The following is a 72,089-nucleotide window of genomic DNA, read 5'->3' as shown; positions in this document are numbered from 1 at the left end:
GTCGGACACGACTGAAGCGACTTAGCAGCAGCAGCAGCAGAATAAGTATGAGAAGAGCTCCGAGATATGGGAGAAGTGATGATGCTCACCAAAGCAGGGCGTGTTGCTGAGGAACTGCTGGGGGCAGGAATCACTAGCATATTGTAATATTTTTGTTCCAGGCAACAAGGTGCACCACAGGGGTCTTAGGAAGATTGGGGGAGGCGGGTATCAAATTGATGATTTTGGTACCAGTAGACGTATTTCCAGGTTTTATACAACAGAGTAATCGCTTTCTTATAACTTGGAGTTAGTTCAAACCTGTTTCTCTGTAAGCTCTTAAAAGTGCTTAAGGGTGAGGAATGTGAAAAGGCAACTATTTGCCTAGCATTTTTTTTATTATTTTTAAAAATTATGATTATTATTTTTTTAACTTTACAATATTGCATTGGTTTTTGCCACACATCAACATGAATCCACCACAGGTGTACACGTGTTCCCAGTCCTGAACCCCCCTCCCACCTCCCTCCCCATATCATCTCTCTGGGTCATCCCAGTGCACCAGCCCCAAACATCCTGCACCCTGCATCGAACCTAGACTGGCGATTCATTTCTTATATGATATTATACTTGTTTCAATGCCATCATTCTCAAGAAACTAGGTCAGCTTAGGCTGAGCTTCCTTAAAAGTCACCTGGCCTCTTGTTTCTGCTCGTCCAGTGTGAGGGGTGGCCATGAGGCTGTTAGAAAATGGTTCGTCGTCCATCTGTAAATGACTCTGGAAACATGCTGCTGCTGCTGCTGCTGCTAAGTCACTTCAGTTGTGTCTGACTCTGTGCGACCCCGTAGACGGCAGCCCACCAGGCTCCCCCATCCATGGGATTCTCCAGGCAAGAACACTGGAGTGGTTTGCCATTTCCTCCTCCAATGCATGAAAGTGAAAAGTGAAAGTGAAGTCGCCCAGTCGTGCCGACTCCTAACGACCCCATGGACTGCAGCCCACCAGGCTCCTCTGTCCATGGGATTTTCTAGGCAAGAGTACTGGAGTGGGGTGCCATTGCCTTCTCCACTGGAAACATGAGTGAATCCATTAAAAGCTTGGTTTTGGTTTTACCATATATGTTGTGACAGGAAGATCCCCTGGAGAAGGGAAAGGCTACCCACTCCAGTATTCTGGCCTGGAGAGTTCCATGGACTGTATAGTCCATGGGGTTGCAGAGTTGGACAGGACTGAGCGACTTTCACTTTCACTTTTTTGTATATTGTGGCATTTGTGAAGCCAGGGGCTATGCATTCTTAAAAAGAAAAACTATTCGTCGTGTATCATAGTGCCCTGTATACGTAAAGAAATTATGTTGATCATTCATTTAGTAGTTATACAAGTAATTTAAAATTGTGCTTTAATATATGATATTTTGGTAGAAACTCAGCATTTACTATATGCCAGGTATTCATTTTTAGTGTTTAAGTACCTAACTTGAACATCTTATAAGTAAAAAATTGAGGTACAGTGTACATCACCCAGAAAATTATCAGTTGAGTTTTAAATAAAACCCAGGATATTATACTCTCTGTGTTAGCATTAGACAACAGAAATTATTCTTAAAATGAATTCTCCTTGTGATTAAAATAATCTTGCCTTTACAGAATCAATTATTGTAGAACTGCAAAATGAATGGTTTTCTCCTCTTCTCTTAAAAGCTCTTTAGAGATCAGCAGGTTTTCATTAAGAGGAAGTTCTGGGGATAGAACATGGATCCACCCATTTCTAATTCAGTTCTTAATAGTTGCTGTCTATATTCCACGCCTTACCCTCCTTATCATAAGAAATTCTGACATAGTTATAAAAAGCTTTTAAAGAAACAATTTAATCTTCTCATACCTTTGGGGATAGGTAATGATGAAGTAATTATTGTGCATAGAAACAATACCAGCTTTTCATTGAAAATTCAGTGACAAATTGCAAATGAAGCCTAATAAACATCATTTATTACCTTCCATTTTAAAAGTCCCATAAGTTCCAAAGGCAGATTGTTCTTTAATCCCTATTTGTAAAATATATATTTTAAATTTTATCCCTAGCACCAGTCCCTACTTTGAATAACCTGATTTTAGATTCAAACCCATTTCCTACCTCAGGCTTAACATTGAAAGTCACAATTTTAATAGAATAATTCATTTCAGAGAGGTATGCAGCCAAGCAATCATGTTAGCTACTGCTGTTTATTAATAATAAATGTAAAATACTAAGAGAAAATATACATTCTAAAGTTAATCAGACAATGCGGCTTTAGGAATTACAATGCAAAATCTTTCAACTGTTTCTTGAAAACATTGGAGCATCAAGTTCAATATTGATTGAAAAAAATCTGTAAGCACAGGCATGGAATACACAATGAATTCTCTTTGTAGGGTCTACTCAGCGAATGCGTTTTATGCCAATGTATGTACATGTATGGTACAAGGAATCTGTATCTAGGAAAGTGAGACTTATGCTTAAGGACTTGCTCGAGTGAGCTAAATTACTTTCAAGTACCTGGCTCTCAGTAATGCCATGTGATTTAATGTTGCTCCTCCTGATCCATTCACTTCTATGTGACAGAAACTTCTAAGGAAGGTCAGTGTTCTATCTAAGAGATTGTGACAGCTGAGTTATGGTTTCAAACAGGTTTGGCTTTTACACTACCTTAGAAAATGAAATAGCTTTTGATTTATAGTCATTTTACATTAATATGCATTTCTCTCTTGTATTTCATTTGAAATTGGGCAGGCCAGCTTTATACATTCCTCATTAGTTCTTGAGGTGCCTACTGAATTACCTGTTTTAAACAAATCATTCTGAATGAGTTGACATCAGGGGCAAACAGTGAGAGAATAAGTAAGAGGTTCTGAATTTCCTGGCTATTAATAGCAATGTTAACGGCATGGAAATCTCTGCGCAACATGCTAGTCCAGGTATATTTCTTTGTTAATAATCTTGTACCCAACAGAGTTTTTAAAAGTGTACCAGATTAGAGATTCTATGATATCAAACATGTGATTTTTTTTTTTCTAAACAATGATTAAGTAGGGAGATAAAATTTTCAAGTTTCTGGGTCTTTGGTGGTAGGAAACCAAATGCCTCGTTTTATAAACATATCAGTTGTAGAAAAAGAATGCATTTTCTTCTACATACTAAAATGTACTATTTCCATATCTGGGTGGTCTTGTGATTTTAATTATTTTCAAAATTATGCATGGTTTACTGGATAAAAACTTCACATCCCTCTGTACCCTCTTATACTCTGGAATATTTTTTAGGGCACTGTAGCTCAGGATTTAGAGGGATATGAAGAATATCGACTGATAGTCTTGGCACTGTGGTTGACTGCAACTTTTGAGCTGATAGAGTATTCTACTCTGGATTACCTGAAGTCTAGGCTTTTGAGTGAAAAAATAATATGTTTTATAACAGGAAGACTAACATACATTGATTTTTATTGTATCCTTCACCGTCTCCCGGAGCTTGTTCAAACTCATGTCCATTGAATTGGTGATGCCATCCAACCATCTCATCCTTTGTCGTCCCCTCCTCCTACTGTCTTCTATCTTTCCCAGCATCAGGGTCTTTTCCAATGAGTCAGTTCTTCCCATCAGGTGGTCAAACTATTGGAGTTTCAGCTTTAACAACAGTCCTTCCAATGAATAGTCAGGATTGATCTCCTTTAGGATGGACTGGTTTGATCTCCTTGCAGTCCAAGGGACTCTCGAGAGTCTTTTCCAAAACCACAGGACAAAAGCATCTATTCATCTGTGCTCAGCCTTCTTTATGGTCCAGGTCTCACATCCACACACAACTACTTCAAAAACCATAGCTTTGACTAGATGGACCCTTGCTGGCAAAGGAATATGTCTGCTTTTTAATATGCTGTCTAGGTTGGTCATAACTTTTCTTCCAAGGAGCAATCTTTTAATTTTGTGGTTGCAGTCACCATCTGCAGTGATTTTGGAGCCCAAGAAAATAGTCTGTCACTGTTTCCATTGTTTCCCCATCTATTTGCCATGAAGTGATGAGACCAGATGCCATGATCTTAGTTTTCTGAATGTTGAGATTTAAGCCAACTTTTTCGCTCTCCTCTTTCACTTCTCTCAAGAGGCTCTTTAGTTCCTCTTCACTTTCTTCTATAAGAGTGCTGTCATCTGCATATCTGAGGTTATTGATATTTCTCCTGGCAATCTTGGCTTCCACCTGTGCTTCATCCAGTCTGGCATTTCTCATGATGCGCTCTGCATATAGATTAAGTCACCAGGGTGACAATATCCAGCCTTGACGCACTCCTTTCCCAGTTTGGAACCAGGCCTGTGTTCCATGGCTGGTTCTAACTGTTGCTTCCTGACTTGCATACAGATTTCTCAGGAGGCAGGTGAGGTGGTCTGGTATTCCCATCTCTTGAAGAATTTTCCACAGTTTCTTGTGATCCACACAGTCAAAGGCTTTAGCATCGTCAATGAAGCAGAAGTAGATGTTTTCCTGGAATTTTCTTGCTTTTTCTATGATCCAGTGGACTTTGGCAATTTGATCTCTGGTTCCTCTGCCTTTCCTAAATCCAACTTGAACATCTGGAAATTTTTGGTTCACATATTGTTGAAGGCTGGCTTGGAGAATTTTGAGCATCACTTTGCTTTGCCTCACTCTGTTTATTCTTTTTTTTTTTTTGTAATTTTATTTTATTTTTATCTTCTATTCCTATTCTTTATTTTTTTATTTTTTATGAAAGAGCCTATACAATACTGTATTGGTTTTGCCATACATTGACATAAATCTGCTGCGGGTGTACATGAGTTCCCAATCCTGAACCCCCCTCCCACCTCCCTCCCCATATCATCTCTCTGGGTCATCCCAGTGCACCAGCCCCAAGCATCCTGTATCCTGTATTGAGCATAGACTGGTGATTCGTTTCTTACCTGATAGTATACATGTTTCAATGCCATTCTCCCAAACCATCCCACCCTCTCCCTCTCCCACAGAGTCCAAAAGTCTGTTCTATACATCTGTGTCTCTTTTGCTGTCTCTCATAGAGGGTTATCATTGCCATCTTTCTAAATTCCATATATATGTGTTAGTATACTGTATTGGTGTTTTTCTTTCTGGCTTACTTCACTCTGTATAATCAGGTCCAGTTTCATCCACCTCATTAGAACTGATTCAAATGTATTCTTTTTAATGGCTGAGTAATACTCCATTGTGTATATGTACTACAGCTTTCTTATCCATTCCTCTGCTGATGGACATCTAAGTTGTTTCCATGTCCTGGCTATTATAAACAGTGCTGCGATGAACATTGGAGTACACGTGTCTCTTTCAATTTTGGTTTCCTCGGTGTTTATTCTAAAGAAGAGTAGATCTAATATTATTAATTCACTGGTTTATCTAACAAATATTTGTCATGTGATGGTTTTCTAGACCAGTCTTGTTCCAGAATTTGGGGATACACAGGTGATTACAGCAATGTCCATGACTTTATAATGCTAACCTTTTGCTACCTGTTTAATATGTTATTAGTATGTTATTAATATGTTATTTAGTATGTTATTGAATTAGACTCCAAAATTTGAGTTTCTGTTAACACGTGAAATCCTCCAATTTCTTATTCATAAAAGGAAAGGGACGTTAGGCAAGAAGGAATAGTTTTATGTGTGAATAATGGTAGATGAAAGGAAGCGAGAATGTCCTTAAGGAAGCACTTGCTCATGCTTCATTCATCATGAATGGGCTTTCCTTGATGCAGGGATGTTTTTTCTTAAATTTTAATTCAGAGAGTGACTCATTACTCGCTAAACCTCATGCGTGATATAATTATCTAAACTATGTGGAGTAAACCATTTTTTTATAGTATTCAGAATGCTTAGGTTAAAGGAACTGCTTTAAAGGACACAGGAAAAATTATATGGTTTTACAGAGGAAAGAGATATGAGACTCTAATAATGATAAAATGACCTGTATTAAAGTTAGTTCACCTTTTAAAATTTCATGAAAATATTCTCACAATCACCTGAAAATATTTAAATGCAGCTGAGTTCTTTTTTAATAGAAAGTTTATAGTCACATTGGTGTGTTAGAAGCTTTTGATCTTAGAGGAATGACAACCAGAAGCTTGTGAGCCCCTCTGCGGGAAGTGTTTCCTCTTCTTTAATACAGTTTTATGCCTGAATACAGGAAGCAGTTTGTTCTGCTAGAGTGGATGATCCTCTCATCATTCTTGTCTCTTCAGCCAAGTCTTCCATAAAGATCAGGGATATACAGGCCTCCATGGGTTGTTGATTGAATCCCGATTGATCTCCCAGCTCAACCTGTACTTCTCTCTATATTTCTTTTTTTGTTTAATCGGAGGCTAAATGCTTTACAATATTGTGGTGGTTTTTGCCATACATTCTGTCTTCATCATCATCACTGATACTTAGGACTACATTATATGCTTTCCTAAACTTTGCTCTGGGTCTGCCATGTGTTTGAATCAACAAGTTGTAGGCAAATAAGCAGGAAAAGCTCTTTGGCATTGAGGAGTTTATGGTTTAGTGCAGTTAGTCTTAGCTATTGATGAGCACTTTACTTGAGGACTTTGCAAAAATATATAGACTGTTATTCCACACCAAGACTGGACGGCAATGATATCAGTAAATTGCAAACTTTCTCCTTGTGATTTTAATGCATATTTTCAGTTGATATCCTTGAAAGTGGAAGTTTTGGTCTTGACAACCAGTAATTATAGAAGAATGCAACAAATATCATTGTCCAGGTACCATAAACAGTGAAGTTGCAGACGAGAGTGTGCCTAGCTTTGTGTGCACAGGTCCCCTCACTGAGGAAGTGATGTTTGAGCTTAAAGATGATTAGAATTATTGAGTGGAGCAGATGTAGAAGTTCAATATATGCAAGATGCATAGAGGCATAAAGTAACTCATACTATAAGTAATTTTAACATATAGAAAAATTCCAGGAGTAGGATAATGAACACACATATTACCTCCACCTGTATTAAAAAATTGTTGGCATTCTAAAATAGCCTTTTGAAAAAACAAACCAAATCAGAACCAAAACCAAACCAAACCAAACCAAACAACAACAAACCTTTAATTTCTTTATAATGCACATGTCTGGGCGATAAGGCAGTTGATGTCTCAGTCATGATTTTTTGATTCATAAATAATAGGCTCATTAAAAATTAATATTCCCCTACCTAAAATAATCTTGTTGTCTTTAGGAAGAAACAGTCTAGTTTCTCTGCTTACTTTCTTCTAATCCTAAAAGTTTGATTCTTTGTGTATATGAGGAGGGATATATTTTGCCAACAAAATACAATAAACATATGGTTTACTCTGCGTGAGTGAGTGAAAGTCACTCAGTCGTTTCCGACTGTTTGCGACCCCATGTACTATACAGTCCCTAGACTTCTCCAGGCCAGAATACCAGAGTGGGTAGCCTTTCCCTTCTCCAGGGGATCTTCCCAACCCAGGGGCTGAACCCAGGTCTCCCCTATTGCAGGTGGATTCTTTACCAGCTGAGCCACAAGGGAAGGCCAAGAATACTGGAGTGGGTAGCCTATCCCTTCTCCAGCGGATCTTCCTAACCCAGGAACTGAAACAGCATCTCCTGCATTGCAGGCAGACTGTTTACCAACTGAGCTATCAGGGAAGCTTTTGCTCTTATATAAATACATCTATTTTAAGATAATACTTTATGCAAGCCTCTCATACTCACAGCAGTGCCAGACTGTGACAATATGTTGCCATATTTCTTTGGAAAATCATTTGATATATTCTAGTACTGAGCTGCTTGCTTATGCTCCATGAAGACCTATGGTGATACTGAGGATGGAAAAAGAGGATTATCAGTGAGGTATTTGAGACGCAAATTTACAGCAGTACATTTTCCATTAGAAGTTCGGAAATTAGAGACTTTTTGGAAAAAAAGACTCAGAGTTAATGTTCAAGGTGACAGTTTTTTTTCTGGCCCCTCAAAAATGAAATGTCAAAAGTAAACAGTGTATTAACTTTCATAATCGTTTTTTCTAGCCATTTATTTCTGATATTCAGGAGCCTGCTGATTATTGTCCAGACCCAATCTTGTTTTCTGTGTTGACTTGTCTGAACTATGCAATATACATTATTAGAGCATTGAGTATCTAATGAAATAATGTTTGGGCAAAGTGCTTCTCAGTTACTTTCTAAGAAATGTGTATGTAACATGCTTTGGAAGTTGTATCAAAATATCATCTCCATTCACAGATAAAATGATTTAAAGTTTTGGGGAATTATTTCAACTTGTTCATTGATTCTTCACTATATAAGAATTATTTATCAAACAATGCAAAATATACATTAAAGATAATGCTCATATCACAAAGATTTATTTGCACTTAGACAATTATTAATTTGGAAAATATATAAGTTGTTGGAACCACTGATATGGAATTTAGAGTTTTACTTGGTGTTAAGCATTCTTAGTCACCACATTAAACTGAAGCTATCTGATTCTTTTTTTGGTGGTTTATTTTTGCTCAGAACAGATAGTGCTTCATGAATGTAGATATGTGAAACTTCTACAACATTAAATGTTGCCAGGATTTAATGTTTATAACTGTCAGATCAAAACTATCTGATGCAAATTTCTCTCAGGTGTCCATGCAGTCAGAACTTACTTTCGGGATTTTCATGCTAGTCTGAAGCATGAATGAAATAATATCTAAGGTGATCCATCTTCTCTTCCTTGGGCCAGGACATAATGACTATCTCCACATTACACTATGGTGACTCACCAGATGTGTAAATATAGTTTGATTTGTGATTCTAGAAAAAACTAAATAGATTGTTGGTCCCATAGGCACTCAGACTGCTGGTGGTAAACAAAGATAGTCATAAACATTATCACTTGAGGGGGCCCTTGTCCCAGATTTTCAGTGTATCCTTTGCTGTCTAGGTATTGGGAAATTTTAATAATGTATATATTTTCTTGTATGTATGATAATGGGCATATTTGCAAAGTGTAGCACTTAGAATGATTGGGAAAGTTTGAGGGCAAAAGGAAAAGGGGTGACAGAGGATGAGACAGTAGGATGGCATCACTGATGCAGTGGACATGAGTTTGAGCAAACTAAGGGAGATAAAGAAGGGCAGGCGGTGTGTGGCAGTTCGTGGGGTCACAAGGAGTCGGACGTGACTTAGCACTAAACAAACAATGTAGTAATAAAATACATTTTTTTCCTTTCATAATCAACAACTAAGAAGTTTGACTAGAGGGGGATAGGTTTTATGTTTTCACTGCCCAGAATCAATTTCCATTTATTGTCAATATCTTCACATTTTTTTTTTTGAAAGGTGATCTCTCTGCTATTGTGTGTAGTCTGGAAGGTGGAATCAATTAGTTTCTTTTTGTTTTTGTTTTTGACTTACTGAAGCTGAAGGGATTTCCACATCTGAATACACGGTTACAATCAAGGGGTACATGTGAAACCTAAGTTTATCCAGAAAGATCCTCTCTTTTAGAATTTTATGTCTCCACTGGAATGAAACAGGATGGAATAAATAACGAACTCAATTATTTCAGCGGTATTTTCAGTTTTTCAGAAAAGCAGTTCCAATGTGTTCTTGCTTTGATTCTAATCCTGGTTTTTGCAGAATATGAATGCATCCGTTTACTAACACCCTGACAGCCTTCTAATAAATTTCTTTTTATTAAGTTGTCTAGAATAGATTTCTGTGGTTTGCAAACAAATAACTCTAATGTAGGATACACTAAAGTTAAGTTGCATTGGTAACTGACATGAGCAACTTCGGCAAGGAAATACTGCGCCTTTTAAGCCGCTAGTCCAGACTTTTTTACTGGTGTCTGGAGTCTATCAATTAGCTGCCACCTTTTTTGAATCTTTTTTAAACTTTGAGAAGTCCTTTTGCTCTTGACCTTCAGAAATGAACAATTCTAATAAAATATTAAAAGATATGGACCTGATTTATTTTAACAGAATGAAAATGAAAGGAGAAATGTTTTTCTTTTTTTTTTTAGCGTGACAATATCGATGTCTACTTGCCTCAAATTTTAATGCAGAAGCTGTCAGTGTACATTAGAGACAACTCAGTAAATCTTTACAGAGAAGAGACGTTGAAAAATATTCTCCTGATTATCCATTTCCCTCTTGAGCCCAGAGCTACACTGCACATGATATACAGTATGTCTCAACCAAAATGGAAAATATAGCTAATTACCATTTGAGTCAAAGGGATTTGGGGGGGAAAAAAAGGTGAATATGCCTATTTTTAATTATCCAGAGCAAAAGACTTGCGTCTGTGCGTGCTGCGTCTTCATACAGCTTCTTCTTATCTTCGTCACGCTTCTGTTTTTGTCTTCCTGTCATTTGTATGTTATATGCAAATATAACATGTGCATGTTACATGCACATGTGTGTGTGTGTGTGTTATGACCTATTTCAATTTTTCTGTTGCTCATTTGCCACACAAAAGGAACGTAGGAGAAGGATTTGCATCCCACAGTACTTTTGTAAAGGGTAGGTGGAAAGAAATCCCTTTAGTTGAAATCATGGCTGTTTTACTAATTTCCCTGATACACATACTTACAGAAATAAGCTAGGGAGAGTCTTTACCATTCCAGTGGTTTTTCACTATCATGGAAGAGTTTGATCCTGGCAAGCATTGCAGCTGCTTACTCTCCATGTGATGTTGAAAACAACCTGAGGAGGTGTTTTTCAGGACTTGCTTTTTATGCTGTTTGATGAAATGCTTGGCTTAAGTGATATCTAAGGACTTTTCCCCTCTAAAATGAGAATAGTAGATATTCTTGCACGTAATTGTTAATATACGCATCCCTAGGAACAATTTCTTCAGCAGAATGAAGTCAAATTCCGGAAACTAATTTACTTTTCTGTGGAAAAAGCCAACAATAAAAATTGTGTATAATTTGCTGTATTTTCCCTGTGTTTGTTTTAGGCTCTGATAGAGAGTCTCTTCACCATGCAATGCAGTCCTTACTTAAAATATCGCATGAGCAGGATGACTCATCTAGTTTTAGAATTAGAACTCGCTGGCCAAAACGTAGAGGGCTTCCCTGATAGCTCATCTGGTAAAGAATCCGCCTGCAATGCAGGAGACCTCAGTTTGATTCCTGGGTTGGGAAGATCCCCTGGAGGAGGGATAGGCTACCCACTCCAGTTTTCTTGGGCTTCCCTGTGGCTCAGCTGGTAAAGAATATGCCTGCAATGCAGGAGACCTGGGTTTGATCCATGGGTTGGCGCCAAAGCATGGTATTTGAATCACCTACTCTGAGTTTTAACTTGAAATTGAAGGCTTATAAGTTTGCTGTTGCTTTTGAATAGTATATGAACTTGGATATAGGACATTTATATTCTGTCTCCATGTAGACAGCATTTTACAACATAGATACTATATGGTTTATTTCTCAATTTAATAAAAAATTCTTTTTGTCTCAGGATAAGTTTATTTTTTTATTTTTATTTTTTTTAAGTTTTATTTTTACTTTATTTTACTTTACAATACTGTATTGGTTTTGCCATACGTTGACATGAATCCACCACGGGTGTACATGTGATCCCAAACATGAACCCCCCTCCCACCTCCCTCCCCACAACATCCCTCTGGGTCATCTCTGTGCACCAGCCCCAAGCATGCTGTATCCTGCATCGGACATAGACTAGTGATTCAATTCTTACATGATAGTATACTTGTTTCAATGCCATTCTCCCCAATCATCCCACCCTCTTCTTCTCCCTCTGAGTCCAAAAGTCCGCTATACAAACAGAGTGAAGTAAGCCAGAAAGAAAAACAGCAATACAGTATACTAACACATATATATGGAATTTAGAAAGATGGCAATGATGACCCTGTATGCAAGACAGCAAAAAAAGGATAAGTTTAATTTGACAAACATTTACTGAGTGCCAGGCACGGTGGAAGAGGATGAAGGTACAAAACAAAATCGTTGCTGTCTTATACCATAGTAAGTTATGAGTCTACTTACTGAATAGATCCATTCGTTAAATTTAAGAGGACTCTTAGTTCCTTAATTCTCTAATTTTCTGTTTCTCCGTCCTGACGTCATTCTCCTCTGCATTTAATCTTGAAACCATGAAACCTTCCCTTTGTCCTTTTCCTACATGTCTTTCTATAGAGCTGCACTTAGAGGCCCAGCTGTCACCTTGGAGCATCGTTTTCTGTGACCAGGCAACTGAGCACTGGTAAAGGAAATCGCGTTACTATGGGAGTGTTGGGGATTGCTCCCGGACTCAGGTTTGAACCTGGGTCTCCTGTGTTGCAGGCAGATTCTTTACCATCTCAGCCCATTGAAGAGAGCAGATTTCCAGCTTCCAGCTTCGATTGGGTGCTTAGATCTTCCTGGAATTCTTATAAGCTTTTCAGCAGTCTCCTGTGCATTATTATTCTAAGTGCCCACAATTCTCAGATTCCCTGCTGCTGCTGCTAAGTCGCTTCAGTCGTGTCCGACTCTGTGCGACCCCATGGACAGCAGCCCACCAGGCTCCCCCGTCCCTGGGATTCTCCAGGCAAGAACACTGGAGTGGGTGGCCATTTCCTTCTCCAATGCAGGAAAGCGAAAAGTGAAAGTGAAGTCGCTCAGTCGTGTCTGACTCTTAGCGACCCCATGGACTGCAGCCCACCAGGCTCCTCCGTCCATAGGATTTTCCAGGCAAGAGTACTAGAGTGGGGTGCATTCGCCTTCTCCGTCTCAGATTCCCTAAGCCACTTGTATTCTCTGACTCCCAGAAGTAGACTGTGCCTTGGAAATAATAAGAGAAAACAGACTAGATTAGACTAGGAGGAGTCTTCTAGTTTCTCAGCCTTTCACCTGCAAGATCTCTGCATACACTCGAGTAGCCTTTTATCCACTCTTCTCATAAGAGACAGTCATTTTTTTCTGAAAAAACACCCTCCTCCTTTGCCATGAATCCCACACCATCCCCATTTGCTCAGGTACTTCAGTTCATCAAGTATCATGGCTGAATCTCCCAACTTGAACGTTTCTTTCTATACTGACTCCTTTGAACAAATTTCTACCTCTCCAGCCTAACACAATTAATAAATCCAGAACTCAGCCTTGTATATTGTTGCAGCCATTACATCATATCATTCTGTCCACTAACAACCAAAAAGTAGGAAAAGAATATCCTTGGTTCTTATTCTTGCCTCTTATACGTAGCTTATTGTAATTAGAATTCCACTCCTGGAAATCAATGAAAGGACTTTTGCCAAAGTTTTGCAAAACTTCTACTTGTAAAATTGAGTTGTTTATGGTTCTCGTATGATTAACTTCTGAGTAGCATTTGATAGTAGACTTGACTCTCTCATTTTTCTCCTCATTGAGATGCTCTCCTCTCCCAGCGTCTTCATTTTCCTTCTATTTTCTGAGCTGTCTTTCTTCGCCTCCTCTTTGGACCTATATCCTCCACCATCCTCCATGTTTATGTCTTTTCCATGGTTCCATCCAAAGCCCTACTGTCTCCTAAAAAAGATATTGAGTGACCAATAAGTGAATTCTCCCAGGTTTTCTGTCACCTCAATATGGCCTTTGGATGCCTCTGTGATCTCCCCTGCCTCAGTAAGGAGAAACGGAACTGTGTTTCTGAGGAGAACCATGGCTATAGCAAAGACGTAGTTTAATGATTCCACATCCTGATTTGAAGTACAGTTTCCTCCCAGGCATCGTGGCACGTCTCCGACTCCTAAAAGAGCTCCTTTTGGCTGCCCGGTGGCACCTGGGCTTGAGTTTATGTAAGACTGACCTCGTAATTTCTGTGTCCTAAATCAGGCGTTTCACTTATCTTAGTAAACGGTCCTTCAGTTTGACTTGGTTTCATAAGCTAAACCTCGGGAGTCATTCTCTATTGTTCCAGCCTTGCTGTTTCCTACTGTCCACAAACCCTGTCTCTCCCTAAATGCCTCTTCGGTGAATTCTGTCCTCTCTGTATTCTTAGACTCTTAGCACTGTCCAGCATGATTCTCAATTGTTATTGTGTTAATAGTCTCACAGCTAATCTTTCTGCCTCTCATTTAGCTTCTTTCACTTCTTAGATATCTGTTTGTTCAGATTCTTATGTGATATCTTCACACTGTTTTTTCATTACCTTCATGATAGAACTCAAACTATCTTGGTATAAAAGAAAAGGCCATCTTTTTGGCCTATTTTCATCTTGTCCTGTTTTCCCCAAGTCATTCTCTACATGGGCCCCTGTTTGGACCAAAGTGTAATGACATTGTTTGAGTTTTTGCACTGTGACTTTGCATTATAATGACTTAACCCTCTTTGCCTCAAGAAGTGCTGTAAATATAATCTCCTTTCAGAAGCATTTTGATGGTTCTCAGCAATCCATGCCCAACCGCGGTTGTCACATTCTTTTGTGCCTGCCCTCCTCACACCTTGTTCTTATCTTCCAACATATCAGTAATTTTGCAGTATTGTAAATACATTTTAATAGCTGTGGAACTTGTACCTAGTTTATGAGAGTGTGAGATTTTTGAGGACAATGATTGTATCTTTTTCTGAGTGTCTAGTACCTTGTGTACTACTTACCAAATATAGTTAATACAGAATAAAAGAGTGATAAATGAATGAATTTTAGTGGCTTCCAAAATCCAGTGAGAGTACAGATCTATAAAAGTACTTTATACATTTGTAAGGTGAGTGGGATTTTAAAAGTGAATTGGTCAGTCATGGACATGGAGTTTTTATTTTTAACTTCTCTTTACCATAAGCTTATAAGTGACACAGACCTTCTCTAATATCATTAGTGAGTATTTACTCATATTAGAATAATGTGAACCAGGTCAGTGATTGATGACTCCAATGGAAAATACATAACTTTCACTGTTAGGATAGTATAATTTCATTGTCTGGACAGGTAATCAGGTTTCACATAGGAGGAGCAAGGAAGATGTTTATTCCTAGTTTTTTCAACTTGGAATGGCTTGTTCAAGTTATCTCCTGAATCCACTTTCTGCTAATGATCACAAGTCATAAAAACTATCCCACAAAACTCCTCCAGTCTGCAATCATGACTTTCCTGTCCCCTAACTTTATTCTATCGCTTGATTGATCTTATTTGCCCTTCGGAGTCAGTAAAGTTTTCTTGCTACCAGCTTGGACAATAAATATTGTGGTTCTAATTCCCAGTTACGTGGCCTAAGGCTTCCTTTTGAGGAGTAACCCTTCCCTAAGCCAGGTTAGTGTTTCCCACCATAGCTGTATAGGATATAAATATCTGTAGAGCTTAAAAAACACAGATTAGCAGTTTGGAACCAGGCCAGTTAGAGAAATCCCTGAGTATAAGGTTCAAGCAAGAACATTTTTTAAAAGCCAGGAGTGAGTATTAGTGACAGAGACCCTATGGCCTTCCACAGTGACACTTATGTATTCTTGAAGCAGAATAAAGCCACCATCCTCTGTTCTTTGGAACAGGGAGTTGAGAGAGTCTATAACTCAGTGTAGAAGTATAGGTTTCGATCGAAGCAATGTTCTAAAGGAATTCACAGATAAGGTAGGGGAAAATAGGTTTTAGAATGGTACAATAAACAATTCACAAAAATTACATGGTTACTGATTCAATTTAACTGTGTTCTGAGACACACCAGATGCCCAAAATTTTGCCTAAAACTTTTGTTTTGGAAATGAAGCTTTCTAGTATTACATAAATTTTTTATTCTTCTCCTGATTACATTGAGTAGTAGATACAAGATTTTAAGTTTTCAGAGATTCAATTAATTTTTTTAATGCAAATTTTAAGTTTAATCTGATTAAACTTCAATTTATTTTTTTTTATTATTACTACCATTGTCATCATTATTTTGGTACCAAGCTATGAAAAAGCTATTAAGGACACATACTCAATAGTTTCCAATAATGGCATCAGTGCTGTAAAAATTTGTTTCCAACATTTTTGTTTCTGGGAAGTTCTGAAAGCTGAAAAGCTAAATCTCTGAATGCATTGTTTTCATTTGCAGGACAAAAGTGAAATAGGTTTACTTTGAAATTAGAAATTGCTAATCCTATTTCCCAGAGTTGTTAACAGTGAGTCACTGTTTACAATTGGATTATCCACTGAACCAAAGGCTGTGTACCATGTGCGATGGGAATTGAAAAGGCCTGTATGACTAGCTGCCATTGATTTCATGTTACTGCACAATAGGAAATGTGCCATCTCTTTAGCAATACACTCTATAGCATTTTTAAGTACACTCTCACGATTAGAAGCACATGAAGACAGATCATTTGGTGAGGAGAAAATTAAAGATACAATTATTAATGGAACTCACTTAACTTTTTAGTACCTCAATAATAATAATATTTTTTCAGGTAAGCATTTTATTAAAAAATGTGCAGATATTATTAAAGGCACTGTGTTGTGCTGGGAGATAACTTTTTTTAAGTTTAATTCCCATCACTGGATAACATACAAAGCATGAACTGTTACCTTGGTGCTCACGTTATGATGGAGATGTTGTCCTCCATCGTCTTGTATGTGTTTTAGTTGGAGCACTGCAGAGAAACAGAATGTGTGTGTGTGTATAATGGCGCAATACAGTAAACATTTGTTTCTAATTTTTATATACCTATCTGTCTATCTCTCTCTTTATATATATATATATATATATATTTTAAGGGAACAAAATGCAACCTGTAATTCCAAGCAGAGTGCCCCCTCCTCCCCATCATTATCATATGCATCATGCCTAGGCTTTGGACAATAAAATACAGACTCAGAGATCTCTATTTTTATCTCTATCTATATAGCCATATCGACATGTAATCATATACAAATACATATTCGTAAAGTGGAAAAGCTGGGAGTGTGATTAAGGTAGGGCAGAGAGTTAGGTGAGATACAGTGTGAAGGAGTAGAGCCCCAATAAATTATGTACTTTAGGTTTGAGTATGAGTAGGACCTGGGAGCCAGGACACTCAGAAATGCTCCCGGCGCCAGGCCTCTCAATACCATCCAAAGGGGTCCGAAGGCTTGGGTTCTGCCCATGATTTGGCCTGGAACTGAAAGGTAGAATTGTAGCTGATATCACCTGGAGACTAATGGTGAGCAAGGGTTTGGTTTAGGTAACATCTCCGCTCTAAGCCAAGGTTTTAGGCGAAGCCACAAGTTCGGAGTAAGAGTCTTTGAAGCTTGGGAGGTGCAAGGAGTTCAGTTCAGTTCAGCTGCTCAGTCGTGTCCAACTCTTTGAGACTCCATGAACTGCAGCACACCAGGCCTCCCTGTCCGTCACCAACTCCCGGAGTTTACTCAAACTCATGTCCATTAGTCAGTGATGCCATCCAACCATCTCATCCTCTGTCGTCCCCTTCTCCTTCTGCCCTCAATCTTTCCCAGCATCAGGGTCTTTTCCAATGAGGCAGTTCTTCGCATCAGGTGGCCAAAGTATTGGAGTTTCAGCTTCAGCATCAGTCCTTCCAGTGAATATTCAGGACTGATCTCCTTCAGAATGGACTGGTTGGATCTCCTTGCAGTCCAAGGGACTCTCCAGAATCTTCTCCAGCACCACAGTTCAGAAGCATCAGTCCTTCAGCGCTCAGCCTCCTTCACAGTCAGCTCTCACATTGCAAGTAGAGGACAAGGCAAACTAGATAGGCAGGCGGGGCGGCCTGCGTTTTTGAGGTCTCCTCGGGCTGGAGTTCGCTCTTGCTATAGAGTCTGAGAAGCTAAAGGTCCAGGTGATGGGGGAGCTGTAAAAGGTGAGATGAGGAGGGGTGCTTGGGGGCACACAGGGTTCTGGAACTTTCTCTGCCTGCCTGGCTGCTTCTCACTATCACCCTCCTCCTTACAGGGCTAAAGGTTCTAGCCATCCATTGGTCAAGACAGCCAATAGATCTGACCTCTAAGCGTCATATTTTTGTTTTCCTTAATTTCTTCTGGGAACCTTCACTTGGGAGTAGAGACAGGGAGAGGTCCCAAACATAAACGCTGTGTGTGCTTGAGTCTAGACTGGGTTTGCCCTGTGCAGTGAGTGCCAGGGATGAGAGGAGGACTGCTCCCTTATTATGGGGAGGAAAGCCCATGTCCCACAACCCCAGGGCTGCAGGAGGCATGGAAGATACCCATAAGAAGGTCTCTGCTGACAAGCACCTGTCAAGCCTGGAGGCGACTTCGTTTGCCCTTAGCTGGTCACCAGCAGTGTTTCATAGGGATAAATCTGGAGGTCTAGGCTTCCATTCTCATGCCTCATAAGCTAAAGTCAGAATTATTGTCAGCTCAGAGTGGTCCTGCCATAAGTAGGGAGAGAACGGTTAGACCTTCCATGGTACAGGGAAGTATGGAAAGGGTGTCTGGTCCAGTATGAACTGGTACCCTCTGGAAAGGTAATGATTTCTCCATCTCTTCTTTTTTTAAGACCCTCTTTCCCAAGTTGGACATCGCCTTACTAAGTTTCTCTCTCTGACACTTCTTTGAGAGCCTTCATTTTTTTTTCTGGGGTCATTATCTTGCTCTTCTTCCTTCTCTTCTTCTGCCTCCCTGTGAGATGTTGTCTGCTTCCTCCATTCTGTCTCCACAGTGAAGAGTCAAGGGAGGCAGACCAGAAGGCAGGTTTGATCTTGGCCATTTGATTGGTTCCGGAGCCTGGGATGCAGGGAACTTGGATGACTTGGTGATGAGTTCCTCAATGAAGGGCTTGCTGAGGGCTGCCTCCCATGGACTCTCTCTGTGTGTAGATGAGTGACCTCTTGTAAATGTTGGAATGTGGGTGCATGGTCTTGGGGTGATAGAAATGGTACAGGCTGGTTCTTGGAGCGAAAATCTGAAGATGGTTAACAGTATTATATAGTAAATCTAGTCCCAAATATATGGACACATGAATTTATAAATAAATTTCATCACTGACTCAATGGACGTGAATCTGAGTGAACTGTGGGAGTTGGTGATGGACAGGGAGGCCTGGCGTGCCGCGATTCATGGGGTCGCAAAGAGTCGGACACGACTGAGCGACTGAACTGAACATAATATATGACATTACTATAATTTTGTGAGTTGGAAAGCATACATTAAAATGAAAGTTTTAAAGTATGGTTATATAAACATGGATAGAAATAGATGTATAAACAGTTTCCCCCCACTATTCAGCTAATAGTCTTGCGTAGTCCTTAGTGCTTATGCTCCATTGGGTCAGGTCTGTGACTCATCATCAGAATTTGACTGGTCAATCAATTATATTTTTAAAATCTTTTGCCTTGATCTCTGAGATTATGTTGTATTACCTCCTCTCCATAATATCCACTTATTTGGATACTTTTATTTTTTGCTGTGTCTTAGTGGTAGCAAAGCAAAACAGCAAGTCATGAAATCAAGAGAACAGCTGAAAGACCAATACAAGCAGACTTAGGTCAAATTAGTGATATTCAAGAGAGCTGAACATAGATGTGTTTTCTAGGAAACCTATAGCTAAAGCCAAAAGCAAAGCATGGATAGATGAATTGGCAAAGAGATACTTTGCAGACTGCCAACTCAGTATTGTATTACTTCCCAGTTGTCCTTAAGGACAAACAGGGCTCCTTCAGGTTTTGCTTGTGAAGACAAGGGGAAATCATCTGTTTTAAGTAGTGTGTGGCTTATAGAAGCATCTTATTAAAATGACATTCTCCCTGTGGGGATGTGCATTAAGAAACAGTTCACCCAGTCTAAAATCAATTACTTCTGCCTGTGGCAAAGAAAGTCTGAGTTAAACATAATTCTCAGAGGTAGTTAGCATTCCATTGACGGTTACTGCTTCCATCCAAGAGAGGACTTACCCAATTTAATCAATTCTCTGAATGTGAAATCTCAGATAGTAAACAACTTAGATTACAGACAGTGCAATTATTAAGTGTAACAGTTAAGGCGCTGCGTTTTAACTCGGTAATTCAGAGTAATCAGTGGTTAGCTGGAGAGTTCTGATTGTTTAATACTTACTTGAACTTTTATGGATGTGAGAGTTGGACTGTGAAGAAAGCTGAGTGCTGAAGAATTGATGCTTTTGGTGTTGGAGAAGACTCTTGAGAGTCCCTTGGACTGCAAGGTGATCCAACCAGCCCATTCTCAAGGAGCTCAGTCCTGGGTGTTCATTGGAAGGACTGATGCTAAAGCTGAAACTCCAATACTTTGGCCACCTGATACGAAGAGCTGACTCACTGGAAAAGACTCTGATGCTGGGAGGGATTGGAGGCAGGAGGAGAAGGGGACGACAGAGGGTGAGATGGTTGGATGGCATCACCGACTCGATGGACATGGGTTTGAGTAAACTCCGGGAGTTGGTGATGGACAGGCAGGCCTGACGTGCTGCGATTCATGGGGTCGCAGAGTCGGACACGACTGAGCGACTGAACTGAACTGAGATTTTATTCAAAAGTAAACACAGAACAAGTTTGAATATTAACTTATTTCCATGATTCTAGACCCTCCCCCTCTCGTATGTTCTCCACGCTGCAGTCAGTTTTCTTTCTCAGGGAAAAACAAAGGTCTCTGTCCTGCTTCACTATTCATCTGTTCATCTGTGTTCTCTTGGTAGAATTCAAACAACCTTACATGGCTTAATGGGCCCCTGACCCTTCTTTACTTCTCTAGTCTCATCTTTCATCTCTGTACCTCTCAATAGCTTTTCCCTTTCTTCCATGTTATTTCTATATTGTGGTCATTCTGGATTTCTTTAGTTCTGGAAACATAATGTAATTTCACTGCATTCATGATCAGTCGCTAAGTCTTGTCTGACTCTTTGCGATGCCATGGACTTTTCTTCCAGGGAGCAAGTGTCTTTTAATTTCATGGCTGCTGTCACCGTCTGGAGTGATTTTGGAGCCCCTCAAAATATACTCTCTCACTGTTTCCATTGTTTCCCCATCCATTTGCCATGAAGATATGGGACCAGATGCCATCATCATGATCGTAGTTTTCTAAATGTTAACTCAAGTTTTTCACTCTCCTCTTTCACTTTCATCAAGAGGATCTTTATTTCTTCTTTGCTTTCTAAAATAAGGGTGATGCCATCTGCATATCTGAGGTTATTGATATTTCTCCCAGAAATCTTGATTCCAGCTTGTGCTTCATCCAGTCCAGCATTTCTCATGATAAAATAAACAGGGTGACACCATACAGCCTTGATGTACTCCTTTCCTGATTTGGAACCAGTCTGTTGTTCCATGTTCACTTCTAACTGTTGTTTCTTGACCTGCATACAGATTTCTCAGGAGGCAGGTCAGGTCGTCTGGTAATCCTATCTCTTTAAGAATTTTCCACAGTTTGTTGTGATCCACACAGTCAAAGGCTTTGGCATAGCCAATGGGTATATGCAGGTATTTATTAGGTCCCAGTGTTTACCCAGATAGCATGAATTTTAAACTATAGTTGTGGTCCAATAAAAGGTTTTGCCAATGTTTATAATAAAAAAAGTTATGGATATTAGTAAGACGTTTAGAAATTTTTTTAAAAAGTGATTTTTGGAATTATCAGTTTTTAGTGGTCACTCCAGTACTCTTGCCTGGAAAATCCCATGGATGGAGGAGCCTGGTAGGCTGCAGTCCATGGGGTCATGAAGAGTTGGACAAGACTGAGCGACTTCACTTTCACTTTTCACTTTCATGCATTGGAGAAGGCAATGACAACCCACTCCAGTATTCTTGCCTTGAGAATCCCAGAGACGGGGGAGCCTGGTTGGCTGCCATCTATGGGGTCGCACAGAGTCAGACACGACTAAAGTGACTTAGCAGCAGCAGCAGCAGGGGTAAAATGGGAGAGGGCTTCAGGTTTCTCTTACATTAGTCTTAATCCCTGACATGATTGCCTGAAGTATTCAGGGAAGCATATGAGGAAAATGCTTTTTATTTGCATTGATAATTTGAATCCTTAAACTCAATATTAAGAAACTAAGATGATGGCCTCTGGTCCCATCACTTCATGGCAAATAGAAGGGGGAACAATGGAAACAGTGACAGAGTTCCTCTTCTTGAGCTCTAAAGTCACAGTGGGTAGTGACTTGCAGCCGTGGAATTAGAAGACAGTTGCTTCTTGGCAGGAAAGCTATGACAAACCTAGACAATGTGTTAAAAAGCAAAGACATCACTTTGCTGACAAAGGTCCATATATTCAAGGCTATGATCTTTCTAGTAGTCATGTGTGGATGTGAGAGCTGGACAGTAAAGAAGGCAGAGCACCGAACAATTGATGCTTTCTAACTGTGGTGCTAGAGAAGACTCTTGAGAGTCCCTTGGACTGCAAGGAGATCCAACCAGTGACTCTTAGAGGAGATCAGTCCTGAATGCTTTTTGGAAGGGCTGATGGTGAAGCTGAAGCTCCAATACTTTGGCTGCGTGATGCGGAGAGCTGACTCATTTGAAAAGACCCTGATGCTGGGAAAGACTGAAGGCAGAAGGAGAAAAGGGTGGCAGAGGATGAGACGGTTGGATGGCGAAGAGTCAGATACAACTTGGCAACTGAATGACAACAACATTTTTGTTTTTCAGTTTGTTTTTCACTGAAGTAGAGTTTATTTACAGTGTTGTGAAAACTCCTTCTATACAGAAAGGGAATCAGATATATATATGTGTGTGTGTATTTTTTTTTTTTTCTTATTTTCCGTTATGGTTTATCCTCGGATATTGAATGTAGTTCCCTGTGCTATACAGTAGGACTTCTTGTCCATCCATTCTGTATGTAATGGTTTGTAAATATTGTATCCATCCTATATATAATAGTTTGTACCCCAAATGACCAGGAAACCGCAAGTCTGTTTTCAATGTCTGTGAGTCTGTTTCTGCTTCATAGATAGGTTCATTTGTGTCATATTTTAGATTCCCCATATGAGTGATGTAATATGGTATTTATTCCTCTTTCTGGTTTACTGCACTTAGTATGATAATCTCGAGTTCCATCTATTTTGCAAGTGACTTTATTTTGTTCTTTTTTATGGTTGAGTAGTATTCCACTCTGTACATGTACAACATCATCTTTATTCATTTATTTGTTAATAAACATTTAGGTTGTTTCTATGTCTTGGCCATAATGAATACTACTGCCATGAACATAGGGGATCGTGTATCTTTCTGAACTTCAGTTTTGTCCAGATATATGCTCAGGGGTGGGATTCCTATATAATATAGTAATTGTTTTTAGTTTTCTGGGGAATCTGCATACTGTTTTCCATAGTGGCTGTAGCAACATACATTCCCACCAACAGTGTAAGACAGTTCCATTTTCTCCACACTCTCACCAGCATTTGTTACTTGTAGACTTTTATATTCTGGCCATTCTGACTGGTGTAAAGTGGTACCTCACTGGAGTTTTGATTTGCATTTCTCTAATAATTAGTGGTTCCGAATAGGAAAAGGAGTACATCAAGGCTGTATATTGTCACTCTGCTTATTTAACTTATATGCAAAGTATATCATGAAATGCTGGGCTGGAAGAAGCACAAGCTGGAATCAAGATTGCCAGGAGAAATATCAATAACCTCAGATATGCAGATGACAACACCCTTATGGCAGAAAGTGAAGAGGAGCTAAAAAGCCTCTTGATGAAAGTAAAAGAGGAGAGTGAAAAAGTTGGCTTAAAGCTCAACATTCAGAAAACGAAGATCATGGCATCTGGTCCCATCACTTCATGGGAAATAGATGGGGAAACAGTGGAAACAGTGTCAGACTTTATTTTTTTGGGCTCCAAAATCACTGCAGATGGTGATTGCATCCATGAAATTAAAAGATGCTTACTCCTTGGAAGGAATGACCAACCTAGATAGATAGCATATTGAAAAGCAGAGACATTACTTTGCCAACAAAGGTCCGTCTAGTCAAGGTTATGGTTTTTCCTGTGGTCATGTATGGATGTGAGAGTTGGACTGTGAAGAAAGCTGAGCGCTGAAGAATTGATGCTTTTGAGCTTTGGTGTTGGAGAAGACTCTTGAGAGTCCCTCAGACTGCAAGGAGATCTAATCAGTCCATCCTAAAGGAGATCAGTTCTAGGTGTTCATTGGAAGGACTGATGGTAAAGCTGAAACTCCAATACTTTGGCCACCTGATGTGAAGAGCTGACTCATTGGAAAAGACTCTAATTCTGGGAAGGATTGGGGTCAGAAGGAGAAGGTGGCGACAGAGGATGAGATGGCTGGATGGCATGACCGACTTGATGGATGTGAGTTTGAGTGAACTCTGGGAGTTGGTGATGGACAGGGAGGCCTGTGTGCTGCGGTTCGTGGGGTCGCAAAGAGTCAGGCACGACTGAGCAACTGAACTGAACTGAACTGAATAACTGGTGATATTGAGCATCTTTTTATGTGCCTATTGGCCATGTGCATATTTGGAGAAGATGTTTATTTAGATCTTCTGCCAAGATTTTTATTGGGTTCTCTCTCTGTTGTTGAGTTGTGTGAGCTGTTTGTACATTTTGAAAATTAAGCCCTTGTTGGTCACAGCAATTGCAAGTATTTTTTTCCCATCTTATAGGTTTTCCTTTCATTTTGTCTAGGATTTCCTTTGCTATACAAAAGCTTATAATCTTGATTAGGCCTCATTTTCTGATTTTTGTGTTTGTTTCTATTTCCTTGGGAGACCGACCTAAGAAACCATTGGTATGATTTATGTCAGAGAATGTTTTGACCACGTTCTCATCTAGGAGTTTTATGGTGTCTCATCTTCAATTCTTTAAGTCATTTTGAGTTTATTTTAATGCATATTTTAACTTTATTGATTTACTTGCAGCTGTCCAATTTTCCCAGCATTATGTGTTGAAAAGACAGTCTTTTTCCCATTTTATGTTCTTGCCTCCTTTGTTGAAGATTAATTGACCATAGTTATATTGGAGAAGGAAATGGCAACCCACTCTAATATTCTTGCTTGGAGAATCTCATGGCCAGAGGGTCCTGGCAAGTTACAGTCCATAGGGTCACAAACAGTTGGACATGACTGAAGCAACTTAGCACATACTGGTTTATGGGGCTTCCCTGTTGACTCAGCAGTGAAGAATCCACCTGAAATGAGGAGCTGCAGAGGTGCTGGTTCCATCCCTGGGTCAGGAAGATGCCCTGGAGGAGGAGATGGAAACCCACTCCAGTATTCTTGCCTGGAGAGTCCCATAGAGAGAGGGGCCTGGTGGGCTACAGTCCATAGGGTTGTAAAGAGTTGGAAATGGTGGAGGCAACTTAGCAGGGAGGCAGACAGGCACTGATTTATTTCTGGGCTCTCTCTTCTGTTCCACTGATCCATATGTCTGTTTTTGCGCCAGTACCACACTGCTTTGATTACTTTAGTTTTGTAGTATTTTCTGAATTCTGGAAGGGTTATGTGTCCTGCTCTGTTCCTTTTCCTCAGAATTGCTTTGGCAGTTGAGTCTTTTATGATTCCATATAGATTTTAGTATTATTTGTTCTAGTTCTATGGAAAATGTCATAGGTAATTTGATAGGAATCACATTAAATTTGTATATTGCTTTGGGTACTATGGCCATATTAGCAATATTAATTCTTCTAATCAAAGAGTATGAGTTATCTTTCCATTTCCTTAAATTATCTTTAATTTCCTTTATGAAAGGATTATAGTTCTCAGCATATGTCTTTCACCTCCTTTGTCAGATTTATTACTAAGCATTTTATTTGTTGTAATTTTAAAAGTTATTATTTTTTACTTTCCTTTTATGATATTTCATTATAGTGTAAAGAAATTAATACTCCAATTTCTGTGTATTAATCTTGTATACTGCTACCTTGCTAAATTTATTTATGACTTCTACTAGCTTTTGTGTGAAGTCTTTAGAGCTTTCTGTATATAGTTATCATGTCATGTGCATATAATGGCAATTTTACCTCTTCCCTTCTTATTTGGATACATTTTATTTCTTTTTCTTGTCTGGTTGCTGTGGCTAGGACTTACAATACTGTGTTGAAGAGAAGTGATGAGAGTTGGCATCCTTGTTTTTACTCCAGATTTCAGTGGGAAGGCTTTCAGTTTTTCATCAAAGAAATTGTATTTGTTGTGGTTTTGTCATAAACAGCTGTTATTATGTTGAAATATATTACCTCTCTATCCACATTGGTTAAGAGCTTTTTGTCATGAACCAATGTTGATTTTTGTCAGGTGCTTTTTCTGCCTCTGTTGAGGATGATCATATGGCTTTGTCTTTTCCTTTGTTGTGATATATCACAATGATTGATTTGTGTACATTGAGCCATCCCTGTGAACTTGGGATGAATGTTTCATGGTGTATGATCCTTTTTGTGTATGGTTGGATTCAGTTTGCTAATATTTTGTTGAGAATTTTTGCATCTATATTCATCAAAGATATTGGCCTGAAATTTTCTTTTTTGATGGGAGTCTTTGGTTTTGGTATCAGGGTGATGGTGGCTTTATAGAATGTCTTTAGGAGTGTTCCTCCCTCTTCAGTCTTTTGGAAGAGTTTGAAAAGGATCAGTAAAAATTTCCCTTTGTTTGGTAGAATTTTCCTGTGAAGCCATCTGGGTCCTGGACTTCTATTTGTATGGCGTTTGTTTTTTTTAAAATTATATATTCTATTTAGTTTCTAGTGATCAGTCTGTTCACATTATTGACTTCTTCTTGATTCAGTTTTGATGGGCCAGGAATCCTATGGACAGAGGAGCCTGGTGGGCAACAGTCCATGGTGTAGCAAAAGAGCTGGACACAACTTAGCGACTAAATCACAAATGTTTCTGGAAAGTTGTCCATTTCTCAAGATTGTCTAATTTGCTGGCATATAATTGTCTGTAGTATTCTCTTATGGTTTTCTGTATATCTGTGGTAAGATTTGACGTTTCTCCTCTTCATTTCATTTTATTTGGGAAACCATTTTTTCTTTATTGGTGAGAGGTTTATCAATTTTTCTTACCATTTCAAATAAGTGTTTCTTGGCTTTAATGATCTTTTCTCTATTGTTGTTGAATCTCTGTTTCCTCCCTGATCTTTATTATTTCCTTCCTTCTGCTAACTTTAACTGCTGTTTGTCCTTCTGTTTCTAGTTCTTCTAGGTGATCTGGATTGCTATGAACTTCCCTGTAATAACTTCTTTGGTTGTATCCCACAGATATTATATGATTGTGGGAAAATATTTTAATGAATTATTTAAACATTTTTTCCACCATATATCTTAGAGAGGGAATGCCTTTGTTTTCTATCTTTGTTAGTCTAAATATTACATTAGCTTCAAGTGTATAGCTTAATAATTTATCATTTGTATATAAATTAACACCATTATAAGTCTAGTTACCATCTGTTACCATAAAAAATACAAATTTATTTCTTTTGTGATAACTTTTAAGATTTACTTTCTTAGCAACCTTCATATTTGCAATACAGTGTTATTGACAGTAGTTGCCATACTGTGGATTGCATCCTCATAACTTGTTTGTTTCATGATGAGAAGTTTATACCTCTAGATCACCTTTACCCATTTCACCTACTCCTCAATCCTCCTCCCTCTGGTAACTACCATTCTATTCTCTGTATCTATGCATTTTGTTTCATTTGTTCACTATTCTCTTTCTCTCTCTCTCTCTCTCTTTTAGATTCCACGTATAAATGAAATCATAAGGAATGGTATTTGTTTTTTTCTGACTGACATTTTTTGCTTAGCATGATACCATCGATATCCACCCGTGTTGTCACATACGCTGAGCTTTCCTTCATTTTCATGGCTGACTAATATTCCACTGTGTATGTATGTACATCTTTATTATCCATTCATCCATGAAAGGCCACTTAGGTTGTTTCTATATCTTGGCTATTGTAGATAATATTATGAGAAACATAGAGATACGTATATCTTTGGGGCAGTATTTATTTTGTTTCCAACCTTTATTTGGGTATAACTGACAAAATTGTATACATTTAATGTGTACAACATGATGGTTTCATATACCTATATGTCATAGAATGACTAGATTGCATTATAAAAGTGCTTGATGTCATTATATTCCCATGTCTCCCAAAAGCACATATACTATAAATGGGGAAAATAAATATACTTAAATTTTAATTTTAAATATACTTAAGTTTAATTTAAATAAACTTAAATTTTAATGCAAATTCAAGAATATGATTTCAAATTTCATTGTAAACAGTCAACCATTTCTTTTATTCTTTTCATTTCCCATGAGATTTACTGTTTTATTTCTGATTTTACAAGCAATACATGTTCATTGTAGTCAACCAGAAATACATAAAAGCATCAGTTAAGCTCACCTTGTTCGCTCAGTCATGTCTGACACTTTGCGACCCCATGGACTGCAGCACACCAGCTTCCCTGTCCTTGACCAACTCTGGAAGCTTGCTCAAACTCTTGTCCATTGAGTCGGTGATGCCGTCCAACCATCTCATCCTCTGTCATCCCCTCTCCTGCCTTCAACCTCTCCCAGCATCAGGGTCTTTTCAAATGAGTCACCTCTTCGCATCAGGTGACCAAAGTACTGGGGTTTCAGCTTCAGCATCAGTCCTACCAATGAATATGCAGGATTGCTTTCCTTTAGGATGGACTGGTTGGACCTCCTTGCAGTCCAAGGGACTCTCAAGAGTCTTCTCCAACACCACAGTTCAAAAGCATCAGTTCTTTGGTACTCAGCTTTCTCTATAGTCCAACTCTCACATCCATTCATGACTACTGGAAAAACCATAGCTTTGACTCGATAGACCTTTGTTGGCAAAATAATGTCTCTGATTTTTAATATGCTGTCTAGGTTGGTCATGACTTTTCTTTCAAGGAGCAAGTGCCTTTTAATCTTATGGCTACAGTCACCATCTGCAGTGATTTTGGGTCACTGGCAGTGATTTGGATCACTGGCATTTCTCATGATGTACTCTGCATATAAGTTAAACAAGTAGGGTGACAATATACAGCCTCGGAAACGTGTACGTCAAGGCTGTATATTGTCACCCTGTTTGTTTAACTTACATGCAGAGTATGTCATGTGGAATGCTGGGCTGGTTGAAGCATAAGCTGGAATCAAGATTGCCGGGAGAAATATCAATAACGTATAACCATAGGTAAAAATAAACAATCACCCTTAATCCCCACCCCCAGAGATAATGATCATTAGCATTTTGATAAATTTTCTTACTTCCTATATATTTCAAGTAATATATATATATTTATATATATTTTAATTGAAGTATAATTTATGTCCAACACCCTGTAAGTTACAAGTGTGAACATAGTGAGTCAATATTTCAATATATTACAAAATGATGGTTGTGAATGTACGTTTTATCCTTGTGACTTGCTTATTTTGTAACTGGAAATTTGTACCTCTTAATCTCTGCCTATTTCTCTCATACCCTCCACCCTCTCTTTTCTGGCAGCAACCTGTTTGCCTTTCTATTCTCAGTGTCTTTTAGACTATTTCTGTTTTGGTTATGTTTGTTCATTTTTTGAATTTTAGATTCTGAATATAAATGAAATCATATGGTATTTTTTTTCTTTGCCTGACTTGTTTCACGTATTTCACTTAGCATAATACATTCTATGTCAATCCATGTTACTGAAGATGTTGTATATATATAAAACACATCATCTTTATCCATTCATCTACTTATCAATGGACACATGAACACTTAGGTTGCTTCTGTATCTTGGCAATATAAATAATAGTGTCTTTTCAAATTACTGTTTGTTTTTTTTTTCAGTAAGTACCCAAGAGAGGATTTGCTAGATCACGTGATAGTCACTTTTAATTTTTTGAGGAACCTCTTAATTCCTCATATTTTGAGGAGCTTCCATACAAGCTGAAACAGTTTACATTACCACCAGTAAGGCATGTGGTTTCCCTTTACTCTGTATCCCCAGCAACACATATTATTTCCTGTTCTCTTGATAATAGCCATCTGAACTATTATTAAGTGTGAGGTAATATCACATTGTGGTTTTGATCTGCGTTTTCCTGATAGTGAGTAATATTGAGCATCTTTTCATGTGCCTGTTAGCCATCTGTAAATCTTCTTTTGAAGATGTCTACTAAGATCCTTTGTCCATTTTTAAAATTTAGTTGTTTGGTTTTTTTTGATTGTTGAGTTGAGTTCTTCATATATATTAAATATTAATGTGTTATAGATATCTGGTTTATAAATATCTTTTCCCATTTAATAGGTTGCCTTTTAATTTTTTTCATAACTTCCTTTACTGTGCAGAAATATTTTAGTTTGATATAGTCTCTTTTGTTTATTTTTGCATTGGTTGGATTGACTTCAGAGTCAGATCTAAAACTATCTTGCCAGGAGAGATGTCAAGGAGCTTACCTTGTTGCTGTCTTCATGTCCTTTGCATTTTAATGAGCTACATTCTCTTTAAGTACCCTTTGTTTCAGACAATATGAGCCCCTAACCTATCTCTGATAGTTATTTTATTATATCTATTTTCATATTCCTTAAAATATTCTCTTTTCCCCCAAAAGCTTTGTCTTTTGTATTTGTGGAAATTCCTCCATTGTTCTGAGTGTGTCCCAATATTACTTTCAGTTTTTGAGAGCATAATTTTTAATTAAAAAAATTTATCACTCCAATTATTTTATATACCTTATGGCAATTAACTATATATTTGTGTTTTTCTAAAGATGTAATTTCCACTCATAGAATATGTTTTTTGATAATATGGACTAATGTCTATTTATCAGTTTACTCTGTATAATTAAAAGCAAGACATCTTAAATAGAACTGGAACTAGGTTCTTTTAAAACTACTGTTTTATTCATTCTAAGTCAGTGTTTTGTTTCATTTTACAGTAATTAATATATGTCAATTATCTTATTGGATCACACATGCAGGTGCCATATTAAGTGTAATTTTGAAGCTAGCCTGAGTAAGAGATTTGAAACCTATGCCCAAAGAAGTTTTAGTGATATTGTCTAACTTACAAATATCTGAAATCTTTTCAGCTGATCCATTTGAGAATATAAGACCAGAAAGTTTAGATAAGCATCTTAGGAATTATGGCTGTGTTTTCTCAAATGTGGCAGGTGTGCAGCACTTTATTTTGGCTTTCATACCGAATCTTAATCCATGCAGGAAGTATGCCACTTTATCCGTCTCAGTCATTAGTTCTAGTGACGCCGCTAAGTTGTGAGATCCAAAGGCAATCACGGATAGCAGGCATCTGTTTAATACTTAACAGCTCTTGTCATGGTGGTCATTTAAAAATAAGGTAGTTCTAACTGCATCCTTATTCCCTGGGCAAGGCATTGTCTGGTTGGCAGATTTCCCCACCAAGACGCTTGTCCAACATGGCCTCTGTGTCCATCATATCCTTTCATCCCTCCATTAAGAAGCATTCATTCAGATGGGAGTTCTCTGTTGCCTCCGCTGGACCTTGAAAGCTCTCTGAACTTACCAGTACTGAGACGCTCCTGCACTGGCTCTTTTGATTTCTTTTTTCCAAGAATGGCCAAGTAAATGTGTGTTAGACTTGGGTTTACGAGAGAGTCAAAACAAAAACAGCTTGCTCCATAGCTAAAAACAGAGAAGTCTCACAAGGAGCTGTCCCAACTCTCTGAGCTGGGGTTTAAACAGGACTGATTTATTTTAAAAGCTTTTTTGCTCAGATTTCATTACAGAGCTGAAGGGGCTGCCCCAGTGTCCTCAGGTTGAATAGGAGAGTAAAGTACAGCCCAGGGAAGGGATTGAGCACAGCCTTCCTGAAGAGATCAGGCCTTTTTATTATCAACAGCAACAACAATAACAGCAACCACCACCACAGAAAGACAAAGTATTGTCTGTTGTTTACTTATACCCACAATGCCTGCCTCATCAGGTCACATATTTGCCTAGAGAATACCACTGAAATCCTTTCAGGCCAGGTTTTGATGTTATTCTTGTTATTATGCTGTAATGTCAGGGATGCGATCTTGGATATTTTAAATATGTAGTTGTAATTTGCTCTTTTTTCCTTTGTTTTCAAAGGTCAAGCATTTTAGCAGTTTAGGAAAGTGTTTCAGGGTTTCTTCTTCTTTTTTTTTTTTTTTTAAGGTGAAGACAATGTGTGCCTGCAGCATTCATCATTTAAGAAAATGGTGTTTTTCTCTTTCAGACCCCAATTTCCACTCATTATCAGAGAGCTGAATTCTAAATCAACGATTGTGGAGAAGCGATGTGCAAGTTGAATAAAACATTTCCAGAAGAGCCTGAATAATGGTCCTGAATAAAGGGAACTGAAATGTGCTTGAATTGTAATTGGAGAAAAATCAAGTGTGTGTACTCAGGAGCACATCTACTAAGAAGAGGTTAGTTATTCTTCTTCTTAGTGCTATTTAACGTTTACGGGCCTCAATGGTATTTTTAGTTCTGAATTCAACACAAGTAGTCTGATAAGTGATCTCCCATCCAAATTATCCATGTGGAGATTCACCTGTAATCTTTCTCTGTGCAGAGAGAGACAACACTGATAAACAACCCCAGAAGAGGGGGACTGTTAATGCAGCAATATAATTTAACTCAGAGCAAAAGAGAGGGACTAGTTCAGACAAATATGGCATTGGACAGCGTCACTTGGTACTTTCCTCTCTGACCTAGTTTCTCCATGGCTGGACATTCAGAACTTGATGAACACATTTGCTGGACTCATGAAAAGTTGCTGAGACACTGAGGAAGACATCAAGGGTAGGTTGAGGAGGACTGAAGATTAGGGTCCACATCTGATCGCAAGGATTTTATGCTCTGCAGATAAATAATGAAATGTCTTTTCCTCTTTGTCTCATACTGATCATACCGAAAAACAGTGATGCTCTTTCTGAGAAACTATCTCTGATACTTGACTCTGAAAAACTAATAGAAACATTTCTGAAGTAATGACTATTATCGTCCTGAGGAAATTAAAAATAAGAGAGCATATTCCTATAATTAAATGTTAGATGGAATTGAGAAAGTTAGATAGATATATGAATCATGATGGAATGTATAAGAATGAATACATGCTTCTATGTGTAAATTTCTTTGCCAGTTACTTACTATGTACAAAGGAAAAACTGGTTCCAGTACCTAACATGAAGCTAAATATCAAACAATTATTATAATAGAGGAGACAGTTTGAATTTTAAGCTAAGAAGTATAGACTTTAAGCATTGGTGAGCTGCTGAAAATTCTTGAGTAGGTGAGTGACATGCCCAGAATTGCGTTTTATGAAGATTAACCCGATGGCATTTTCAGGATTGATTAGCATGAAGTCTGTATTGTGACAGAACAGATTGTGATAATGCAAGTCTGAAATATGGCGCTGGTGAAGAGAACAGAAAGGAATAAATTGATTTAAAAGATCCGTGACGGTGGAACTTTAGGACTTGATTATTAAATATGGGACCTGAAGTAGGGAGATGTCAGAGATGACTCCAGACACTTTGAGCCTGAGAGGAGAAATCGAGAATGTCTTGACTGTCAATGGTTTATTATTATATCCTGGATGCTGTGAATCATGTAATTGATTGCATTTTAAAAATCCTGGGTCCAAATCTGTTCCACATCTACTCAGTGGCCTGCGTCATCTTGGCATCTGTTTTCTGCACAGCGATCCCTGGCCAACCACAGATTTTCCATTACTGAAAATTAGAGTGTGTGGGAAAACTAAAGTTGACTGGACCAAGAAATTCAGAAAAAAAATTGCATTTAATATATTAAAAAAATTAAAGCTCAGTGAATAAAAATTATAGTAAAAATCCACTTTCTAGATCAGTCTGAGTTAGAAATTTATATGAATTTATTCATCCCATTGAAACCAAGGCACTAGTTAAACACACACACACACACACATATACACACACACGCACACACGCGCGAATAAGAGCAAGCTTTTCTCTGGCTTCACTTTTAGTTCTTCAGAAAATATTGCTGAAGGAGTGTAATCTGCTGAGGCAGATTTTCCCAGAAGTTTTATATTATGCAAAGTGATTTCTTTTTAGAGTTTTCAAACCAACCCTTACTGACTTGAGATTTAATATATCTTATACTTAAATTCTCTTTTGCATTTTTAGTAAGTCTCAGGCAAATGCTTGCAATAACTGCTTGGCATGTTCACAAATTATGAAGATCCTAAAGGACATGTATTTATACTTTCTTATCTGCATATTGAGAACATGAGGTTTAAATAGATGCCTTCTACCTGCGGTATCCCCTAGACTCATTTAAGTGGTCTGGAAAAGTGGGAAAGTAATCATTCCAGTAGACTATTTTACTTACAGAGATTTAACTCTTCTAGGGAGAAATATATGCATGCAGTTTGAAAACTTTATGCAGACATATATAACCTTCCTATAGAAAAATAAAAACATGATTGCCAGGACCACAAATAAGACATTACTATCCTGTCTTTATTTATTCATGATTTCAAATGTTTTCTCCCTTTATTTTCTTGTTTTGAATTTCTCATCTTTATTGAAAACTTTATTTTCTTTTATAGTGTGTGGTTTTGTAATTCTCATAGATCACTTAGCTGACATTCTCAAACTATAGAGGTGTCCCAGAGGAACATCAAGCCAGAGGATAAATGTCAGCATCTTCATGGAAAGTGTGAAACTGTTTTGGGTTTTTTTTTTCTTTTTTTTTTTGAGGAGTTTTCAAAGCTTTAGCATTAAAATAAACATTTACTTCTGTTGTTGTTTTTGAGTAAAGACAATTCACAGGAATTTAAGTGATAAAGCCAAAATTTTGTCAGGTTAAATGCAAACAGCTTTTCACTCTGCACGATTCTCAGAGGACTTGCTCACAAAGTGATGTGCAGCTTTGGTGTAAAGACAGGTCTAGTTTAAGTTCTGAATCCATTATTAACTAGCTGGAACACTTTGGTAGTTTACTTAATTTTTCTAAACCTTAGCTTCACTATAAAAATTGAGAGAATAATACTAATTTCGTAGGGTTGCTAGAAAGGTGAATATTATTATATTGTTGTGGATATTATACTAAGGACCTGTCACAGGATTAGTGGTTTATATGTGGTCACCTGTATTAATTCATGGCTGCTATTAGCATCATATGGTAGTCTTCAGAGAAGATACATATGTGATACTGTGCATTTTAAAATACCTCCCTAGGACATCTCATAGTTGGACAGTTGGCTTTTCTCTTTACTGCTGTATCAACCGTGTACCCTTTCCTTCATTACCACATACATTTCTATATTCTTGTGATTTAATAGACTTTTTGCCTTTGTGACTCCAAGGAAATCATCAGTTCAGTTAAGTTCAGTCATGTCCAACTCTTTGCGACCCCATGAATTGCAGCACACCAGGCCTCCCTGTCCATCACCATCTCCCGGAGTTCACTCAAACTCACGTCCATCGAGTCGGTGATGCCATCCAGCCATCTCATCTTCTCTCGTCCCCTTCTCCTCCTGCCCCCAATCCCTCCAAGCATCAGAGTCTTTTCCAATGAGTCAATTCTTCACATGAGGTGGCCAAAGTACTGGACTTTCAGCTTTAGCATCATTCCTTCCAAAGAAATCCCAGGGCTGATCTCCTTCAGAATGGACTGGTTGGATCTCCTTGCAGTCCAAGGGACTCTCAAGAGTCTTCTCCAACACCACAGTTCAAAGGCATCAATTCTTCGGCGCTCAGCCTTCTTCACGGTCCAACTCTCACATCCATACATGACCACAGGAAAAACCATAGCCTTGACTAGATGGACCTTTGTTGGCAAAGTAATGTCTCTGCTTTTGAATATGCTATCTAGGTTGATCATAACTTTCCTTCCAAGGAGTAAGCATCATTTAACTTCATGGCTGCAGTCACCATCTGCGGTGATTTTGCAGACCAGAAAAATAAAGTCTGTCAGTGTTTCCACTGTTTCCCATCTATTTGCCATGAAGAGATGGGACCAGATGCCATGATCTTTGTTTTCTGAATGTTGAGCTTTAAGCCAACTTTTTCGCTCTCCTCTTTCAATTTCATCAAGGGGCTTTTTAGTTCCTCTTCGCTTTCTGCCATAAGGGTGGTGTCATCTGCATATCTGAGGTTATTGATATTTCTCCCAGCAATCTTGATTCCAGCTTGTGTTTCTTCCAGCCCAGCGTTTCTCATGATGTACTCTGCATATAAGTTAAATAAGCAGGGTGACAGTATACAGCCTTGACGTACTCCTTTTCCTATTTGAAACCAGTCTGTTGTTCCATGTCTAGTTCTAACTGTTGCTTCCTGACCTGCATACAGGTTTCTCAAGAGGCAGGTCAGGTGGTCTGGTATTCCCATCTCTTTCAGAATTTTCCACAGTTTATTGTGACCCACACAGTCAATGGCTTTGCTTACTTACTTTGGCTTAAATAACACTAGAATTGATTTTAAATTGTACATTGTCAAGAAAGTTAGTCAGTTTTATATAGGATTCTTATTCCAGCTTAGAAGTTTTGAGTATCCAGAGAGTACGTGTTGGGTAGATCTGCTTGCATATTTATTCTTTATTTGTACATTCAGCAAATATTTAATAGGTTTGTATCATCTCTTTCAGTTAACTATAAAATACTTATTATAATATTCATTTCAAAAAAATCACTAGTTTGATTTTTGTTGATAGCAAGGAAAAGAGAAATTACCACCATTTTTAGGTTAAACTATCTTAGATTCTTGGGGATTTTTTTTTTGTCATAAAAGAATATAAACCACATTTTGCAAGATGTGGGTCCTGCACCTTCTAAAGAAAAGTTTCCTGAGATACTTTCCAAATTGTAAGTTCTCTATGAGTGCAGTCTAGTAGCTCACACTTTTAACAAGATTTTAGGTGATTTCTATCTGTACTTCAAAAGATTGAGTGCTACTCGAGAAGAAAGTGGTGGTTGACCCAGAGTTTGCAGAGCATTTCAGTTGTGAATGAATGTTAAGCACGCCTTACATTATTCATAAATGTGGGCCCGTACTTTGAGGAGCAGTGGATTGCTTCTTTTTTTGTTGTCCTCAACTCCCCTCTGCTTCTCCTTTCTCCTTCTTGCTTCATCCCCCTCCTGAAGCAAATACATATAGGTTTCCAACTTTTTAAACAAAGACTACTTTGAAAAATCTGATTCCTCCACTATTATATCTTTAAATAGTCTCGGAAACCACCCAAGTGCAATGTTTTGATTCCATTTTCAAAAACGCTTAAGAAGCGAACTTAACTCACTCATAGGTTCTAATAATGGAACCTGAAAAATTGCCTTGTTTCACAGAATGCTACCACTTGAATACCTGACTATGCTGTGAGATATTTTCATTGATTCATTTGATTCATTTAATGTTGAGCTGATCAGAAATTGTCAGAGCAGTTGTTAGTTTTAGGATAATTTTTCTGCTACCTCTAACTGTACCCTGGTGAGAAAAAAAAAAAAAGGGAGGGGGGGAGAATGGAAAAGTTAAACACATCTTGTCCTAATGCAGAGATGAATAGCACTGAAAGAGTCCCAGTGTGGTGCTTCTGGCATTGGTCAACAAAGCTGAAAAGCAACGTGGGACAAACAAGGAAAAATGGCAGTGGGGGTGAGGAGGGGGATGAGCCCATAAATTCAAAATTAAGTTCCTCCTTCAATTTCCGTGAAGCAAACTCCCTGTGGTGAACATCTGGCAGGCCATTAACTTTTGTTGCTTTATTTTATTAAAAAATCTTAAGGTGAGAGAAACTGCTCCATTTGGAGACTGGAGTTAGCACCGAGGCTGAAGTCAGGGCCATCGTGCTGTCGTTTGCTGAGAACCCCCGAGCCAGCAGACCATATTGCCCTCCCAGCCTTCACCAAGTTTTCCACCAAAGCTTGCAGTTCTTTGTCATTTTAAAAGATCATTACTCCTGAGAGTTATTTTTTAAATATATAAATCAGCTGTTCAGTGGCCTGTGTCTGCTGGGCGGAAAGTGACTGCAAGATTCTTTATGCTTTATAGCTTCTTGCTTGCATGTTTTTTACTGTATTATTTTCTACAGGAGCTTGAACATCAAAACTATTTACCCAGAGCTTTTTCAGTGATCCATCAAAGGGATGTGAACTGTTGATTGCACCATTTTCTTTATTTGCACAGCTGCTGTAACCTTCAATCTAAATCATTTTCTTACCTCGTCTTCCCTTTCTCTTTTCTTTCTCTTTTTTTCTCTTTCGTGAGCTGTCACTTTCTAAAGTAAACATTTCATATTCCACCACCAAAACTATTTGTGTACATTAGCTTCTAAGCCAGGAAGTTACTTATTATTTATCAAGTTATTTTCTGTTAAAAATTCTGGTTATATGTTAGAGAAAGGAGTGCAAATGGCTTATTTTTTGTTGAATTTAATGTAATTTTTGAACTTGCATTTTTATGTTTCTTTGATTGTGTGCATACATCCATACATTATATTTAATCAGTCTATAATATATCTATCTTAATTATTCAACATATGATTTTTTCAAACCAAAACAATTTTTAGCTAAAGTATTTATTCAGTTTTATGAATGATTCTAATAGATTTTTCCAAAGTAATACATATGTATATTTTCTGTTTATTACAATTAATTTGTCTCTGAACATTCACACAATAATTGAAACAAACTGCTAACAAATTCTGAATGTTTTGCTGAAAAAATTTTAAATGTTCTTTTAGTCTTACAGACTATTTTTGATTATAAGCTTATAATAAAACAATTCCAGTGGCTTTTTTCATTTTACAAACATTTTTTTATGATAATATTATTTTTGAGATGTAAAAGATTAAATACAAGTAGCTGAATCTTGAATTTTCTTTCTAAATTCTAGTATAGCTGCTTAGTGAGTTATGTTAAAAAATTATTAGTCATTACATAGTTTTGTCTAATAGCCTCAGTTTAACTGAATATCTTCATCTGCATCAATCAAAGTATAAAATGCTGTATTTTTCCAAAGTAAATTTTATCATTTTTTGCCTTTGACAGTAGCTCTGAAAGTTGAGTTAGAGTGGATATGATTATGGAGATGAGAAGTCAAGCAGGAAAGATGTGATTTTGAGTAAGGAAAACAGGTTCAGATTTCAAGGACTTAAGTTTGTATGAAGAATAAATGCAAAGTCCTATGATTCTAAATGTGAGTTCTTTCCTATACAGAGGGATTCATTGTATTTTTTTTTTTGAAAATTTTTAATTTCACTGAGTCATTTTAAAACACAAATACATAGTGGGGTATACAAAGTGAAACAATTTTATGTGTAAAATTGGCTCCTGTAAGTCCTTGAGAGAAGTATAGAACCCACAAATAATTTCATATTTGCATGTTTTTAATTACATGAGCAGTACAGAAACACTTTATAAATTATTTCAAAACCCAGAACTATATGGAATTAAGACTGGGATAGCCTACTTTTAGTCTCACCAGCGAATCCCATTTCTTTCTGCCTATGTAACAGTGCAATTCCCTTATCTATTTACTACTCTTGGTTTTTTTCTGTCCTTAAAGTGGTTCTTGGAGCACTATTCATATGATTTATTTTGTTCTATTTAGTTACTTTTTGAGTTTCCATAGTGTAGGAGCAATATGATCCAACTTTATTTATAGTTCCCTCATTGTTGAGCAATGTGTTCATGTTTTTGTGTGAAGTTGTGCTCATTTGTTTCCTCTTTCATATGCGTGGGTACACACGTGAGTATTTCTCACAGATATTTCTATAAACAGGATTAATGGTTCTCCGTCATGCTCACTTCTGAGGTTGACTCATCCTGCCACAGTACTTCTGCTATCAACAGCTTGTAAGTGATCTTTTGTCTCCACCAGTGCCGAGTCAGATAAGTCAATTATTATTTTCTACGAATGATAACATTATTATTTTAATCTTCATTTTCTTGATTATTAATAGTGTTGATCAGGATTTCAGATATTTGATGTTTCCCTGGGAATTATCTATCCATATGCTTTGACTATTTTTCTATAAAGTTTCTTTCTCATTGGTATGTAGAAGTACTTTGTATAATCTAGTTGAAATCGAAACATAAAGAAGACGAAAGGGTGAGGGAAATTCCCAGTCCCACGTTCTGTCATCTGCAAAATGGGGATAATAGGACACATTCTTCATAGTAAGGGCTGATGTTAGATGTTAGTTAGTTGTTAGATGTTGTTAGTTGTTAGATGTTGTTAGTTGTTAGATGTTTTTATTAACTTTCTGTGACTATGAATCTAAATCTACAGTGTGCTTTATAAAGAAGTCTATTAAGACTCTTTTTGAAGCACAACGGTAGAAAATAGGGTAGACAAATTCCCAAGATGTTAATTATATGTATTTCTGTTACCTAACTTGCAGATTCCTAAAGGAAGTCTTTAAGAGGACCTGCTGGTATTTGTCAAATATTAAGTGGAAACCATTGTCTGATTCATTTAATCAATACTGACAAAAGGAGTTTGCTCAGGTCCCCTCTCCAAATATGTATCTATCGGATTCATCTGTCTTAACTTCTTATGTTAAATAATTTAGTCAAACACTTGGTGATCTCTAATTAATATAGTATTTATAGATATAAATACTATTACTCTCAGGAAGTTCATATGGTAAAGAATCTGCCTGCAATGCAGGAGACCCAAGTTTGATCCCTGGGTTGGGAAGATTCCTTGGGGGAGGGCATGGCAACCCACTCCAGTATTCTTGCCTGGAAAATCCCATGGACTGAGGAGCCTGGTGGGCTATGGTCCATGGGGTCTCAAAGAATCATACACAACCAAAAGACTAACAAACACATAAATAATATTGGAGAAGGGAATAGCAGCCCACTCCAGTGTTCCTGCCTGGGAAATCCCATGGACAGAGGAGCCTGATGGGCTATGTCCATGGGGTTGCAAAAGAGTCAGACATGACTGAGTGGCTAAAGCAACGAGAATCGATAATAAACTTACAAGATTTATGATAATTCATTTCATACCTAATTTCATGAAATTCCACCACCATTAAAGTTGCTTTATTTGATTGAATTTTTAGTTCCACTCTTCATGTGAGTATGTAGGTCTGTTTGCATGCTTAATCAAGCAGAGAAAGAGTATTTAGCAAAATGGCGGACACATGAATCCAGATCTAATCAGAAGGCATATCTTGATTCTGAAGAATAAGAACTTAATTCTGTTATCCAGGCAGAGATTTTGACAGGTGATTTTTCTTTCATGAAAGACTATGTCAACTTTCTTATAACTGTAATTCCCTAAAATTCTTAATAACCTCCTAAGACTCTTGCATAGTTTTATTACCTTTGCTCTTTTAATCTTCCCTGACATTGCTTATCCTGTTGCTTTTTTTTAATTCTAAAATTTATTTTTTACTGCCTTAATCTGCTAATTGGGGTTTTCCCTTCTGTGTGCTCTCAACATGCTTCTTTACACTCACCCTCTGCCTTTTCATCTTTCAATTTATATCATCTCTCTTATTCTCTTTTCAGCTGCACTAAGCTTGTTTTATCGTGTGTTCATAGAAGAAAAAATGCCCTCATGACAAGAAATGTCATCACTAGTCTTATTTTCCATTTCTAGTATATATTTTTTTAAATTTTTTTTCTCATTTCTTAACCTACGTACTGACACAGTGCCAGGCTTATTTCAAGATTTTTAACTCAGTCAACACCAACTGGCATGTGTTAAGCCAGGAGAAAAAAAGAAATCAAACAAAGTGAGAACTACCAGAGATCAGCTGCACTTTCTGGATGAAGAACTTTGGTAATTGAATTGTTACATAGCCACTAGGTGAAGGGGAAGGAATACAAAATGCCCAAGATAAAACTGAGGAAAATTATTGAGTCTGTTAAATTAGATTTGAATAATTTGCTTCTGTGATAGAACCTATTCCTGGAGGAAGGCCTCATATGACTGAACTTGAGAATGAAATTACCATCAGACATAAAGCTCATTTGACAGTGCACAGCACTGCTGGATAAGTAGCCCTTTAAGTAATATAACCGAGGACCTGCTCATGACTGACCATCAGCATCAGAACACAAATATCTTACATATGTGTTAGGTTTAGAGTAGCTTTTTTCTTTATATGTATTATTAATAATGAACATATTGAAAGAGTTAAAGTTTTTTCTGTTTCTCGCATTTTACTGAATACATTGAGCCTAGCTTGGAATTTTAAAATCTATTGAAAATATATTTTTCAGTGTTTCCATTACAGGCCCTTTGCACAATTTGGTGTAAATGTTTGTTTAGATAACCCTACACATGTGAGGGTGTACCAGAAGGTAAAGAAAATACAGAGTATCAAATAGGATAATTCTGCTGCACAAAGAACTGTTGGTTTATAATGATGAAAATGACATTAAATATTCGATACAATGAGAAATACTGATTTAAGCTGTATGACAACAGCAAATTGCAATTATCTTTTCCAAAGGCAGAAGTCATCCTGGCAAAATTCTAGTGTTCCTGAAGAATTATGTATACCTTAGAAGCTTTCAAAATAACCTTCTCCTCTTTTTGACATTTGCAGAATACCCTCTACTCATTCAACTGCTTGAAAACAGTTTTTGAGGGCCAGGTTGCTTGTTTTAGTTATAAGGATGTGTTTACTGCTCTTCCATAAGAACAACAGTTAAAAAGAAAGTTTGGATTTTTCATTTTTTAAATAAAAAATATGGTAGCCTAAAAAATGAACAAAGCACTGAGTTGGGATGAAATTCAAATATAGTCTTACATAATAAGGACAGGTTTTTATGAGTAGATCACAATATTAATCTTTTTTATCAATCTGATGTAGACACATATCTCATAAAAATGTTGCCATTTCCATTTCCACATATTTCAGTGTAATTTTACTACTTTCACTTTAAAAACCAGTCAGTTGCCTGGTGAGTTTTGCTTGTTAGAGCTTGTGAAAAAGGAGAATTTATGCTAAGCCCATTCCAGTTTCCCTTCATTTTTTGAGGATTAGTAATTCTCTGGTAGATAAATGATACCAATGAAAAGAGCGCTTTGCACTTAGAAAGTTGTTTTTACAGTGTTAGGCTTGCGTTGAAGGCCTGATATGTCTGCTTGCAGTGTTTTACACTTTATCAGTATCATCAAGAAATGCTCAAGGCTGAAATGCAAGTGATGGGTCAAGCCCTTAATTCGGGTGCAGTTTTGGAGACGTAGGTGAAAACCTCTGCTTGCTCAGGCCCCGCTCAAGCTCTGCTGTCCCTGTATTTCCCCAAACGTTCGAGTCTGGTCAGAATGCCATTCTGCATGGGCGCTGCACAGGGTCACGGTGCCAACGCTCATCGTTCGTATTTTATGATGAAGTTGAAAGAGCAGTAGAGCTAAAGAAAAGTGACACAGAACGTTTATTATATGCCGGGTACTGAGAAAAACAGGACATCTTCTTACACATTCCGTCACAGAGGCAGAGAGTCAGAACACTTTTGAAGTCCTTGCTGTTGTTGGCATGAAGCAAAAGGTGGTGTTTTTATATATATATTCGTTTTTTGTTTTTTTTTTTCATTTTCTCCAAACTGGAGTTTCTTATCTTTTCAGCTGACACTAATACTATCTTTCAGATGATTGAGGATGTCTTCCTTTAAGGAGCTCAGATTATAATATAGTATTTATGTAAGACCTTGTAGTTGGCAAAAATTTTTCTCATTCATCAACCACTTTGTGTGGCCTTTATTGTTTGTATTTAAGGACTAAAAGTGAGTCAGATTATTTAATGTACTCTAGAAGGCCATGGCAACCCACTCCAGTACTCTTGCCTGGAAAATCCCATGGACGGAGGAGCCTGGTAGGCTGCAGTCTGGTAGGGTTGCTAAGATTCGGACACGGCTGAGCGACTTCACTTTCGCTTTTCACTTTCTTGCATTGGAGAAGGAAATGAAGAATCCCAGAGACGGGGGAGCCTGGTAGGCTGCCGTCTATGGGGTCGCACAGAGCCAGACACGACTGAAGCGACTTAGCAGCAGTAACAGCAGCAGTATTCTCCAACAGTATTTCATGCTCTCTTCTGTAAACCAGACTGTTGATCCCTTGAAATACTCCAAAGCTAGAAACCATGAAGAAAATAAAAGGACTAGTCAGTTTGAATAGAAAATAGTACTTTTTGAATGGGGGAATGTAAAACCCTATGGAATGATTAGGAGAACAGTGATGTGATGCCATATTTTAAATTTGTATCTCTCCATATATTTTTAATTTCTTTCTCCTAATAAAGTGTGTGTGTGTGTGTGTGTGTGTGTGTGTGTGTGTGTTTAAATTCAGGCAGCAAAGCATTCAGTGCTTTTGCTTTGGGAAAGGGATGAGGTTACAGAAAGCAGAGGACACAGAGTACATGAATTCTTGAGTTTTGATATTCAGATTGCCAATTCAAATTAATAGCCAAGAATTATGGTTCCTGCTTACATCCTGTACTCCAAAAAAGAAGAGCAGAATTGGAACAGAAATGATTGTGTCATAAAAGAACTAATTAATAGATGGATACATAAATGGCAACCTACTCTAGTATTCTTGCCTGGAGAATCCCATGGACTGGAGCCCGCCAGGCTCCTCTGTCCATGAAATTCTCCAGGCAAGAGTACTGGAGTGGGTTGCTGTTTCCTTCTTCAGGGGATCTGAAGTTTGTATAGTCAGAGAGAAATACATGGAGTTAAAAAGTATGGTGTTCTCCAGTGTCATTGCTGGAATGAACTATATGCCTGTGGCCAAGTTGCCTAAATGAGTGAGGCACGGCTTCTGAAGAGGTGTAGTCGGGATGTGAGATGGGTTCGCGTTGACCTCTTGTTGTTGTTTAGCTGCTCAGTGGTGTTGGGCTCTTTTGCAATCCCGTGGCTGTATGTAGCCCGTCAGGCTCCTCTGCTCATGGAGTTTTCTAGGCAAGAATACTGGGGTGGGTTGCCATTTCCTTCTCTAGGGGATCTTCCTGACCCAGGGATCAAACCTACGTCTCCTTCATTGGCAGGCAAGTTCTTTATCACTGTGCCACCAGGGAGGCCCCAGGGGATCCTCAGGGGACAGCTGCAATCCAGGCCAAACGCACCTCCACTCTGTCACTTAGTTCTTCTAATCTGTGAACAAGTACTAAGGGTGGTGAGTGGGGAAACGGAGGGATGGTGGAGACTGCCTAATATTCAACTCTACAGCAAGGAGGAGTATAAGTTCAAAAGAGGAAAAATGAGTTCTTCAATGGCACCCCACTCCAGTACTCTTGACTGGAAAATCCCATGGACGGAGGAGCCTGGTAGGCTGCAGTCCTTGGGGTTGCTAAGAGTCAGACACGACTGAGCGACTTTACTTTCACTTTTCACTTTCCTGCATTGGAGAAGGAAATGGCAACCCACTCCAGTGTTCTTGCCTGGAGAGTCCCAGGGATGGGGGAGCCTGGTGGGCTGCCGTCTATGGGGTCGCACAGAGTCAGACACGACTGACATGACTTGGCAGCAGCAGCAGCATAATCTTAGTTGCTCAGTCATATCCAGCTCTTTGTGACATCTTGGACTGTAGCCCACCAGGCTCCTCTGTCCATGGGATTCTCCAGGCAAGAATACTGGAGTGGGTTGCCATTTCCTTCTCCAGGGGATCTTCCCAACCCAGGATTGAAACCAGGTCTCCCACATCACAGGCCAATTCTTTACCGTCTGAACCACCAGGGAAGGCCCATTATTCTATGGAGAATAGATCATTTGTGATTGTTACAGGAAAGTTAATGATTTCTCGATCAACTGAGTTTATGGAATGTGATTTTAATGTCTTTTATTTACACATCATTTAGCATATTCTTTTTTTAATTAATTAATTTTTTATTGAAGGATAATTACTTTGCAGAATTTTGCTGTTTTCTGTCAAACCTCAACATGAACCATCCATAGGTATACATACATCATCTCCCTCTTGAACCTCCCTGCCATCTCCCTCCCCACCCCAGCCCTCTAGGTTGAGGCAGAGCCCCTGTGTGAGTTTCCTGAGCCAGACAGCAAGTTCCCATTGGCTGTCTACTTTACACATGGTAATGTAAGTGTCTGTGTTACTGTTCCCATACATCTTGCCCTCTCCTACCCTCTCCCCATGTCCATAAGTCTATCCTCTACGTCTTTTTCTTCATTGTTGCCCTGTAAATAAATTCTTCAGTACCATTTTTCTAGACTTCATATATATGTGTTAGTATATGGTATTTATCTTTCTCTTTCTGAATTACTTCACTCTCACAGCATATTCTTTAACTCCAAATGCATATCAAGCAACAGCAAGTTTTAGACATTTTATTTTACCCATGCTTCTAAAATAGAGTCTTTAAAATTAAAGCCTTCTGAAATTAGTACATTTCAAATGTCAGGAATTAGAATTTCTGTTCTTTCTTTTTTTAAAAGTTTAGAAAAAGTCTAGTACCTGAAAATCAATGTAAGCCTTAACTTTTAAAATTTTGTTTTTAATTGAGGTATAGGTGATGTATAATGCTATGTTAGTTTCAAGTATACAGAATAGTGATTCAGTATTTTGGCATATACTCTATTATTACAAGATAATGAGCATAATTACTGGTGCTACACTTGTATAGCACCCAGTATATCTTTGTTGCTGATTTATCTTATATATATATATTTGTCTGTGTCTGTCAATTCCATGCACCTAATCTGTCTCTCCCTACTCCTCTCCCCTTTGGAAATCTCAGGTTTGTTTTCCGTATCTTAAGTCTGTTTTTGTTTCACACATACATTTGTTGTATTATTTTTTTAGATTTCGCATGCAGGTTATATGATACAGCATTTGTCTTCCTCTGTCTGATGTATTTCACTAAGCACAATATTCTCTAAGTCTATCCTTGCTGCTGCAAATGACAGTGTTTCATTTTTTATGACTAACATTCCATTGTATATATGTGTTGGTGTTTTTAAGTCGCTCAGTTGTGTCTGACTCTCTGCAACCCCATGGACTGCAGCATGCCAGGCCTCTCTGTCCTTCACCAACTCCCAGAGCTTGCTCAAACTCATGTCCATTGAGTCGGTGATCCCATCCAACCATCTCATCCTCTGCCGTCCTCTTCTCCTCCCACCTTCAATCTTTCCCATCATCAGGGTCTTTTTAAATGAGTCAGCTCTTCACATCAGGTGGCCAAAGTATTGGAGTTTTATCTTCAGCATCAGTCCTTCCAAGGGACTCGCAAGAGTCTTCTCCAGCACCACAGTTCAAATCATCAGTTCTTCAGTGTAGAACCTTCTTTATGGTCCAACTCTCACATCCATACATGACTACTGGAGAAACCATAGCTTTAACTATATGGACCTTTGTAGGCAAAGCAGTGTCTCTACTTTTTATACACTGTCTAGGTCTGTCAAAGGTTTTCTTCCAAGCAGCAAGTGTCTTTTAATTTCATGGCTGCAGTCACAATCTGTAGTGATTTGGGGCCCAAGAAAATAGTCTCTCACTGTTTCCATTGTTTCCCCGTCTATGTGCCATGAAGTGATGGGACTGGATACCATGATATTCATTTTTGAATGTTGGGTTTTGCCAGGGTCCAGCCCCAGTGGATCCAGGGAATTCGAAGGTGGGGACGGCGTCGGCGTCCTTAGAAAAATACATATTTAATTACAGATATATAGAGAGATTAGAAATGGATAGTGTAGTAGGAAAATTAGTGGAGAAAAAGAGGCTGAATATTCAGCCAGAAAAACGGGGAGCAAGAAGGAAACGACATGGGGGAATCAGTCTTTCTGGAAACTGATCCAATTTCTTTATTTTTGGGTTTGCTTATATACCTTTTGTTACACATAGGGATGAATACAGAGTCACGTGGGGTCAGCAGTCCTGACCTTTATCAAAATCAGGTGCTTCACATAAATGTATAAAAAAAAGGTCTTAGGGATATTACATTATTTTCTGGCCATGAAATCTGCTGACATTTTATGATCCTTTCTTTCTGATAACCAAAAAAACTTATTTCTTCCAAGGGTGTTTTTTTTCTTAAACCAGGCACCACCCTCCAAATAAAGTTACATTCCTATAGGGTGAGGGTGTAGTGAGTTACAATCAAGAAAGGAATTTATTTAACCCAAGGTTAACATGATTAATCTTAAAGGTTAATACTCATTTCTCCTACATGCTAGTTATATTCATTATAAGGGCAGGGAACATGGAGATTTAGCAGCAAACATCAACCCAACAAATGAAAATCCTTTCACCAATGTTCCCCTTAAGATCTATTTAGTCTTAAGATAGTAATAAAGTTACATTTTTACATAGCAAGGACACAGTGATTTATAACAAGGTACAGTGATCTATTACAAAAGAGAAAATTCATTAACTCAAAAAGTCTACTATTGCTAACCTTAAAAACTACTGTATTTCATTTTCTATATTCCAAATACATTGATTAATATATTCCCAGGTGCCTAAGGATATGGAGGCCTGGCGGCAATCATTGACTCAACAATGAGAAAAGCCCTATGCTAATTAACACTCTCAAAATACTCCAAACTCTCTGTGCTGTTTATGGTTGAGAGGTAGTAAACAATCATGTGCGTAGTGGCAGGAGTATGGATAATCCTGTCACACAAGCTAGTCTGTCAGCAGAGAGGTTTGACCTGAGACACCCTTGTCACGCCCAGGGCAGGGAATTAGCAGCAATTATTGGCACAACAAATGAAAGAACCCTTCACCAATATAATTCCTAACCAACCCACTATACTAATAATTTCCAACTCCCCAAAAGAATTTGCCTTTAGTAAGTCTAAAACATCTCGTGCCTCTCAGATTGGGAGGCTGTAAACAATCACATGTGGCCAGACGAACCTATACAGGCGGGCTAGATAACCTTCAGAGGAGTCCGTAAGCTGAAACACTCTTGTCACGCCCAGGAATTTTTATTGCCTTGGAGCTGCACGTTTACTCCTTCTCCGAGAGAAACGGTTATGGGGGAGAGCCCCCCGTAAAGTCAGAGGTGTAGGTGAGAGCATAAAACAGACTCTGGTTTTGGGGTAGATGCTCAGGAACAGGGGGTTTCCTGAGCCTTGATCACGCCTTTGCGTATGCCAAGCCTCCTTCCTCATGACCTTTGCCATTGGCGGAGTTCCTCACGCTGGCCCCCAACAGAGTTTTAAACCAGGTTTTTCACTCTCCTCTTTCACCTTGATTAAGAGGCTCTTTAGTTCCTGTTCACTTTCTGCCATAAGGGTGGTGTCATCTACATATCTGAGGTTGTTGATATTTCTTCTGGCAATCTTGATTCCAGCTTGTGCTTAATCCAGCCTGGCATTTTGCATGATATACTCTGCATATAAGTTAAATAAGCAGAGTGACAATATACAGCCTTGATGTACTCCTTTCCCAATAATGAAGCAGTCTGTTGTTCCGTATATGGTTCTAACTGTTGCTTTTTGACATGCATACAGGTTTCTCAGGAGGCAGGTGGATGGTCTGGTATTCTCACATCTTTGAGAATTTTCCACAGTTTGTTGTGATCTACGCAGTCAAAAGCTTTAGCATAGTCAATGAAGCAGATGTACTTTTTTTTTTTTTTTTTTCTGGGATTCTCTTGCTTTTTCCATGATCCAACAGATGTTGGCCATTTGCTGTCTGATTCCTCTGCCTTTTCTAAATCCAGCTTGAACATCTGGAAGTTCTCAGGTCATGTACTGTTGAAGCTTAGCTTGGAGAATTTTGAGCACTGCTTTGCTAGCTTGTGAAATGAGTGCAACTGTGAGGTTAGTTAGAACATCCTCTGGCACCGCCTTTCCTTGTATATATACAGTGTCTTTCTAAACCGATTTCTTGCTGGTGGACACTTGGATTGCTCTCACGTCCTGGCTGTTGTAAGTAATGCTCTGTGAGCGTTAGGGCGCATGTCTCCTTTTGCGTCAGTGCGTTCCTTTTTTCTCTGGATGTACACCCAGGAGTGGAATTGCTGGATCATATTGTAGTTCTGTTTTCAGTTTTTAATGAATCTCTGTCACGTTTTCAGTAGTGACTATACCAATTTACGTTCCCACCAACAGTGTAAAAGGGTTCTCTTTTCTCCACATCCTCTCCTCTCATATTTGTTATTTGCGGACTTTTTCATGAGAGCCATTATAACAGGTATGAAGTGATACCTCATTTCTCTAATAACTAGCCATGTTGAGCATCTGTTTATGTGCTTGTTAGCCATGTCTGTTTCTTCTTTGGAAAACTGTCTATTTAGGTCTTCTGCTCTTTTTTTTTTTTTTGCATTGGATTTGTTTGGATTTTGGTGTTGAATTGTATGAGCTGTTTGTATGGTTTGGATATTAACCCTTTGTTGGTCCTGTCATTGGTAAATGGCTGTAATGTGTTTTAGACTTTTCTGATTAATAACTATCCTGGATTAGAATTACTTAGAAAATCATTACAATAATGAAACAAATTTAGGAGCTAGACATCAGAAGTTAATTCTGGCCATTACATTGCCATTAAACTAGCTTTAAAAATAAATTACCATAAGCTTGCTTGGATGCTTATCACTATGAAAAAATTTTAAATCATAAACATAAATCATTTTTTCATAAAGACTTGCTGTTTCACCTTTTATTTATTTATTTTTTTTTTTGCTTGAAAGAAGCCTATTCAGTCCTTTGTTCTTGTTCAGTTGCTTAGTTGTGTCTGACTCTTTTGCACCCTCATGTGCTATAGCCCACAAGGCTCCTCTGTCCTTTGGATTATCCCGGCAAGGTTACCGGAGTGGGTTGCCATTTCCTTCTCCGGGGGGTTTTCCCAAACAGGGCTTGGACCTGCATCTCATGTGTCTCCTGAATTGGCAGGAGGATTCTTTACCACAGAGCCACCTGGGACTCCTTAGATGGAAGGGTAGGTTGTTTATTTGAGATTTTTCTTGCCTCTAAAGGCAAGATTGTATTGCTATAAACTTCCCTCTTAGAACTGCTTTTGCTGCATCCTACAGGTTTCAGATTGTCATGCTTTCATTGTCGTGTGTCTCTAGGTATTTTTTATTTCCTATTCGATTTCTTCAGTTATCCATTGGATATTTAGCAACATTATTTATTCTCCATGTGTTTGCGTTTTTTGTATTTTTTCCTGTAATTTATTTCTAATTTCATAGCATTGTGGTTAGAAAAGATGTTTGATATGATTTCAGTTTTCCTAAATTTTCCTTTAGAAAAAGCATATATATGAGTCTAGTTTTTGTACCCATTGAGTCAGTTTGTGCCATTCTGTTGGAGTGTCTAATTTGTTTACATTTAAAGTAATTACTGATATGTATGTTTTTACTGCTATATTCTTAATTGTTTTGGATTTTTGTGGGCCTTTTTTCTTCCCTTCCTCTTTTGTTTCCTATCTTATGATTTGATAACAATCTTAATTGTTGTGTTTGGATTCGTTTTTCTTTTTTGTGTGCATATCTAGTCTTTCCCATTCTATTCTTTCCCTCTATTTCTTCGCATGATTCATTTAAGAAGGCTTTCTTATCTCTCCTTGCTATTCTCTGGAATTCTGCATTCATGTGGGTATATCTTTCGCTTCCTCCATTGCCTTTTGCTTTTCTTCTTTCTTCAGCTACCTGTAAAGCCTCCTTAGCAACCACTTTGCTTTCTGTGTTTCTTTTTCTTTGGGATGGCTTTAGTCAATGCTTCCTATACAGTGTTATGAAACTCTGTCCCTAGTTCTTCAGGCACTCTGTCTACCACATCTATTCCCTTGAATCTGTTCATCACCTACACTGTATAATCATAAGGGATTTGATTTAGGTCATACCTGAATGGCCTAGTGATTTTCCCTACTTTCTTCAATTTAAGCCTGAATTTTGCAATAAGGAGCTCATGATCTGAGCCACAGTCAGCTCCAGATCTTGTTTTTACTGACTGTATAGATCTTCCCCATCTGTGACTGCAAAAAACATAGTCAATCTGATTTCGATATTAACCACGTGGTGATGTCCACATGTAGGATTGTCTCTTGGGTTGTTGGAAATCTGTTTGCTTTTTACCCTGTTTCATTTTTTACTTCAAAGTCAAACTTTCATGTTATTCTGGGAATTTCTTGACTTCCTACTTTTGCATTCCAATCCTCTATGATGAAAAGGACATCTCTTTTTTTGATGTTTACTCTACAAGGTGTTGTAGAGCTTCATAGAACTGATCAACATCACCTTTTTCAACATCAGTGGTTGGGACATAGATTGGATTACTGTGATGTTGAATGGTTTGCCTTGGAAATGAACTGAGATCATTCTGTTGTTCTTGAGATTGCACCCAAGTACTGCATTTTGGATTCTGCATTTGTTGACTAGAAGGGATATACTATTTCTTCTAAGGGATTCTTGCCCACAGTAATAGATATAATGTCATCTGAATTAAATTTGCCCATTCCCATCCATTTTATCCATTGATGCCTAAAATTTCAGTGTTTACTCTTGCCATTTCCTGCCTGACCACGTCTAATTTGCCTTGATTCATTGGCCTAACACTCCGGGTTCCTGTGCAATATTGTTCTTTTCAGCAGCAGACTTTACTTTTGCCATGAGACTCACCCACAACTGAACAGGGTTTTCACTTGAGCCCAACTGCTTCATTTTTCCTGGTGTGCGTACATGCTCAGTTGCTTCAGTTGTGTCTGACTCCCTGTGACTCTATGGACTGTAGCCCGCCAGCCTCCTCTGTCCATGGGATTCTCCTGGCAAGAATACTGGAGTGGATTGCCATTTGCTTCTCCAGGGGACCACGTGTTATCAGAACTTTTCACTTTGACTTGTCCATCTTGGGTGGTTCTGCCCAGCATGGCTCATGGCTTTATTGAGGCAAACTCCTTCGCCACGACAAGACTGTGATTCGTGAAGGCGATATAATAGATACACACACACACAAATCTCTGATGAGGTGATCACTTACTTAGAGCCGGACATTCTGAATTGTGAAGTCAAGTGGGTCTTAGGAAGCATTAGTATATGCAAAACTAGTGGAGGTAAAGAAATTACAGCTGAGCAATTTAAAATCCTAAAAGATCTTGCTGTTAAAGTGCTGTACTCACTATGCTGGTAAATTTGGAAAACTCAGCAGTGGCCACAAGACGGGAAAAGGTCAGTTTTCATTCCAATCTCAAAGAAGGACAATGCCAAAGAATGTTCAAACTAGCACACAACTGTGCTTATTTCACAGTCTAGCAAAGTTATGCTCAAAATTCTTCAAGGTAGGTTGCAGAGGTACTTGAACTGAGAAATTCCAGTGTACAAACTGGGTTTCAAAAGGGCAGAGGAACCAGAGATCAAACTGTCAACATTCATTGGTCATGGAGAAAGCAAGGGAATTCTCAAAAAACTTCTTATTTCAGCTTCATTGACTATGCTAAAGCCTTTGACTGTGAGAATCACAACAAACTGGAAAATTCTTAAATTGGTAGGAGTACCAGGCCACCTTACTTGTCTCCTGAGAAACCTGTATGCAGGTCAAGAAGCAGCAGTTAGAACTGGACATTGAACAACTGACTGGTTCAAAATTGGGAAATGAGTATAACAAGGCTGTGAATCATCACTCTGCTTATTTTAATTATATTCAGAGTACATAATGTGAAATGCTGGGCTGGATGAATCACAGGTGAAGTCAAGATTGCTGGGAGAAATATCAACAGCCTCTGATATGCTGATGATACCACTCTGATGTCAGAAAGTTAAAAGGAACTAAAGAGCCTCTTGCGGAGAGTGAGAGAGCAGAGTGAAAAAGCTGGCTTAAAACTCGGTATTCAAAAATCCAAGATCATGGTGTTTGACTCCATCACTTCATGGCAAATAGAATGGGGAAAAGTCGAAGCAAGACAGATTTTTTTCTTGGGCTCCAAAATCACTGCAGATGGTGACTGCAGCCGTGGAATTAAAAGATGCTTGCTTCTAGGAAGGAAAGCTATGATAAACCTAGAGAGCCTATTAAAAAGCAGAGATATCACTTTGCCAGCAGAGGTCCATATAGCCAAGCTGTGGCTTTTCCAGTAGTCATGTATGGATGTGAGAGTTGGACCATAAACAAGACTGAGCGCCAAAGAAGTTTTGCTTTTGAACTGTGGTGTTGGAGAAGACTCTTGAGTCCCTTGGACTTTAAGGAGATCAAACCAATCAATCCTAAAGGAAATCAATCCTGAAAATTCATTGGAAAGGATGATGCTGAAGTTCTAATACTTTGGCCTCCTGATGCTAAGAGCAGAGTCTTTGGAAAAGACCCTGATGCTAGGGACGATTGAAGTCAAAAGGATAAGGGGGCCACAGAAGATGAAATGGTTAGGCAGCATCACTGGCTCAATGGATAATTTGAGCAAACTCTGGGAGAAAGTGGAAGAGCCTGGCCTACACAAAGAGTCAGACACAACTTAGCTACTAAACAACAACAGGAACAGCAACTGTAGCCAAAATATCATTTATTTTTGGCTTACATTTGCCATGAGCTATTGATATAGCTGTCTATATAAGTGCATGATTGTTTCAATTTGTTGAACTGTTAATTTTAAATGCATTTCAAACATCCTGCTTTTGTCCTATCCTCCTCTCACAGTTACTGGTTTTGATACTGTATTATTTGTGGCTATTTCCCTACCCTTATTGTGTGTTTGCCTTTACCACTGAGCTTTCCCATTTGTGATTTTCTTGTTTGTAGTTGTGGTCTCTTTTTCCTTCCTGTCTAGAGAAGTTCTTTTAGCTTTTGTTCTAAGACTGGTTTGGTGGTGCTGAATTCTCTTAGCTTTTTGTTGTCTGGGAAGCTTTTGATTTCTCCATCAAATCTGAATGAGAACCTTGCTGGTTAGAATATTCTTGGTTGTTAATATTTCCCTTTCATAGCTTTAGGCATGTCATACCTCTCTCTTGAGAAAATTTTTTGCTGAAAAATCACCTGATAACTTTTTAATATTTTTTCTTTGTATTTAAATTTTGTCAGTCTGATAAATTTTTGTTTTGGCCTGTTCCTCCTTGGGTTTATCCTGTATTGAATTCTCTGTGCCTCCTGAACTTGGCTGACTGTTTCCTTTCCCATATTAGGGAAGTTTTCAGCTTGAGTCTCATCCATAACAAAAAAACAAACAAACAAAATAAAACCCTCCTACTTCTTTATGTAGGAGTTACTAAGAGCTCTGTTTTCTGTTTTTCTGTCTCTTTATACTTTCTATCCCAGAACATCCACTCATGATTTAGGTATAAGTGCAAGAGCTCTTGATCTCCAAATTCATTGCTCTGATCTTTGAGTCTCAACTTTTTAAGTCTTTCATCTTTTTTCTCTTTTCTTCATCTCTGTCTTCAGGATTGATGGGAAGGATGGAGTTAGGACAGAGAAGTTGAGCAGAGGTGCTCAAACATGCCTCTGAAAAATTCCACATTTATGATCCTCAGAGATTAGGTGACAGGGCATGCTCATTTCAACCATGAGATCTAGGACCTACTTCCTAATGTTTCATATCCTGATGCAAATGAGTGAGAAAGCATAAAGGCAGGAAGGAGTAGATTAATGAGTCTATTAAGGTACTTAGAAGCTTGATGGCAAACATTATATCATGGGGTCTTTAGAATCCATATGTGAAAAAAGAACCTGTAATTTTAATATTTTTTTATTATTTTATTTTCTAGTTGAAGTTTCTTTCTCTTGCCTAACTCGCCATGCCATGAGAGTCCCAACAGATCACTTGGGGAAGCAGTGGCTTGGAAACTGAGGTGTTCTGTACCCCATCCCTTGCTGGGTTTTTAATTTGCTATGTAACCTTGAACATGCCTCTTAATATGTCTGTGCTTCAATATCAGGATCTTTTTATTTTATTTTTAAGTATTAAACTTCAGGCATATTTGTGAAGAAAAACTAGTAAATGTGGTTGAGAAGCGTTTTGAAAATATAAGGTCTTCACCTTAAGAAAAAAGAAATCAGTCAGACTCTAGAACAACAGAGGATGGCCTTAAATGTACTTAGCCATTGAAGTAGAGATTTAGGCTTAACGTGAAGAAAATTTTCCTGAGAGTGAGTTGTTAAAATAGATTACTCCTTTGGCTTATATTTTCCTGCTGTTTCACATTTTATTATGTCAAAGACAATCTTCCATCAAGGTGTACGTGGAAAATATAAAATAGAAACCATGTAGTAACTATGGCCAGTTGTATGAGATCTGGTCAGGCTTTGAATATGCAGCCTTCAATAGTGGTCAGTTTTTATATATTGTTTAGAAAATCACTAGGCTGATTTCAGACAGAATTTGTCAAGTAAATGATGCCATTTAGAAGCTTTAGAATTTCATAGCTTAAAGCATTGCTTTTTCTAAGAATGCTTATTATTTGTAGAATTTCAGCACTTGAGAAAAGGGCAAGGGTATCTTATTTATTTACTTTCTAGGCAAAGAGTACTTCTTGGGGCTACAGGAACCACATCCAAAGTGGTCATTTAGTCTCTTTTTATTTCTAAGTTTGTTAACATACCTGTTTAATGTCTTCCTGGAGTAGATGGTAAAGACTTGTCATATAATATGGGTTGACATTTGGAAGGAAAGATTAAACTAGTGATTTAGGAATTGAAATGTATACATGAAATATTTTTTACATGATTTGAAAATATTTCCAGTTAGAGATCATGTAATGAATTCATTAAAACACATAAGTTTCTGGAATTCTACTATTCTCTTGGACTTAAGTATTAAGATTTTTAGACCTACTTTTACTGGTTTGAGTGGCAGTCTCCTGAATCTTTGCTTGATCAAAAATCCCAGCTTTGAAATAAGTTTTTGCCGTGGTGTTTGAGCAAGATTCAGATGTTGCTAACACTACTGGAAGTTTCAATTAGATATAAAATCCAATGTAAAATTTCTTTACATTATCATGTGGTTAAGAGATTTGCTTTGCATTTTTGAAGATTGCCCTAAATATGTCAATCAACTCTGATGGATATGTATAATGTTTCTGTAGGTTTATCAGAAGTAAATCTTATGATTCTTACATAGAAGAAAGGAGATTGAAGATTGTGAGATCGTTTGGTTTACTCACAGATTTTAAACTGAAATTTTATCTAGCTTATTTTAAGTTTTGGTACCTAACTTGTCCATCCTGGATGAAGAACTGTCAAAGAATTTAGAAATGTGATTCTCAAGAAATCGCTAAATCTGCAGTAATTCCTCATTGAAATCTAAAGTTTTAGACATTTAGCTTTTAATTGTGACTATAGTATGTTGCATCTGATTTTTTAATTGTTGAAAATACATACAATTCAGGCTGTTTAAAACATAATTTCATGTACAACTTTCAGTTTCTGAGCTATAGTCATAGCCTAGTTGGATATCAAATCATCTGTCACTGTTGGCCTTGAAATTTTCTCTTAATATGATTTTTTTTTCTGTTTTCAGTTTTCAAATATATAGAAAGCAATAGTGACAAATGCTTTCCTTTGTATCATGGTGTGATTAAAAAATTCTTGATTACCATCCAATACAGCATATAGTGTTAATAACATCTTAGGCTCTTCAGTGAGTTTCCTTTATGATCATAGAAATTATATCATTGTCCAAGAGGAATACACAAACTTTTCCCTATAGAAATGTGGGATAGAATGAGAGAATCTTAAAGAAGAATGGGAGAAAAACAGAACCAAAAAAGGCAGAAGTTGTATTTACTTAGGGAACTAACCAACTCTTTGCGACCCCATGGACTGCAGCCTCCCAGGCTCCTCTGTCCATGGGATTTTCCAGGCAAGAGTACTGGAGTGGGTTGCCACTGCCTTCTCCAGGGGATCTTCCTGACCCAGGAATTGAACCCGGGTTTCCTGCATTGCAGGCGGAAGCTTTACACTCAGCCACAAGGGAAGCTCCCCCAAATTTACGGTACACTTTTAAAATAATGTTAGTTTGACTCCTGCTTTACTATATATTTTCATATGTTCAATGTGAACTCGGGACTCATTTATTTTGGGCAAGTTCATCTTACCTGCATCTTTACCAAGTGAAGTAGCTGTTACATATGGGACATGAAGGAAAATCAGTAACATATATGTCACTTCTGTGAGGCTAGTTGAATCTGATCAACTTATCACAAAACATTTGCTTTGTATAATATGAAAAGCACTAGTCACTATGTTAAGACTTGCTCGTGTCGAATAAATTCTATTGGTCATTAATAATATTAAAACTTTAATGCCCATGATTACTGAAATTGGACTTATATTCTCTGTTACAATGGGAAATGGAGAACTGGCAATTACATCCTGAAATATATTCTTTTGGCTGAAAATAAAACAACTAGATAAACATCTTGCCTTCAAATTTAATCTATAGGAAAACTCTTTTCCTAAGACCTATTTTACACAGACCTCACAAGCACATCAAGTTTTACACAGTACATCAAGTTTTGTCTTTTTTCTTTCTTGGTGAGGATTGACTAGTTAATGTTTACAAAGTATTTTGAAGGTATAAAATGCTATGCAAGTGCTAAGCTCAATAAAATGTATTTTATACTGAATCTGAGAGCTGACTTGTGCAACATCCAGCTTTGTGAGTGAATTGAGCAAAGATGATTAAAATCAACATCATTTGTAATTTAAAATACTGTGAACAACAAAGAAGATCCAGCTATGGCTTTCGTTTTGGCAGGCTGCAAATATAGATTGCTGAACAGCGGTAGTCTGTCAATATAAAGCATTTAGCACTTCACTAAGCAGCTTGAGAGTTTTCTACTTTAAGCAGAAAAATATATATGAAATCAGATTTGGTGTAATGTTATTTTGATGGATTGGCTGTGTCATTATTAAAAAGAAAACTGCAACTCAACAAAATCCAAGAAAGAGTCTTCACTATAGAACTTATCAGCGTGGTGAATGTTCAGAAACAGGAGACCGTTCCCATGAGGTTTCTCTATATTCCCATCCTAAATGTGCAGAAGGCTGATGAGAGTAATCAGTTGCAGAGTAAAAAGGCATAGTAATCATTCAGAAAGACTTATAATAGATAAGAGATTGATAGCCAATCATATGAGAAGTAGCTTTGAAATGCATTTGGGTTATTTACACAATCTAATTTCACAAAATGCACAAATATTTTTTTATTGAAATACTAAATGTTGATTGAGTCCACAAAATATTCTCAGAACTTTGGGGGGAATACTTCTATTTATTACACTTTTATAATGCCAGTCTTAAAAATAATTTAGTTCTGCTCTCAAGGGATATAAAGTGAGTAAGACACAAATAATGAACTCACAAACTAACAGCCTGAGAAGTATAATAAAATGTCTAAATAAATATCTATATTAAAGGAGAGAATGTGCAAGTTATATGATTAAGATAACAATTTGATATTTTGGGTATTCAGAGGAAGAAACTTTGTATCCATTAGGGGAAATCAAAGAATAAAATGATAGAGTTCTGCCAATTTATCTATCTACTATCTATTGATTTTTTGGGGGGAGACGTATTTAAGGTAATAACAATTAAAAATTAATTTGGCTCATTAATTCTGTAAGTATTTGTCCTGATTCTTATATTTAAAAACAAAAGTCTTAAATTTACAAAATGCATTACTTCGTTAGTAAATCAAGGTTGTGTATGTATATGGTTCATAGGTGGTTTTTTTTTTTCTGTTGTGAAATGTTATCAAGACTCATATGTTTAAGGAAAATCCATACATTATTTTGTAAAAAGTTGCAACGAGATTAATTTCCATATTTTTATTTAAAATTTTGGACAGATAGGCTAAAATCGTTATACTTTATTCACTCCACTGGACAATGCAGTTTCTCAGTAACAGAATTGGAGCTGTGGCTTGCCCCAAAGATAAAGGGAACTAGATACTGTAATATCTATATCTGTATCTTAATGTCTATATCATTCTAATCCCTTCTGTGGTTGATCTTATTCCTCAGTATGCATCCCTCAAATACCTAGAACCATTACTGCTTTTCATAATTTCATAATTTCTTTTCATCCTTGGTCCCCATAATTTCATAATCCTGGGTCCCCTGGCTTCCCTGATAGCTCAGTTGGTAAAGAAACCACCTGCAATGCAGGAGACCCTGGATCAATCCCTTGGTTGGGAAGATCCGCTGGAGAAGGGAAAGGCTACCCACGCCAGTATTCTTGGGCTTCCCTGTGGCTTAGCTGGTAAAGAATCCACCTGCAATGCGGGAGACCTGAGTTCAGTCCCTTGGTTGGGAAGATCCCCTGGAGAAGGGAAAGCCACCCACTCCAGTATTCTGGCCTGGAGAATTCCATCTGTGGGGTTACAACGAGTCAGATACGACTGAATGACTTTCACTCACTCATCTGTTTCCTTTCTCCTATTAGGGTTCCTTCTATGTGTTTATCTCTTTTACATGCACACTCATTGAGAAGCATTTTAAACATTTAAAAGTGTAAGGATATCAACAAATCTCTCATGTTCCTACCACCCAGAGATATTCATTTTTAAAATTTTTGCATGTGTCTTTCAAAACATTTTTTCTACCTCAAGTACTTTTAAAAGTTTGTATAATAGTACATAAATACATATTAAGCCTCATGTCATCAACTTCTCAGTTATTTCTTCTGGGAGATGGCGGTGGTGTCTTTCACCATCCCTTAAACCCGAAGAAATAGGAAACCCCAGTGCGTGTAAAATCTACTCCAAGTTGAAAAGAAATTAATTAGTTAATATAGTGCTCCAAACCAAAGAATTCTGTGAACAGGTCTGCATTAGTATCAGTCAACACGTATCGAGTGCTCACTGCCTGCTTTGGAGAGCGCTGTGTTCTAGGATGGAGTGTGGTAGAATGAGATGGCAAGAGGTTTGCCCTGTGAAACCCCATCTGTATGAAAGTGGAGCAACTGCATATGTACCTGTCAGCTTTTCCACTAAGCATAGGGCATCTTGGAGCTAAGACAGCTTAATTCATTTTTAGTTCGGCAGAACCTAGCACAACGCGCACCACGTATTGAGTGGCTAATGGAGGACTCTTGAATAGAATGACACGGCTATAGTGGATAACTTTAAGACCACGTATGGTCTATTTTTGATGAACGATTTCTAAGCTATGTGTGAATCCCTCATAACTAGACAAATTAGTTAATTCCAGTGTTTCACATATGTGAACTCCTTAATCTATTACAGTCAATGTTCTTTATATACGTGGGCTAATATCACTTTCACAGATCTTAAGGAGAAAGTAACCTTTTTTTCATCATTTTACAATGACTGAAGTTCAGAATCTTGTAATTTTCTCAAGGCGATATAGTAAGTGAGAAACAGCATGTGAGCACAGTTCCGACACCAGAGTGACTATGAGGCTGGTCTGTACCCCTAAGGGAACCAGCTAAAAGAAGGCTCCAAGGATGAGAAAACCCGTGCTTTCAGAACTTAAAATCACCAACAGCTCAGAAGTGATCTGAAAAGTTCCTTAAATTTGTTTGCACCATTTTTTTTTTTTTTGGCTAAGAATTATGACATGCTATTCTTGATGAAATAATCAAGTTTTGTTAATAGAGATAAGACTTACTAGGGTTTTTTCTAGTACTGTATTAATTTCTCAGGTGAATTTTGATAAGGATATTTTCAAATTGGGACTATCCCAAAAGAGAGTGAAGAAATTAAAACACCGTTTCATTAACGAGTTATAGTAACAGGGTTTTAAGAGCTCAGAGGAGAAAAAAATGTGTGTATGCTTTTGAACAGAGGTTATTTGTAGGACTCAGGGAGTTCAGTGAAGGTTTGGGAATGGATGTTAAAGGGAATATTTTGAGTTGACCAAAAGGTTCATCTGGTCTTTTCTGTAAGATGGCTCTGGGAGCATAGTCTTTAACTTCATTTGAAAGAATCTAGTTAGATTGTATTGTGACAGTTGTTATACCAATGTACACTAAAGAAAGCTTATCAAAATCAGTGAACTTTTGTGTAGTCATTTTAATATTGAATAAGGAAGAAAAACAGCAACATTTTCAGCATATTATGCTTTATTATTTGAAGAAATGTAAAACGGTGACTGAAATGCAAAAAAAAAAAAGGATTGTGCACTGTATGAGGAAGTGCTGTGACTGATCAAATGTGTCAAAAGTGGTTTGCAAAATTTCATGCTGGTGGAGACTTCTTGCTGGATGATACTTCTTGGTCAAGTTGACTAGTTGAAACTTATAGCGATCAAATAGAGACATTAATTGAGAAAATCAAAGTTATATTATGTGGCAGATCACCAACATACTCAAACTATCCAAATCAAGTATTAAAAAAATCATTTGCACCAGGCTTGGTTGTATTACTTGCTTCGATGTTTGGGTTCCACATAAGCAAAAACAAAACAAAATAAAACTCTCTTGGCTGTATTTCCACATGGGATTCTCTACTGAAACATAATGAAAATGTTCTGTTTTTAAAACAATTTATGATGAATGGTGAAAAGTGGATATGCAATAATGTGGAATGGAAGAGGTCACGAGGTAAGCAAAATGAACCATCACCAATCACACCAAAGGCCAGTCTTCATCCAAAGAAGATGATGTTGTATATATGCTGGGGATTGGAAGGGAGTTCCTAGTATGAACTCCTTCCAGAAAACCAAGTGATTAATTCCAACAAGTCGTTGCTCCTGATCAGGCCAGATGAATGCTGCACTCGAGAAAAAGCATCCGGAATTAATCAAGAGAAAAGGCATGATCTTCAATCATAATGCAAAACCCAAAACCACACGCTTCTTTGTTGACCAGGCAAAAACTGTGAAACTTGGCTAGGGAGTTCTGATTCATCTGCCAGATTCACTAGACGTTGTCCATTTATTTCAGTCTTTACAAAATTCCCATTTCCTAAAAGATTGTAAAAGGCACATGGGACAGTTCTTTGCTCCAAAAGATGAAAAGTTTTGAGAAGATCTAACTGTGAATTGTCTGAAAAATGGCAGAAGGTAGTAGAACAAAATGGTGAATAAGTTGTTCAATCAAGCTCTTGGTAAAAATGAAAAAAAAATGTGCCTTTTGTTTATGTGTAAAAACCAACGTAACTTTTTTACCTACCCAATAATACTATTTGAAATATTCCAGATTGAAGGGTGGCTTTGTGAAAGTCTGAATGGAAATCTCTCCCATGTGACTTTACACTTCAGACTTAAGAGTGGGTGAAAATCCCTAGGAGACCAAATCTAACTCTGCCAGAAAGCTCACTGTAATAGTTACAACGGTCTCTCCTATTAGAGGGTGGTGGGTGACTTTGCCTTTGTTGTTGTTTAATCAGTGTCTGGCAGCATGCTTGATTTGTAGTCAGCTTTCAGTGTTGATTTACTAAAGCCATGAGTGGGTGTTCAAATAAACAGCCTACAGGGCTACAGGACGAGGAAGTGGGTTCCCACTAATGGAGGGTTTATTTACAGTCTTGACAGGCACTGTCTGGTATACTGTGGAAGGATTCCTAGAGCCGGATAAGAAAGAAGCCTGGCATTGGGCAAAGTGCAAAGGTTTCTGCTACTGAAACCCGGTTGCCAGGTCAGAGTGGAGCTGCAGGCTGGACAGTAAGCTCCGGGTTCCTGCTCAGAGGCCTGATGGGTCCCAGGGCTTGGGGTGGAGCTGAGGCTGCAGACCCACACTAAAAGGTTCCAGCTGTCAGGGAACAGGCAGGCTTTTTACATGGCAACTTTGATATGAAGGATTTTAGCATTTTGATGAGTTAAGATTACTTGAACACTTGGAAAAATAAAATTGCAGATCTTTTCATAAACTGGTAGTAATTACTAAAAGAAATCATTTCCAGAAATAGTATGTTCAAATCAGTGGTTCTCAAATATGACAGCGTAACTCCCAACTCAGAGCATTAATTCTGATTTAGGAGTGGGATGAAATTATTTCCAAGTTAACTTTTCTCTTTTAAAAGAAATTAATCAGCCCCCTCTTGTACTTCCCCCACCAAGAGAATATAATTACACAGTTTTGAAAAGTTTTGTATGTGTCTGATATAGAGAAAGGTTTCTTTACTTACATTTATGAAAGTCAGTGGATTATTCAGTTCAAAATAAAATTTAACTAATTTTTGTTTATGTTATGGGTTTCCTTGTGGCTCAGATGGTAGAGAATCTGCTTTCAAGCTGGGAAACCTAGGTTCGATCCCTGGGTCAGTGTTCTTGCCTGGAGAATCCCATGGACAGAGGAGCCTGGTGGGCTTCAGCCACGAGGTCGCAAAGAGTCAGACATGACTTGGCGACTAACATTTTCGCTTTTTTTATGTTAAGGTAAATAACAGTTTGAATATTTTCATTTTAATTATTTGATTGAATCATCTAGTAGGTTTTTTTTTTTTAATTTCCTCCTAGGAGGCTAAGGGTCTGTTTTACAGATTTTAAAGTAAGAGAAAAAATTTTATATATTCTCAATATCAGTTCTACTCCTTTGCCTATTAATAAGAACCCCAAACTTTAGCTGCCTACCTTAGCTCAGCTGGGTAAAGAGTCTGCCTGCAATGCAGGAGACCCCGGTTTGATTCCTGGGTGGGGAACATCTGCTCAAAGAGGGATAGGCTACCCACTCCAGTGTTGTTGGGCTTCCTGGTGACTCAGCTGGTACAGAATCCACCTGCAATGCGGGAGACCTGGGTTCGATCCCTGGGTCGGGAAGATCCCACGGAGAAGGGAAAGGCTACCCACTCCTGGAGAATTCCAAGGGATGTATATTCCGTGGGGCCATTATAGCGCCATTCATGGACCCTCTAGCTGTAGGCTCCTTCCTGGTTTTGGGTGCTAAGGGCATTGTGCTGATATTTTGATTTGAGTTCATGTTTATTCCTTTATTCATACTAATCACAATGTGGCTGCTCAATGTACCCCTGTGCTAAGAATCCCTGCTATTGGTGTAGATATAGCAAGAGTTGGACACGACTGAGCGACTTTCACTTCCACCTTACTGGCCAGCTCAGAACTTATTTTTCCTTTCATTGGTTATGACCTTGTAAGTACATTTTGAGCAATGAAAACGGTTATGTGTAAGTTTCAGGAAATAGCCTCAAAGATTATAAGACTTCCATACTTACTCCCTCTAATAATTTTTCCTGGGATATGGACGTGATGACTAGCATGCAGACAACCATAGTGTGGAAGGAGGCAGCACAGTAAGGGTGGGAACCTTACCAGGAAACTACAAAACACGCCTGGTTTTCCTAAATCTCTCAGTCAGTTACGAAAAGCGTTCGTCTTGTTTGCCATCATTTGTTGGTGCTGTTACTGTTATTGCTACTGTTACTGTTATACGTAGCTCAACTTAATGCTGATACACCAGAAGATGTAATGGCCAAGGTCACACACACACACAGCCCCTCACGTTTGTGCAGTACTGCTGTAATTAATCTGTGTCAGAGCTGCGCAGTAACCTTTAGAGTTGTGACAGTGATTAAAGTTTACCAAACACCTTTGGCAATTTGAACTGCCACAGGCTGGCACAAATGACTGATGTATTTCTAGATCTTGCCTTTTTGCGGAAAAGAAAAGCTGCCCCCAAATTCCTATCCAAACACAGTACCTTCTGGGTTGTTGACGTACGTATTTGGAAGGTCAGTCATACATGGAAAAGAGAATTTACAAAAAACATAATAGTAAAGTTTTTTTTTTATTTAAATAAAATGCATTCTTAGCACTTTGAAGTCTACAAAAATATAAAAAGATTTGTGATAAATGTTATTCTGTTTAAAAACACTACAGTTTAGGCTGTTCATTGAAATAATGTGAAGTAAGGCAGAGGGATTGAATCCTAGCTTCATGCTTCTGTCTTATGGTCTGGTCCATGTTTACCCATGGGTTTCTCTTCAACGCAGACTTGACTGCAATTTGTTAACTGAAATTTTCTGAGCACCATTCATGGACCCTCTAGCTGTAGGCTCCTTCCTGGTTTTGAGTGATAAGGACATTGTGCTGATATTTTGATTTGAGTTCATGTTTATTCCTTTATTCATACTATTCACAATGTGGCTGCTAAATGTACCCCTGTGCTAAGAATCCCTGCTATTGGTGTAGGTATAGCAAACAGGGTCCAAATCATACATAAATGCTCTACAGGGGAATTGGGCAAGGTCTGTGAAACTGTTTTTTTTTTTTTTTTTAGGCCCTGAGACTATTTTAAGAACATCTTTGTAGAAGCATCTAAATTACATTTCTGTTTAAGTCTTGTTTTAAACAATAGTTCATCTGAGGCAAGAGGAATGTGTAAAGATTTTTGTGACTCTGAGAAGATCTATGAAAGAAAGTAACTGAAGAAATGCTTTACACCAAAAGTAATTCGAGCTATTGTTCTTAAAGCTTGTGTGTCAGAAATAACTTCTGGAAAGAGCTGTGCTTCTCCGAGATTTGCAATCCACTACTGTGCAAAAATTGCTATTAAAATGAACTGTTACCGTGTAAACATCATGCATGTCTGTCCGCTTAAACATTCGTCGACACATATGGATAGAAAGAGAGAATGAGCTTTACAGTTCTATTTCAGCTGATTCTTAGGTGAGACTAAGGTTTGAGGAAATTGACTTTAAAAAAAAAGAACAAATAAGGAGGTCTTATGTCATACATCACAACACTCAAACATACAGGTGCATATACATTTGTTACTCACCCATTGTTACTCTTTTAATCTGTCAAGTATAATATGCCTACATAAATGTGCATATATTATAAGTATACAGCTTGATAGATTTTCATTAACAGAAAATAGCAAGGGAACAGGGACTTGCATTAACTAAAAGAAAATTTCTGACCTTCGAATGCCTACTCTTGTTCCCTTCCAGTCACAAGCTCTCCACGAGGGGACCAGTATCCTGACTTCTAAGAGTACAGATGAGTGTTGCCTTTCTTGCACCGTTTTTGTGTGTTTGTTTTTTCATTTTTAAAAAGTAAGGAATAAAACATTTTCAGTGAGGAAAAGAAATACAGAAATTTTAAGAATTCAGCTGAATACATGTATACACATGTATACACTTGTGTAACCATCACTCAGATCAAGACAGAGATTTCTATCATGCCAGAAGGTTTCCTCCCGTGCAGTCAGTAGTCAACCCCTCCCCAAAGGTAACCACCACTCTTACCTCTGTTTCTTCAATGAGGCTTTTTTGGTTTTAACTGCTAATCTGGTTGCTCAACCAGTACATTCGAAAGGAGATCAGTCCTGGGTGTTCTTTGGAAGGAATGATGTTAAAGCTGAAACTCCAGTACTTTGGCCACCTCATGCAAAGAGTTGACTCACTGGAAAAAACTCTGATGCTGGAAGGGATTGGGGGCAGGAGGAGAAGGGGACAACGGAGGATGAGATGGCTGGATGGCATCACGGACTCGATGGATGTGGTTCTAAGTGAACTCCGGGAGTTGGTGATGGACAGGGAGGCCTGGTGTGCTGCGATTCGTGGGGTCGCAAAGAGTCGGACACAACTGAGCGACTGAACTGAACTCAAAGTGAGCAGCCTAGTCTGCGCTTCCAAGGAATTTATTGTAGAAAATCTAGATTAATAAGCAGGGAATATTAATGCTGTTGCTACAGGCTGTGATTAAGAAGGGAGCACTCTGGAAACGTCCAGGAAGGGCAGCTAAAGCCAGCGCAAACGTTGGGTACGGCATCCCAGTGGAGGGGCACTAAACCAAGAGTTAAAGATGGGGAAACATCAGCCAGGTAGACGAATTACAAAGGAACCACAAAGGTAGCCACTTCGACTGGTCTGGAGTTTAGGAGGATTGCATCTTAAAATATCTGGTGAAGAGTAACAGAGCGTGGCTTAGAGAGACAGAGACCAGGCTACGTGAGAGATTTGTCCTTCGTCCGGAGCTTGTGGCAGCTATGACGTGATCAAATCGGAACTTCTGAAAGGTCACTGACTGTGGTTTAGAGATTTGGACTGAGGAGAGGATTCACCCTAGGCAGCCTAGTTTTGAGCTGAGGACAGGAGATTGTTTCAGTGTTCCGAGTGACAGGAGAACCAGAAACAGGAGTAGTGAGAACCACAGCGAACAGTGTGGCCACATTAACTAAGCCAAGGGCTAACTGACAACCTGTGGATTTTCAGCACAGCAACGGGAGGTAGATGTTACCAGCTCCATGCTATTGATGGTAAAAGTGAGGCATGGGACTGAGAAACGTACCTAAGATCACACTGTAAATGATGGAGCCGAAAGTCAGATTCAGAAAGTCCCACTCTGGGATGTGCCTCCCTGTACTGGGAGTTCAGTTCAGTCGCTCAGTCGTGTCCAACTCTTTGCGACCCCATGAATCGCAGCACGCCAGGCCTCCCTGTCCATCACCAACTCCTGGAGTTCACTCAAACTCACATCCTTCGAGTCGGTGATGCCATCCAGCCATCTCATCCTCAGTTCAGTTCAGTTCAGTCACTCAGTTGTGTCTGACTCTTTGCGACCCCATGAATCGCAGCATGCCAGGCCTCCCTGTCCATTACCAACTCCTGGAGTTTACCCAGACTCACGTCCATCGAGTCCGTGATGTCATCCAGCCGTCTCATCCTGGGTCGTCCCCCTTCTCCTCCTGCCCCCAATCTCTCCCAGCATCAGAGTCTTTTCCAATGAGTCAACTCTTCGCATGAGGTGTCCAAAGTACTGGAGCTTCAGCTTTAGCATCATTCCTTCCAAAGAAATCCAGGGTTCTGTCATCCCCTTTTCCTCCTGCCCCCAATCCCTCCCAGCATCAGGGTCTTTTCCAGTGAGTCGTAGACCTCTTGAATTAACACCATAGAGTCATACTAGTATTGCAAGTTTAGGCGGCTTTTTCCCCATGGGAAGAAACCTATCGATTTTCCTTTTCTCTGACGGGTTCTCCCATCTCTACCCCTATACATACGAAATTTTCTCTACTGCGATCTAAGGTGTTATAACAATAAACCTCTGGCAACTTTCTGGTTGCTCTGCTGATGTTGTACATGATAACCTAAGGATATCATTACAGGTTTCCCCTACCAAAAAATAAAAACACACACACACACACAAAACGAAATAAAACAAACCCCATTTTTATTCTGTGCTTTAATTGCCATCTGAATTCAGTGCACACTTCTTAACATAGAACTCAAAACCCTCTGAAATCCCGAGGCAGTCTGTGGTTACACTCATTCTTTTTACTCCCAAATCCCCACATATCGTGCGTCAAACTCCACTTGAAACTCTTGCTTGGGCTGCCCTGCTCTCTCATCCTTGTTTTTATTCCTGCCTTGAATGCTTTCTGTCTCTGGGTTGAAATCCAAGATACTGTTAAGGGCTCAGCTCTGGAAAACCTCTCCCACCCCTCACCCCTGTCCCTCGGCCTCCATTGAGTCTCTTTCCTCTGAGAAATCAGTACTTTCAGAGTATTGCACTTTTTTTTTTTTTTAATACCTTTATAGCGCTCAGGGAGAATTCTACTTGGTGCACTTTCAAGGAAATTAGGAAGAACTCCTTGTCTGCTAAAGTGATCTCACCATCTGGCTCCTATTGCCTGAAGTTTTACAATTAAAACCAGAAGTGGATTTGCCATCAAGCTAACAGTGCTTCAGCTTCGGTACCCTCTACCTGAACGGGGCTCCGTGAGTTTTGGGAGATGTAGAATGTGCTAGGTAGAGAACAGAGGCAGACTGCTGTCAGGAAGCGTTTATATCGTCATGTTTGTAAATTTTCTAAAGAGATCTAAAAATATAGACAGACACAAATCTCCATGGCTTCAGTGTTTCATTGGCATTGACTTTCTCATTCCAAAGCAATGATCACTTGCATAACTGGCTCTGTGTTGATAACTCCGTATTCTTTTTCTTAGTGAGCCACACAAATCATACAGACCTCAAGCCTCACAAAATCTGGATCCACGTCACGCCATTCTGCTGACTTAAGTCGTTCAGGGTATTGCCTTGCCTGATTTCCTCTTCCAGCTTATTTCATTTTTACTGCTGGGGATATTTAGCCATCTCTAAGAATAACATTAGGCCTGGTTAGAAATTAGTCCTGTTCCCAGTCAAGAGACTAAAAGCAGTAGTTCATTCTGTCTGCAAAAGCCAGTGATGTTACGGATCCTTTTCTGGTCTTGTCTGCTTCTAGGAATTGTGTGCCTTTCCCTGTTTCTCGGGCTTCCCAGGTAGCTGAGCGGTAAAGATTCTGCCTGCCAGTGTAGGAGAGGTGGGTGTGATCCCTGGGTCGAGAAGCTCTCCTGGAGAAGGAAATGGCAACCCACTCCAGTACTTTTGCCTGGAAAATCCCATGGACAGAGAAGCCTGGAGGGCTGCAGTCCATGGGGTCACAAAGAGTCAGAGATGACTGAGCCACTGAATGAGCATGCCCCTGTTGCTTACCGTGGCTTGGCCTGTTCTAAAACTTAAGTCCTTTTCTGGTTTCTCTGTGTCTGAGACCCTGCCTTAAATATCTGTCAGGGAATATAGTCTCAGAGCTGGGGAAAAGGACAGACCTCTTGAGGAAGCTTTGACTCAAGCCTGTAGGAAGACTAGACACTGGATTGGTTAAACATACACATCAAAAGGTGAAGCCACAACGTCAATGGCAACAAAAAAGGCAATGTTGCAAGAATAGGAAATAGCATGAGTGAAACCAGCAAGGAGGAAATGAAAGTCAATAAGGGAGCTGATTTGCTAAGAGATGGGTATTTGTGAAGGGTACAAGATGATCTGTTAGAAAGGTACTAAGACATTGAGAGGGCCTTGATAGCTGAAATTGAGATTTACTGTTTATCATGGCTTGTGCTGATAATAGAGAATGTTTCTGTTTTTTCTTCCCCAAGTTAACCCGTCAATTCTGTTTTGAGATATTCTGAAGCATAATAAAAAGATTGGCATCTATTTGCAAATCTATTTGTGGATAATAGAAGTACTGTACATAGGATTCAAAGTATATTGATTGTATTAGTATACATATAAGATTATCAGTACATTATTTTGGCTAAGATTATGAAGGATTTTATTACATCCTTTTTTCCTCTCCCTTAGTCAATTTTTTTTTTTTTTTTTTTGCATCAGGCACTTAGTAATTTTTTATTTTGGAAAAAGCAAAAGTATTACTGTTAAAATATGTTTGGAGAAAAATACATAAAGTAAACATTCAATAATGAAGTCAAAGGATATATGCCAATTTATTTACAGTGATTAGATGATTGAAATATGTGGTTTTAAAAACATCAATTTATTATTATTATTTCTTTTATTACTTTGTATCAGTAAACTGATACAAGTTTTCATAACTGACACTATTTTTGAGTTAGGAAAAATAAATATATTATAGAAGGAAAATATGGGAAGAAATATTCTGAAATATTAAAGATGCTTATATTTAGGCAGTAACATATTAGAAGATTTCTTTCTTTTGACATTTTATTTTGAATAATTCTATAATAGAAGCCATGAGCAATTAAATTTTATCTAAAATAAGTTAAATATAGTTTTATGTGTCACTGTCTCTAGAACTAGTTTCAGAAATCTGTATTACATTGCTAATTACCATATCCCATATCTTCTAAATAAAAACTAACATATTTCCTCTTATAAATATCTTGTTGGCAATAAATACTCTGAACATCTCATAAAATTGTTTTAAATGTTGGATGAATTCATTTTCTCATGCAGTAAACCTCAAGTTAAGAATTAAATATTTATTTCTTCTGTAACAGTATTTCAAGCTTCTTTCTTTTTAATGCTGGCAATGTCATATTAGATGAAAATATTTTCAAGGCTGTTTTTATCAGCAGTCACTCTAACACAAGTGATTAGATAGAAAAGCATAGTCTGTAGTTACTAAATGATAGTTTGAGTTTCTTCAAAATAGTTTTTATCCGGGTTGGCTGCTCTTGCAGAAATTTGTTTAAAACTTTAAGGCTTGTATTAGAAGGCAGATGTGACTTAGTTTTGCTTTAAATTCTTCTTAATATAGTACACAAAGAAAGGACAACTACTCAAAGAACCAGAAAGTATACATCTTAATCCTAAAAGTACTATCACTTCAAAGTGAATTACAGCGCTATTGGAAAAAGGCTTGCATGGTTATTTAAGTTCATCCATTCATTTCAACAGGATTAAAATAGATGACGCAGTTACCTCACATGGCATTGAAATTCCTGGTGATGAAAGGAAAGGGTGAGCTTCAGAGATGCAGTGTGCAAGATTTCAGATTTGATGGAGGGATTTACTTCTCAAATTGTCATTGCCATTGATTGGATTTACTAATCAATGAGCAAGAATTGACTAAAATGAGAAGCTGTGCCTAAAACTGGTAAATCTATATTTCATATTTTACTTCTGCTTTTAGAAAGACAGAACAATTCGATCAGTGGCTGAGGTAACATTATATATGAACTGGCTAAACTTATACTCTGGATCCTTACTGACAGCTAGCTATTCCAAAAGATCATCTAAATTTT

The 72,089-nt window shown here is 38.2% G+C and overlaps 1 pseudogene; it reads right to left on the bottom strand.

The window, feature by feature from the left end:
* Positions 18,247-43,116, bottom strand: LOC102179384 (annotated as a pseudogene).

Source organism: Capra hircus, chromosome 7 (genome assembly GCF_001704415.2).
Source record: "Capra hircus breed San Clemente chromosome 7, ASM170441v1, whole genome shotgun sequence".
NCBI classification, from domain to species: domain Eukaryota; kingdom Metazoa; phylum Chordata; class Mammalia; order Artiodactyla; family Bovidae; genus Capra; species Capra hircus.
This window is presented reverse-complemented; position numbering and strand designations above follow the sequence as displayed.